General features: G+C 37.0%; 1 pseudogene; it reads left to right on the plus strand.

Annotated features, from left to right (window-relative positions):
• Positions 1-38,275: 38,275 nt before the first annotated feature.
• LOC147497553 (putative choline kinase 2) lies at positions 38,276-39,769 on the plus strand (annotated as a pseudogene).
• Positions 39,770-72,089: the final 32,320 nt, after the last annotated feature.

Below are 72,089 nucleotides of genomic sequence, written 5' to 3' on the forward strand. Positions count from 1 at the left end.
TAAATAGGTTAGAGAAATACTATTGAAATGCGTGAAATTCTAGACCATCTGCAAAACAAGGTTTAAACATACTAATATAGAAAATAAAACTGATGCAACTCTATAAGAGTTCCACCCGTAATGGGGTTAATGAGAAATAAAGTGCTTGGGACATAAGCAGACACTAACTGAAATAAATACTAACCTTAACTCCCATTTAGTCATCATCCTCATTTCCCTCTCCAAAGAGAGGAGGTTCCTTCGCATCCTGCCATGCCATGATAACTTGCCAAGCCCGCTGCCGTGTGTCGTCAACTTGTGCTAACCTGTCTAGTGTTACTATGTTTGATAGGGTGTAAGGAGCAACCAAATGAGGTTGCACCTGCCATCCCGGCCAAGTCATTACTCGAAATGAGCGAACCACCCAATTGGTGGGTATCATGACTTCAACCTTTTTCCAATCCGTGAACTGGGTACAAAATTCAGGTAGGCAACTGAACATGATGCGGCAAACAAAAACAGGCATAAGAAGATACTTATGTCGCATGCTTTGGGCTCTCTTAAGACTAGGGACTACATAGTGGTGCATACATTTAGGGACAGGCTACCAAGGGTTATGTTATAACACCCTTGGTCCATTATACGAAATACCCCTCCCCCATAATACTTATGGAAATATGTATAGTCATAGAGGTATGCATTATCGGTCATATATCCCCACGTGTGAATAGGATCAGGTATTGGTATTCCCGAAACTAATGCTACCACATACTTATTGAATTCTAGTGGTGTGTCATCAACCATGATGGAGAATTCTTGTTCTCTATCCTGGTTACAATAGAACTTACCATTATTGTAAAAAAGTTCAGTAAGCTTACGTGAATACGAGTCATCTTCACTTACCAGAAAATGCCTCCATCCGAACTGCATGATCCTTTCACGGAACCAATGTCCATAAGTCTCGCTCCCCAACAATTGTTCGAAAGACTGCTCCGATATTGCTATAGGAGAAGTCATCACAAAACTGCTCTCTAGAACAGTTGCAACGATCCTAGAACAACCCATAAAAAATTGGAATTTTTCTTGGCCACGGGGTTCTGGGCGCGGGGTGCGCTCAACCTATGCCTGGGTAGGGCGCGGGGTGCACCTTGGTGATTTTCGAGGTCTAGGCACTTGGGCGCGGGTAGCGATCACTTTTTGCCTGTGATGGGCACGGGTCGCGCTCAGGAAAACTGGAATTCCAGTGTTGTGGGCGCAGTCGCTCGACTCACAAACTGGCTTGGTAGGGCTTGGTAGCCGATCGTAAAGCTGGCACGCCCGAAATGAAATTTCTTGAGTTGCTAAAATGGTGAAGAAAAATGGGAAACGTGGGAGTGAAAGGTGAGAGATGGAAGTGAGGTGTAGTGTGTGTTGTGAGTGTTGAATGAATAAAGTTTTTATAGGTTTTAAGTTGCTAAAACAAATTGGAAAGTTGCCAAAAAGCTTTAAGGCAATTGCCGAAAACAAAAAAATTTCCAAAACCGAAAATGGAAACAACTCATATTCTTGATTCTAAAACAACCCTAATATCTTTTAGGTTGAATTTAGGATAGAAACTGCCTAACTTATTGAGATTTCATCCTATCACAATATCTATTCATAGCCATGCCCATATCGGCAATATTCTCAACCCTCACTCCAACACAAATTCTAAACTGGAGGATCATATAAAAAATCATGCTAGAGTAAATAATACCACCCCCAAACAATTCGAGAAGGTGGGATTAATGATAAAAACAATGCACAATTTGAAAAGAACCATATTATATTAAAACTGAAATTCAAACAACATTTAACAACCAATTTCAAATTTAACTACGGAATTCATAAATTATCATCCGAACTAAATAAAAAGCAAATACAAAACAACATTAACTCATAATATTCCTAAACCACTCGCTACTGGTAGTGGAAGGGACATGGGAAGGTGATGGCTCCTGAGCTCCTGATGGGCCAGAGCCATCCGTCCTGCCGCAACGACGCTCGTGTCTTACAGACTGCTCCTCAGAAGAAGCACCCCCCTGGGGTGGAAAGCGTGCAAGCATATCATCTCGGAACTTGTGCTGAGCTTCCATCTCAGCCCTCGTCTGTTCCCATTGCTCATCCTCGCACTGGGCACGAGTCTCGAAGTTATGATACATGGTAGCCTACCGAGTTCGGAGGACTTCGCAAATAGTATTCATAGAACGCATGCCACGGTGAATCACAGTCATGCGTTCTGCATCCGACCTATACCTTTCCAAGGCATCGACATCAAAACATGTCGTGTCCTCCTCATCCTCTTCGACTACCCTCTCTTCAGGCAACCTCCAAACTCTTTGGATACACTCCATATAAATATGAGGATTTCGGTGCTTTTTCAGGCAAATCCTACCAAACGTCGGAGTCGCTCTCAAGGTCATCATGATCTTCGTTATCAAAACAGGGAGAGGTGGAATACTCTTCCCAACTCCCTTAATCATGTTACTCAAAAACTCTAAAATACAGAACTCATACTTCTGCTCCTGGAGTATCCATAGAACATGATGGCAGTTCAGACCGATGTTTATGACTTTCTCTTTCCCTATGACATTCCTACCAATCCACTGAGCTACAGCCAGTTGGTTTGTTCTGAGAGACGACTGGCAGACACAATGCGAGCTCGCATTGTAGTTCCCTTCCGAAAGAGTCGCGTTCATCAAAGGCTCGACCCCAGTAAATTGGGAATCCTGTAATGTGGCATCGAGATGCCGTCTAGGCGGAATGCCTAAAATCTCAGCCAACAACCCAGTAGATACTTCTCTCCTCCTCCCAGCCACCTTAACAAAAATTCTATTCCCATCCAACTCCCTCGTCCTATAAAACTGTCGGACCAAATCTTCACGGTAAAACTCATCTGTCGAGTACCACAAGCCACTCCAATCTCTCCTAACCATCTCGTCACCGTAAAACGGCGCGAAGTGGTCGGTAGTAAACGCGTGCTCTGGCAAAATCCTATGTCTTTGAGCCATTTTTAAGTGTTGAAAGGATTTGAGGGTTTGTAGAAGGTGTAGGAACAAGTTGAAACAACCTTACAACAAAAAACGATGATGGTGGCGTGTGGGTGGCGCGGCAGTTCAATTTATTTATTTTTTTTTTTTTATTTTTGGTGGTTTTCGGTGGTGGAAATTGTTAGGGGAATGAGTTGGAGAAGAATATATGTTTTGGGAATGAATTTGGGCGTGGGTTAAGTTAGGTTTTTGTTTTTGTTTTTGTTTTTGTTTGTTTTTTTTTTTTTTTTTTTGGTTTTAGGGATGAAAACATGTTAATGGCGGTGGTGAAGGTGAAGTGCTACAGAGTCGTCTTCAAAAATTTCCTCATCCAGGTAGTTTGTGGAGTTAATATAATGGTTAATAGGAGGGTCATGGGAAGGTAATGGTTCATGAAATTTAGGGTAGGTCTTAACTAGGTCTAATGGTTTGGTTATGGGAATAGGTTATTCTACTGATGTGTCGATCTCTAGCAAGGTTGAAAGTTCTGTGTTAGGTGAGGGGATCATGGAAATCATTTGGGCTAGATTCTGAATCATAGTTTGTGTTTTGGCATTTTGTTCTCTAAACGTTTTTCCATTGTTGGCTATTTGTTGGGAAATTTGGTCTGGGAAAGGTGGCAAGCTAGATGGGTGGGTGATTTCTGGCATGGTGGAAGGTTCTGGCATAGGTGAGGTTAACATCAATCTTGTCCTGTCTAGGTTATGAAGTATTATTTTTTTTTGGGCCATTATTTTGTCAAATGTCGTTAGCGGAGGGGAAGCTTGGTGGTGTGGTTCTGGTTGGTATGGTGTTTGATAGTCATAGTTATTGGCGTTTGAGTGACTCTGGTTGATCTCGTACCGTGATGGGTTAGGTTGACTAGAAAACTCTTGATTATATTGGTTACTATGAAAATTTGAAAATTGAGGCTCATAATTATTATTATATCCTATAGTAGGTCCAAACTCTTGGTATGATGGGCACTGAGAAGCCCAATGGTAAGGACTACCACAGCATGAACATGGTGAAGGATTTGCATAATAATCACATGATTGTTCGTCTATATATTGATATGCCATATTGGTTTTAAGAATATATTCTAGGACAATTAATATGCAAACAAAACTACACCTATAAATTTCTAGATAGGCGTGTGGTATTGCGTTTACAAAAAGAAAACAAGCCTGATTATACTAGAATTAAAACTCCTCTGACAGAAGAGGCGAGGAGTGGACGGAGTACATGAATGCCTCCTTGCTACGCTTATAAATAGCGTCTTATATACGCGAGCTCAGTGTATTTAACAAGTTAGAAACACTGAATAACTTGAAGAAATGGAAGTTTGTACTAACCTGTGAAAATCGGGGTGTTCAAAAGAGGGCGCAGGGTGCACTCAGAAATTGCCTAGGAAGGGCGCGGGGTGCGCTCTTGTCTAACTCGAGTTCCAGGTATTTCAGCATAAGTCACGCTTAGAATTTGCCTGTGAAGGGCGCAGGTCACGCTCGTGCCTGAGGCGATGTCCAGTGAGTTGAGCGCAGGGGGCGCTCATAATATGCCTGACACGGGCGCAGGTCGCGCTCTTGCCTTTGGCAATGTCCAGTAAGTTTAACGTGCTCTAAAAAATTAGAAATTTTTACAGTAGTTTGCTAAGATGTCTATCAAGTAGCCTGTAAAATTTCAAATCAGTCGGAGCCATGAAAGTCCTTCTACTACCCTTCAAAGTTTGTGAAATAGTTTTCGGACACAATACAAACAACCAAATGGTAACCAAATCCAAACAAAGCCAAAAATCGCCAAAATTTTTCTGGAGACTCCTGACAGATCCTATGTATTCCTGTAAATATTTTAGAGCAATTGGATTTCTACAAACTCTCCTTATTGGCTGGTGTTCTAGAAATTAAATGTTTGCAAAACTGCAGAAACACATTGAAAATAATCCACCAGTTAGGTGGCCAAAACAAATAAAAAACTCGTCACATTTTTACTACAAACGCTTGACTTATGATAGATACTCCTGTAAAATTTTTAAATATTTTGGAACTGCCTAAGTAACCCTACTCGCCTATTTGTCAAGAACTTATGATTTGAAAACTGAAATGTAGCACTATAAAGATCGTATTAGTTCACTAGGTAAAACAACTAGGAAAATTTTGAAAATATTATAGTAAATCAATAGCACCTTAATAATTATGCTTGTAAAGTTTCAGAATATTTTGAAATTTAAAAATACCTTTACTACAGTGTTTTCCTCTGTGAATCTATAGCCCCTATGCCTAAAACAGTGAACAGTACCGAAAATACAAGAAATAAGAATGAAAAATTAAAAGGGTGGGTGGGTTGAGAATGGGGGATTTCCCCTTGGATTCAAGCAATTGAATTCTTGACCTGAAAGAATTTAAGATGGCAGCGGTGCCATTTAATAAACGTAAAATAAATAGTTTTACCTACGAATAAATGATGAAACTTAAACGCAAGTAAAACTAAAAATGGACTTAACGTGTTATTTATCAAAGAATTATTCTACTCTCGATTCTATCGAAATAGAGTTGGAGTAAAAGATTTGTTGCACTCCTAGTTCGTTAGTATTCAATGTTTTCTATCATTATCGGTCTATCCAAAGTTTGAAGAGAGTAATGGTGGGAATTTATTCTACGATGCAAATTATACTAACAAGATATGAATTTATACGACTATGGAATACTAAATTGATACTAGATAAAAAATTAGGGGGGATTGATTCCACCTTAACTTGACTTAATTTACTAACGAAGAATCGTTATAATCCGAATTGAAATGCTTTTACATAACAATTGGTTCTTCCTAATCCCTAGTTGTTCAAGGTAATCTCTACCAACTAACATCTAGCATGTGAACAATCAAACCCATTCTCATGGTGAACTAATCATTTTCTAGAATGGAATGGAAATTACGACTACTCGACGCTAATGCAATCAAGATTTTATCAAGGCTTCCTCAACCCCCTCTAATGGAGGTTTAGCCTAGAATCATTATGCTATCATTTTCAATCGAATTCAAACAAGACATAATATAAAGATTATAACTTTACTAATATAAAGATTCTAATTACTAATTCAAAACTAAACTAATAACTATGAAATGATTAACAACTAAGATCGAAATTAATTCTAATAAATTTAATAATTAAACTAGATTATGATTAACTAATTATGATTTAAAGACAACTAATTTATGAATTTAACAATACTAAAACTAAATAAGACTTTAATCAATAACTAAATCGGAATTAAAAACTAATACTTTTATTATAAAACTAAATATGATTCTCAATTAATTATTTACTTGTTCTAACTAATCTATTGCAAAGTAAAAACTAGCTCTAAAAATAATAATTGAAAACTAATTTATGAAAAATAAAACTAGATCTAGAATTCTATGCTCCAATGGTTACTTGCTACCTAAAACTAAGTATATCATAAGAGGTAAAATGGAGGAGACCAGATCCATATTTTCGTGCATGGGCTGAGGAGCCATGTTTTGGGCCGAAAAATCAAGCCCAAAACCCAATTTGTTGAATCCAAGACTTTCAATTCTGGTCGTATTACTGTAGCGCAAGGTTTCATCCACTTATACTACTCTGATCGAGTCAAGGTCTGGACCATTAGAAAGAGTTTTCTGAGCCAGTCATTTTGATATAAAATGGGCCCAAATCCGAGGTCTGAGCCCAAAGATATGGCCTTTTGAAGTTCTGTTGACTTTTCTTCAACTTTCTAATCCGGTTTAACTTTCACTTAACAGCTTGACTTGAGCTTTTTAAGGGATTTTTCTCTATGAAACTTGGGCTTTCTTCATAGCGCTTTCATAGCAATCACTTTAGCTATTTTTAGCGCTTAATTAGTAACAAATTTACATTTATTCAATTCCGAAGCCTGAAATACTCAAAAGCACGTAATTAGTGATAAACCTATATTATTAATCACATAATTAGTCTAACGTCTATATTGTTAGGGGTTAAAACTACAGTTTTGGGCTATTATCAAACCACCCCCAAATAGCATTTTGCTTGTCCTCAAGCAAATATGAGAAATTAGCATAAGTGACCAAAAATGGAGTTCTAACTAGTCTCGTTTCATCGAGTGTGATTGCATTGACCATATGCAAAAAGGCCTTAAACCACTATGAATTCCCTAGTGGACGAGTTATAGCCTCATGAGAGTTTTCCAGTGAAGGTACTCACAAACTTCATCTATACTACAACAACTAAGAAATAAAACTATTGTTTTCTTATTTATGTCTTAATTATCTATACATCTCACTAGCAATGAATACAAAATAATCAAGTCGAAACCTAAGCTAATATATGCATAATAATCAATCATCTACGAATAAACATATATACGATGAGTAATACTTTGAAATGCATTAACATGTCCATTTCTGAAACTTTGGAATAACGTCCTTAAGTAGGTCCTCACATAAATGTTAAGACAAAAACACTCTGATTTTTCCGCTCAAGTTTCGCTACTCCAATCTACAGTAGGCACACTTTACCTTACAATCTCAATAACACACAAGGAAGACGAAGTCGATCAAACACATCTGCCACTTACTATCACACTAACCTATTCCTAATTGAGCTAGAGGTCTTATTTAGGTGTTGCAGGGATTAGGAAATGGTTTAAGAAGGAAGGAAATGGATATTCAAAAGGACAAGTCTGAGTTAATAGGGTCTTCATATTACGTAACTAGAGAAACCTTTGTTCTTTTGGTTCTACTCTTTGTTTCCATCCTTAGCCTTTTTTGTTTTGGGTTTTTGACTATTTTATTCTATTTTTGGAATTTTTATTTTGTTTCTATTTTTCTTTTTCTTTTCTTTTCTTTTGATGGAAGCTTCTTTTCTTTTTCTTTCATGAAGAAACTAACTATTTTTTGTTTTCACAGGTTTTTCTCTTCTCTTTTCTTCACTCATCCTATTCTCAGACTTATTCTAAAATGGTTAGGTTTTTTTTTTTTTTTGTTTTTGTTTTTGTACAGGGGTAAATGAATTGTGGTTTATGAAAGGCTCAGAGGGGCGACTAGTGGAAAATAATTCATAGGTTTGAATTTTTGGCTATATTGATCCAAAGAGGACCTAAATTCTCGCTTAGAATATGGTATAGTATTAGTCTACGTGAAACTTGTAGACTAATATCATCATATATAAAGAAACAATACCAATATTCCTAAGTGCATAGTATAAATACTTATTATTTATATATATTTTTTATTTTCTAATTTTTATAAGACAAATAATATGTAATATACAACCTAATATGTGCATAAACATTTACAACGTGTTTCTATACCACCCCCAAACAATTTGGGAGAAGAGGGTTCATGAAACAATTCAATAGCATAATTAAATTATGTAACTAACTAATTCTTATGATTTTTAACATTTTATAAATAAAAGTGCGTAATTTACATCCTAAAAGTGCCTAATTTTTGCAAATGTTTCTATCCCACCCAAAACAATCGAACGCTTTGTCCTCAAAGTGTAAAAAGATAAGAAAAGAATTTACCATAGAAACGTGGTAAAAATTGGCAATACCTGTAACAGAAATATTATAAAGATAATATGATAACAAGAAGCACAATAAAACTGTTATATACTAACTAACACAAATTCTACTGGAGTAAACATGACAGGCAAATGGTGGCAAAAAGATTTAAAATGAAATACCAAAATACGCCACCCCCAAACAAAATTTGAAAACTATTTTTAAGTTTGAAAATTTTTGTGGCCTATACTCCATTAAGGTGGTATTTTACAAAAAATTATATGGGTCTTTTAAAGTCAGATTCCCTTAGACTTAATGTGGGGTCGTTTTAAGTCAGATTCCCCTAGACTGTGCACACCCCCAAACAAGCAAGAAACTGGGGTGACACAAATTGGATGATACGTGGTCAACTATAAACTAATTGTTGAAAGAGTCGGGGGTCTAGCCATAAAAATATAATACTAAATGCACCCCCAAACAGAATAAAGTTGTATAATTGGAAGCAATCATGTAGAAGAATAAAAAAAAACTTATACAACCCAACAAAGAACATATGCAAACCATCATGTTGTAGCTGTGTTAAAGCATTAGAATGACCCGAAAGATGAATCAGCGATACTTTAGGTGAGAAAGGAATGAAGTATGGATCCTGATGTCTTTTATGAGGCTCAAATGTAGAAAAATAAGACAAACTAGGTTTCTCACTACACTCGGTCAAAGCTTGGCTCTCAACTATAGGAATGGTGTACTCATAAGATTGTATGCTAGGCAAACACTCTTCATCGTGAGGGTTAAAAAACTTATAGAGGGTCTCTGAGGCAATTGGCTCAAGAGCAAAATCGAGGTTCCTTTGAAATGGTGGGTGAATGGACAGCTTAGTTGTGGTAAATGGTTGGATTATAGAAGGTGGGAACTCAGGTGGATGGTGGTTGGTTGGTGGTTCATCAGTTGGTGGATCCTCACACGCTCTTAAGAAATCATAGAAATCTTCATCTGGCTTAGCTGAATCTATAAAGTTGAGGTTCGTGGGTTTATCTTTAAGAAATTCATCTATTTTTTCCATTGTTATTTCCTCAGCTGCAAAACTAAATTTTGTTTCACATTGCGCTAAAGAAGTTACTTCCTCTTTTTCTTGCACATTAACTTGTTAATGCCTTAGATTAGAATTGTTAATCTTTATGTCTTCACCCTCTTCCTCTCAAACAGTATAAGTATCCTCATTGGCATCATTCGTATTTGTTGAGGAATCATCCAGCCGACTGTGGTTAGCAAACACAAAGGCCTGTACATGCTCAACAGGAGGGTCCATATTAAGAGAATGTCAATAGTTATCAAATTCTTCCTTTGTCACACCTTTATAAATATCTTATAAAGTGTCATCATTATATTCATTGTCAGATAGATCAGTGGGAGGTTCCTCGGAGGCATCGCTCAAATTTGAGTGGTCATCCAAAACTAGTCCTAAAGAGTCGTCCGCAAGAATTTCCTCATCTAAGTGGGGTGTGGAGTCAACATAATAGTTAATGGGAGGGTCATGGGTAGGTAATGGTTCATGAAATTTAGGGTAGGTCTTAACTAGGTCGAATGGTGTAGTTATGGGGATAGGTTGTTCTACTTGTGGGTCGATCTCTGGCAAGGTTGAAAGTTCTTTGTTAGGTGAGGGGATCATGGAAATCATCTGGGCTATGTTCTGAAGCATAGTTTGAGAAATTTGGTCTGGGAAGGGTGGTGAACTAGATGGGTGGGTAATTTCTGGTATGGTGGAAATGTCTTGTTGGTATGGTGTTTGATAGTCATAGTTATTGCCGTTTGAGTGACTCTGGTTGATCTCGTATTTTTATGGGATAGGTTGAGGTTGAATAAATATGGGACTTGAATGGGCGGTGTGGTCTAGATCTGAACAAATTGTGCATGGAAAAGTGTTTGGTTCGTTGTACACACTCATCACAGAACTAGAAGTAGACGACACTGGTTGACTCCTTGTATAGTTTGGATGACTAGAAAACTCTTGATTGTATGGGTCACTATAAAAATTTGAAAATTGAGGTTCATAATTATTATTATATCCTATAGTAGACTCAAACTTTTGATATGATGGGCAATGAGAAGCCCAATGGTCAGGGCTACCACAGCATGAACATGGTGAAGGGTTTGCATAATAATCATATGATTGTTGGTCTACATATTGATATGCCATATTGGTTCTACAAATATATTATAGGACAATTAATATGCAAACAAAACTCTAACTATAAATTTCTAGATAGGCATGTACGTTGACGTTTACGATAAACAAGCCTGATTATACTAGAATAGTTTAATGGCTCTAAGATGAAGAATTTTGCCTGAGCAAGCTTTTACTCCCACCCGCTTTACGTCGTTTTTTCGTGACGAGATGATTAGGAAAGATTGGAGTAAGTTGTGGTATTCAACGAACGATTTTTACCACGACGATTTTGTCCGACAATTTTATAGGACGAGTGAGTTGAATGAGAATAGAATTTTTGTTAAGATGGCCAGGACGAGGAGAGAAGTATCTACAGGGTTTTTGGCTGAGACTTTAGGCATTCCACCTAGATGCCATCTCGATGCCACATTATAGGAATCCCAATTTACAGGGATCAAGCCTTTGATGAACGCGACGGTTTTGGAAGGGAACTACAATGTGAGCTCTCATTGTGTTCGCCAGTCGTCTCTGTGAACCAACCAGCTGGCTGTAGCTCAGTGGATTGGTAGGAATGTCATCGGGAAGGAGAAGGTTAGTGACATCAGTCTAAACTGCCTTCATGTTCTATAGATACTCCAGGAGCAGAAGTATAAATTCTGTATTCTCGAGTTTTTGATTACTATGATTAGAGGATTCGGGAAGAGTATTGCATCTCTCCCGGTTTTGATAACGAAGATCATGATGACCTTGAGAGCGACTTTGAAGTCTGATAGGATTTGGCTGAAAGAGCACAAAAATCCTACTATTTATACGGAGTGTATCCAAAAGATGTGGAGGTTGCCTTAAGATAGGGTAGTTGAAGAGGATGAGGAGGACACGGCATGTCTTGATGCCGATACCTTGGAGAGGTGTACGTCTAATGCAGAACGCATGTCGGTGATTCATCGTGGCATGTGTTCTCTTAATACAATTTGTGAAGACCTCCAGACTCGCCAGACTATCATACATCGTAACTATGAGAGTCATGCCCAACGTGAGGATGAGCGTTGGGAAGAGATGAAGGCCGAGATGGAAGCACATCGCAAGTTCTGAGAAGATATGCTTGAACGCTTCCCACCCCACGAGGGTTCTTCTGAGGAGGAGGCGTCTGTGAGGCACGAGCGTCGTCGCCGAAGGACGGATGGCTCAGGCCCATTGGGAGCTCTGGGCCCATCTCCATCCTCTACCAGCAGCGCGTGGTTTAGTGATATTATGAGTTGATGTTGTTTGTTTTTATTGTTTTTATTAGTTCGGATATTAAGTTTTTTGAATTCAGTAGTTAAATTTGAATTCGATAGTTAATTGTATTTGAATTTCAATTTTTAATATAATGTGGTTCTTTTCAAATTGTGCGTTGTTTTTATTGTTAATCCCACCTTCCCGAATTGTTTGGGGGTGGTATTATTTATTCTGGCATAATTTTTATATGAACCTCAATTTTAGAAGTTGTTTTGGAATGATTGTTGGGAATATTGTCGATATTTGCATTCCTATGATTAGATGTGGTGGTAGGATGAAATCTAAATGAGTTTAGAAGTTACTATTCTAAATTCAGTCTAAAAGATATTAGGGTTGTTTTAGAATAAAGAATATGGGTTGTTTCTGTTTCTGGTTTCGGAAATATTTTGTTTTCAGCAATTGCCTTAAAACTTTTTGGTAACTTGCCGATTCGTTTTGGAAGCTCACAACCTATATAAACTTCCTTCATTCTACACTCAAAACCCACACTACATCCCACTTCCATCTCTCACCTTTCACTCCCAAATTTTCCTTTATTTCTTTCTCACTTCAACACTCAGCAGCCCGTAGCGCGCTTGCGCCTCAGTTGAGCACCACCTGTGCTTGAACCACCTGGAACTCGAAAATCAGCTGAGCGCAACCCGCGCCCATCCCAGGCAAAAAGTGAGTGGGTCCTGCGCCTAAGTGCCTAGAACTCGAAATTCACCAAGGTGCATCCCGCGCCCTACCTAGGCATAGCATGAGCGCACCCCGCACCTTGACATCCGTAGGCACGAAAAATTCCAATTTTTTGTGGGTTGTTCCAGGATCTTTCCAGCTGTTCTAGAGAGTAGTTTTGTGACATCACCTATAGTCATACCAGAGCAGTCTTTCAAACACTTGTTGGGAAGCGAAACTTATGGACATTAGTTCCGCAAAAGAATCTTGCAATTAGGATGGAGGCATCTACTGGTAAGTGAAGACGACTCGTATTCACCTAAACTTACTGAATATTTTTACAATAATGTTAGTTTCTATTGTAACCAGGATGGAGAACAAGAATTCTCCGTCATGGTTGATGACACTCCACTAGAATTCAATAAGTATGTGGTAGCATTAGTTTCGGGAATACCAATACCTGATCTTATTTACACGTGGGGATATATGACTGATAATGCATACCTCTATGACTATACATATTTCCATGAGTATTATGGGGGAGGGGTGTTTCGTATAATGGACCAAGGGTGCTATAACATAGCCCTTGGTAGCCTGTCCCTCAATGTAGGCACCACCATGTTATCCATCCTGATGAATATTTTAGGGGATTGGCAGTTTACTTCTGCAAATAGTACCGCTGGTGACGTTTTCCTTGCTTTAGTTAAGGGACGTCGCCGATATGACATTCCCCGAGTATTAGTGGCTAGTCTTAAGAGAGCCCAAAGCATAAGGCATCAGTATCTTCTTATGCCTGTTTTGGTATGTCGCATCATGCTCAGTTGTCTACTTGAATTCTGTACCCAATTCAAGGATTGGAAAAGGGTTGAAGTCATGAGACCCACCAATTGGGTGGTTCGCTCATTTCGAGTAATGACTTGGCCTGGATGGCAGGTGCAACCTCATTTGGTTGCTCCTTACACCCCATCAGACATAGTAACACTCGACAGGTTAGCACAAGTTGATGACACAAGACGGCGTGTTTGGCAAGTTATCATGGCATGGCAAGATGCGAAGGAACCTCATCTCTTTGGAGAGGAAGATGAGGAGGACAATGTTTAAACGCGGGAGTTAAGGTAAGTTTTTATTTCAGTTAGTGTCTGCTTATGTCCCAAGCAATATAATTCTTATTAACCCCATAATGGGTGGAACTCCTATAGAGTTATGTCAGTTTTTATTTCTATATTAGTATGTTTAACTTTGTTTTGCAGATGTTCCAGAATTTCACGCGTTTCAATGATATTTCTCTATCCTTTTTATTTAAATACTTTAAGGACAAAACAGGTTTCTTGTTTGGGGGGCATAGAAACATGTGCAATTAAGGTATCTATTAGGATATAGATATGTACAGTATGCACTTGTTTTCTAGTAAAAATTCAAAAATTTTAAAAATATAAATAAAAAGTTATGCTATATACTTAGGAATATTGGTATTGTTTTCTTTCTCTATGCTCTGAATAATCTAGAAGTCTCACGTAGCTTTTGCATTAGAATAATTTTTAGAAACTTAGGTTAATATGTAGGTAATAATCTTTGCATCTATCTATAAGTATATTACATGAGTATCTATAATTGTTTGATAGTAAGTTTATGAAAATCTAGACTAGAGTACTTATTCTACAAATCCTGTGAGAATATAGCCTAAAGCTTTATATAAGTGAAACATTTAAGAAATGACACAAGGGAGAAGTAAAATCCGGATAGAGAAATCACATGTCCACTTGCTTGATCACTATACCATATCCTAAGCGAGAATTTAGGCCCTCTTCGGATCGATATAGCCAGAAATTCAAACCTATGAATTATTTTCCGCTAGTTGCCCCTCTGAGCCTTTCTTTAGCCTTTTATAAACCGCAAATCCTTTACCCTGTTACAAAAACAAAACAAAATAAAAATAAAAATAAATCAACCTACCCAATGTAGAATTAGTCTGAGAATAGAGATGAAGAATAGAAAATAGAAAGACCTTTGAAATCAAGAATTGGTTAGTCGTTTCAGATAAGAAAAGAAAGTTTCCATCCAAATAAAAAAATTATATAAATAAAAGAAAATAAAGAGTTAGAACTCCAAAAAAAATAGAATCAAATGAGTCAAAAGCCAAAGATAAAAAAGGAAAAAAAAATATGGCTAAGGATGGAAACAAAGTGTAAAAGCAAAAGTAAAGAACAAGATTTTCTCTAGTTACATAATATGAATACTCTATTATCTCAGACTTGTCATTTTTGAATATCCATTTCCTTCCTTCTTAAACCATCTCCTAATCCCCGCAACATCTAATAAAGACTTTTAGCTCAATTAGGAATAGGTTAGTGTGATAGTAAGTGGCAGATGTTTTTGACCGACTCTGGCTTCTTTGTGTGTCATTGAGATTGTGAGGTAAAGTGTGCCCAATGCACACTGGAGTAGCGAAACTTGAGCGGAAAAGTTAGAGTGGTTTTTGTCTTGACATTTATGTGAGGACCTACTTAAGGACGTTATTCCGAGTTTTTAGAAATAGACCTGCTAGTGTATTTCATAGTATTACTCATTGTATATATGTTTATTCATAGATGATTGATTATTATACATATATTAGCTTAGATTTCGACTTGATTATTCTGTATTCATTGCTAGTGAGATGTATAGATAATTGAGACATAGATAAGAAAATAATAGTGTTATTTCTTAGTCGTTGTAGTATAGATGAAGTTTGTGAGTACCTTCACTGGAAAACTCTCACGAGGCTATAACTCGTCCACTAGGGAATTCCTGATGGTTTAAGGCCTTGTTGCATATGGTCAATGCGCACTCGGCGAAACAAGATTAGTTAGAACTCCATTTTTGGTCACTTATTTTAATTTCTCATATTTGCTTTAGGACAAGCAAAATGTTGTTTGGGGGTTGATAAACATAAAAATGATAGAGTTTACCTAAGAAATGAATGATAATTCTCAAAACGTAAGTAAACTAAAACTATATATATGTCTATATTTATCAAAGTTTTTACTCTCAATTCTATCGAAATAGAGTGGAGTAACAAATTCGTTCCACTCCTAGTTCTCTAGCATAGAATGATTTCATATCTAATTGATCAGTCTTAAGTCTAATGGGAGTTTTACGAGGGGGGAATTATACTATGATGCAACTACCCACAAGATACAAACTATAATTGATTCAACTATGGAAATAATACGTTGATTCTATAATAAGGAATTAGGGGGGGATTGATTCCACCTTAACTCAACTTAACTCACTAACGACGAATCGTCGTAATCCGAATTGAACTGCTACGCAGAACAATTGGTTCTTCCTAATCCCTAATTACACATGACATTTCTACCAATTCATAACTAGCATGTGAACGATTAAACCCATTCTCATGGCGAATTAATCATTTCTAGAGTGGAATAGAAATTACGACAACTCTACGATAATCGGAATCAAGCTTTCATCAAGGCTTCTCAACCCCCTCTAAAGGAGGTTTAGTCGAGAATCATTCCGCCATCATTTCCATATGAATCTAAACTAAACATAATATCAAGATTCGAAATTTACTAATCTAAATTAAACAATAATTAAAATCTAATTAACAACTAAGAAATGATAATCAACAAGAATTAAAATTAGATCTAATAGATTGAAATAACAAAAACCGAAATGACAAGAATAATCACTATTTTATTTATCTAATGAATGATATTCAATGATTCAAGAAATTAATCTAAAATAAGAAAATGAAATTCTAAAACTAAGTTCTAAAACTCATTAATGGAGGCTAACTAATCTAATTCTAATCTAGGTCTAACTATCTGCCATTAACAAAGAGCTAATCTTTTATTTTTATACTTTCAGATCCAAAAATCGTGCATGGGCTTGGAGCCATATTTTGGGCCAGAGAATCAGGCCCAAAACCCAATTTCTTTAGTCCAAAATGGGCTCTTGAGTTGTAGTTAGCTTCGATAGATGTTTCGTCCACATTTGCTCCTCTGATTTGGTCAAGGCTTGGACCATTGGAAATCTCTTTCCGAGCCGGTCGTTTTGACATAAGGTAGGCCCAATTTGGAGGTCTGAGTCCAAAGATATGGTTTTCGGAAGTTCTGCTGACTTTGTGTGTTGTTTCTGCCCGCGTTGACTTTGACTTTTCAGATTTGACCGGGCTTTAGAAAGGCTTTGTCTTCTTGAATCTTGGCCTTTAATCACAGAACTCCTTAGCAACCAACCATTGCTCCTTTATCTAGCTAAAGTGGCACATTTCTGCACATAATGGACTTTGAAGCCTGAAATGCATAAAAACACATAATCAGTATTAACTTTTACTTATTATTCACATAATTGGTCTAAAAGTATGATTATTAAGGGGTTAAAACTACAGTTTTGGGCTCTTATCAAACCACCCCCAAACAGCATTCTGCTTGTCCTCAAGCAAAGATGAGAAATTAGAATAAGTGACCAAAAATGGAGTTCTATCTACTCTCGTTTCTACGAGTGCGATTGCATTGACCATATGCAACAAGGCCTTAAACCACTAGGAATTCCCTGGTGGACGAGTTATAGTCTCGTGAGAGTTTTCCAGTGAAGGTACTCACAAACTTCATCTATACTACAACGACTAAGAAATAAAACTATTGTTTCCTTATTTATGTCTCAATTATCTATACATCTCACTAGCAATGAATACAGAATAATCATGTCGAAACTTAAGCTAATATATGCATAATAATCAATCATCTACAAATAAACATATATACAATGAGTAATGCTATGAAATGTAGTAACAGGTCTGTTTCTGAAACTTTGGAATAGCGTCCTTAAGTAGGTTCTCACATAAAAGTCAAGACAAAAATCACTCTGATTTTTCCACTTAAGTTTTGCTACTCCAGTGTGCAGTGGGCATACTTTACCTTATAATCTCAATGACACACAAGGAAGCCGAAGTTGATCAAACACATCTGCCACTTACTATCCCACTAACCTATTCCTAATTAAGATAGAGGTCTTTATTAGGTGTTGCGGGGATTAAGAGATGGTTTAAGAAGGAAGGAAATGGATATTCAAAAGGGACAAGTCTGAGATAATAGAGTCTTCATATTATGTAACTAGAGAAAACCTTGTTATTTACTTTTGCTTCTACACTTTGTTTCCATCCTTAGCCATATTTTTTTTCCTTTTTCTTTAGCTTTTGACTCCTTTTATTCTATTTTTTTAGAGTTTTTATTTTATTTCTATTTTTATTTTTCTTTTCTTTGGATGGAAACTTCTTTTCTTTATTTTTATTTTTATTTTTTTGAAACAATTAACTAACTTTTGTTTACAAAGGTTTTTCTCTTCTTCTTTCTTCCTTATTCTATTCTCAGACTTACCTAAATTAGGTAGGTTGAATTTTTTTTATTTTGTTTTATTTTGTAACAGGGTAAAGGATTTGTGGTTTATGAAAGGGCTAATGAAAGGCTCACCGGGCTTACTAAGGAAAAAATATACTTAGGTCAGAATTTTCTAGCTATATCGATTCAAAAAAGGGCCTAAATTCTCTCTTAGGACATGGTATAGTGTTCAAGCAAGTGGACGTGTGATTTCTCTATTCGAATATACTTCTCCCTTGTGTCATTTCTCAAATGTTTCACTCATATAAGGCTTTTAAGCTATATTCTCACAGATTTGTAGAATAAGTACTCTAGCCTAGATTTGAAAACTTCTTGCCAAACAATCTTAGATACTCATGTAATATATTTATAGATAGATGCAAAGATTATTACCTACATATTAACCTAAGTTTCTAAAAACTATTCTAATGCAAAACTACGGAGACTTCTAGATTATTAAGAGCATAGAGAAAGAAACAATACCAATATTCCTAAGTGTATAGCATAAACTTTTTATTTTTATTTTTATTTTTTTTTTAAGACAAATAATACGTAATATACAACCTAATATGTGTTTAACATTTACATCGTGTTTCTATACCACCCCCAAACAATTTGGGAGAAGGGGGTTCATGAAACAATTCAATAGCACAATTAAATTATGTAACTAACTAATTTTTATAATTTTTAACATTTTATAAATAAAAGTGCATAATTTACATCCTAAAAGTGTCTAATTTTTGCAAATGTTTCTATCCCACCCCCAAACAATCGAACGCTTTGTCCTCAAAGTGTAAAGAGATAAGGAAAGAATTTACCATAGAAACGCGTGGCAAAATTTGTAGTACACATGTGAATGAAATATTGTAAAGATGATATGATAATATGAAGCACAATTAAACCGGGTGCACGCATTCCTAACACAAACTCTACCGGAGTAAACATGACAAAGGCTTAGGGTGACAACATGATTTGAAATGAATACCAAAATCACGATTCTCTCTGACCCCCAAACAAAATTGGAAAACTCTTTTTAAGTTTGAAAATTTTGTTTGGCCTATACTCCAAAAAGTTGGTATTGTACGAAAACTTGGGTCTTTTAAAGTCAGATTCCCTAGACTTATCTAAACATATATATGAATATGAAGTTTATCATATATCAACAACCGAAATAGTTGTGGATCGTTCCATAAATAAATATCATAGAAAACATATCCAAACACAATCAAGCACCAAGATTTCCTACGACGCATTATGGACCTAGTGGAATGAAAGCGAAGTCGGATAGACCTATAACATAACCGAGCATGCACCTTATGTTTCATCTTTGAAACGAGAGGGTGTCCTAGTGAATAAGTGTGGAAAAGTGAATGGTTGTGGAAAATATGGTGGATTGGGATAAGTTTTAGAGGGAAAGCATGGAAAAAATAAGGATGTGGGTTTAGCACAAAACTCATTCATGGTGTAGTTAGGGGACCGCTCAAGTCTGAAAATGAAGGTGTCAAGTGGTTTATCCTTGGGAAGTATTTGTTTACTAGGTGGATTTAAAAAATCATGAAGCCGCGGGAGAAACTAAAGGATCGAGTGCAAACTCGAGGTTCCTTTGAAAAGGTGGAGGGTGGGGAATATTGGTGATGGAAGGTGAATGATTCTCAGCTAGAGCTCTCAAGTCCATATCATCAAAAATCTTGATATATGCAAGACATTACTCAATAGGTGGGTCAAAAGGATCACTGGGATAGAGATTGAAAAATTCATCTTCCGTCATAGCATCAAGGGATGAATGGTTGTTGGCAAAGGGGGACTTGCAAAGTGGTAAAGAAGCGGTGCAAAAGAGTTGCAGGAATTCTTCTTCGATTTTGTCTACTACCAGGGAGTCATTGTTAAAGTTGGAATTTCCGAAGGAAATGAATTTGTTAATCTGTTTCTCCGGAAACATGTTTTTGAAGTAATCTTGAGCTAAGCTCTCGATCATGCTAACCACTCCATTTGTAGATGAATCGGGATATTGTGTCCTCATTTTGAAAACATTTACCTCAACAGAAAGATGGCCAAAGGACAAGGACATCGAACCATCGCGGCAGTTTATGAGCGCGTTGGCAGTAGCCAAGAAGGGACGCCCTAAAATGATAGGTACAGAGTCGTTAGTGACTTCCGCTTATCGAGGATAACGGTCGGCCGGGTAGTAAAAATTTGGACTTTAACCAAAGACGTTTTCAACCACACCCTTAGGATACTTAATAGATCGACTAAATTGCAATGTCATTTTAGTAGGTTGCATCTCCTCTAGACCTATTTGTTTATACAAATAAAATGGGAGTAAGTTAACACTAGCCCCCGTGTCTAGTAAGCCGGTCGTCGTGTGAGAATCTCCTAAGGTGCATTATACTGATCTACTCGACCGGGGTCCTTGTACTTAACAATTCCATTATTTTCGGATAAAGTTGGGAACCTGCTCGGTTAGAAAGGCGCCTTTAGGTATGTTGGTCTTACGCCTAGCGATTACAACTCCTTAAGAAACTTAGCGTGGTTAGGTAGCTTTTTGATAGCTTCGAGAAAAGGAAGGTTTATCGTTAGATTTTTGAAAACGTTCCTAATCTCCTCAAAGTTAGTATCCCTGGTTAGCATGGCTAATTTCTGAGGGAACGGTGGTTTCGCTCTATATTTAGCGTATGGCTCGACTTGATGTGTAACCTTGGCTTTCTGTTTCTTAGGTTGTGGTTTAACTGGTACCTCTACAGTGGTAGGTTCTTCAGTTTCTATTTCGGTATCTAGTTCGATATCCGGTGTAGGGAGTACTGATGGGGTAACTATAGGCATAGTTACTTTGTTATCAAACCACTCTTCCAGAACGGAGAGTGGTGATGGCATTTAGCTCACCTACGGTTGTAGTTTCCGTACTAGTATTACCGTTTACCTCAAAGACTGTGTTTGCTGTTCTAGGGTTGGGTATCGCTTGACCTGGAAACACGCCTTTTGGTTGGGCTTTCTCTTGGGCTAACTATTAGTTTAAATTATTAACGGATTGTAGAATGTGTTGGTTAGATTGAGCCATGGTTTGGAAAAGTTGTTGGCTCACTTGTATGAAGGTGTCAAGACGATCCGGTTGTGTGGGTGCAGTAGTCACGGGTGTTATGACTGGAACTATCTCGCGTTGATTATTTATGGGCGGATTGTGATAGTTATTATTTACCGGAACGATACCTCTATTAGCATTATAATTATTATAACTACATTGACCTTGTGCTTGACCTTGTCGAGGTTGTGCTTGGTTGTTATAATTATTATAATTACCCTGATCCTGTCCTTGTTGTGGTGGAGCTTGGTTATAACTGTGCGTTGGCCTAACATATTGATTATTATACCCCCCGGGTGTGACTTGTTGGTTATTTCTCCAACCGAAGTTGGGATTTTGTCTCCAAGGGTCGTTAGGTTCACTATTAATGGAACAAGAATGTTCATAGGCTATAGGGCGATGGGAGTCGGGATGCTTTCGGGACTCCAAATGAAACTACATGGATTTGAATTTACATTCATGACGGGGATAGGCTTTTGTTGTATAGAAATGGCCTCTACCTTTTTGTGAGGGATTCAATTAGAGTTTTAAGCTCGGGGATCTGATTTAACCTCAAACATACCGGTAGCCTTAATCTGTTGAAGAAGAACTAGCGGAGCGGGAGTAATCGTCACTACCCCCCAATTATTATTATACGCTTTAGTCGATCTTCCAAAAATTTATATGCCTCGGGGCTCCTTTACTTAGGAAACTACCCCCATTCATTATGTCTAGGACTTCTTTATGGTGGTGTAGAAGTCCTTTGAAAAGGCACGAACTAACGTGTCTTTTTGCAAGGTGATGGTGTGGACACTATATAAGGAGATCGGTGAAACGATTCCAAGCCTCGAAAAATGATTCATGAGGATTAAATCGAAAGAAGTGAATCTTGGAAAGCATTTCATCCGTCTTTAGGGGGGGTAAAAATGTTCCATAAACAAATGAACAAGTTTGAACAAGTTTGGCCCACGAGTCCACGAGAATTAAGCGGGCAGGCTTAACCAAGACCGCCTTTATCAGCCTAAGGTGAAGGGAAATACCCTCAGTTTAATTTGTTCCGTACCAACCGTAGGATGGTGGAATGTTGCAAGGACTTGTTCAATCCTACACATGTGCTGATAAGGTTTTTCATGGTCTAAACCATGAAAAATGGGTAACAAATTAAATATATTTGGGGGGATACGGAAATCCCCCACTGGGTCTGCTAGAACGATGCAAGATTTAGGGCTATCGCTCAAGGCTTTATAAAAGTCAGAGATAGGAGTCTCTCTTTCTTCATCCATAATATCGGTGGTGTGTGTGTGTGAAATAGTAGCTAGAGGTGTAGTGGGTGGGAAACTAGATAGACTTGTTTGTTGACGCTGCCGTGTAATTACGTTAGTTGTTTTCTTCGACCGGACCTTAATCTCATGCAAGACTAAGTCGAACTTAACTAAACATGCAACACTCCAAACAATTCCGATATACTAGTAGAAACCTCTAACCGAGATCGCGAGGTGTGGAAGAAAGGAATACCTGATTGCGGCCCTGCTTTTCGCTTTATGAATAAGCGTCTTGTTTACGCTGTTCGGTGTATATAACAAGTTAAAACACTGAAAAACTTGAAAAATCGAAATTGAAACAAACCCCGCGGAAAATCCGCAAATTTCAGCTTAGAGCGCGGTCTTCGCTTTGAAGCGCCAATGTCGGCGTTCCGTGTTCCAAATAACTTAGCACGGGGTTGCGCGGTATGGGGTGGGTCGCTCTATGTTCCAAGAACTTAGTGCAGGTCGCCCTCGGTATGGGGCTGGTCGCTCAAAGGTTCTAAGGCGTTTGAAGCGCAGTGCGCCGCTTTGAAGCGTGATCGCGCCGTGTAATTTTTCACGGAACTTTTCAATCTTTGAAACGAACAACCACGGTATGAATCAAACAAACAAGGGTGGGTGGGTGAAATGGGACTTAAAATGACTAATTATACTATGAAAACAATGCTAAAGTGAAACTAAGATGGCAGCCATTTGATTTGATAAACATAAAAATGATAGAGTTTACCTACTAAAATGAACGATAATTCTCAAAACGTAAGTAAACTAAAACTATTTACGTGTCTATATTTATCAAAGTTTCTACTCTCAATTCTATCAAAATAGAGTGGAGTAACAAATTCGTTCCACTCCTAGTTGTCTAGCATGGAATGATTTCATATCTAATTGATCAGTCTTAAGTCTAATGGGAGTTTTACGAGGGAGGAATTATATTACGATGCAACTACCCACAAGATACAAATTATAATTGATTCAACTACGGAAATACTACGTTGATTCTATAATAAGGAATTAGGAGGGGATTGATTCCACCTTAACTCAACTTAACTCACTAACGACGAATCATCGTAATCCGAATTGAACTGCTACGCAGAACAATTGGTTCTTCCTAATCCCTAATTACACATGACATTTCTACCAATTCATAACTAGCATGTGAACGATTAAACCCATTCTCATGGCGAATTAATCGTTTCTAGAGTGGAATAGAAATTACGACGACTCTACGATAATCGGAATCAAGCTTTCATCAAGGCTTCTCAACCCCCTCTAATGGAGGTTTAGCCGAGAATCATTCCGCCATCATTTCCATATGAATCTAAACTAAACATAATATCAAGATTCGAAATTTACTAATCTAAATTAAACAATAATTAAAATCTAATTAACAACTATGAAATGATAATCAACAAGAATTAAAACTAGATCTAATAGATTGAAATAACAAAAACCGAAATGACAAGAATAATCACTATTTTATTTATCTAATGAATGATATTCAATGATTCAAGAAATTATTCTAAAACAAGAAAATGAAATTCTAAAACTAAGTTCTAAAACTCATTAATGGAGGCTAACTAATCTAATTCTAATCTAGGTCTAACTATCTACCATTAACAAAGAGCTAATCTTTTGTTTTTATACTTTCAGATCCAAAAATCGTGCATGGGCTTGGAGCCATATTTTGGGCCAGAGAATCAGGCCCAAAACCCAATTTCTTTAGTCCAAAATGGGCTCTTGAGTTGCAGTTAGCTTCGACAGATGTTTCGTCCACTTCTGCTCCTCTGATTTGGTCAAGGTTTAGACCATTGGAAAGCTCTTTCCGAGCCGGTCGTTTTGACATAAGGTAGGCCCAATTCGGAGTTCTGAGTCCAAAGATATGGTTTTTGGAAGTTCTGCTGACTTTGTGTGTTGTTTCTGCCCGCGTTGACTTTGACTTTTCAGCTTTGACCGGGCTTTAGAAAGGCTTTGTCTTCTTGAATCTTGGCCTTTAATCACAGAACTCCTTAGCAACCCACCATTGCTCCTTTATCTAGCTAAAGTGGCACATTTCTGCACATAATGGACTTTGAAGCCTGAAATGCATAAAAACACGTAATCAATATTAACTCTTACTTATTATTCACATAATTACAGTTTTGGGCTCTTATCAGGGGTGGTTTGATAAGAGCCCAAAACTTTAGTTTTAACCCCTTAACAATAATACTTTTAGGCCAATTATGTGAGTAATAAATAAGAGTTAATGTTGATTACATATTTTTATGTATTTCAGGCTTTGGAGTCAATTATGTGTAGAAATGTGTCATTTTGGCGAGTTAAAGGAGCAAGGGTTGGTTGCTAAGGAGTTCTGTGATTAAATGCCAAAATTTAAGGAGAAAAAGCCTTTAAAAAGCATAAGTCAACACTGTTAAGTGAAAGTTAACGCGGGCAGAAACAACACACAAAAGTCAGCTAAACTTCCGAAGACCATATCTTTGGGATCAGACCTCGGAATTAGGCCTACCTTATGTCAAAACGACCGACTTCGAAAGAGCTTTCCAATGGTCTAAACTTTGACCCAATAAGAAAAGTAGAAGTAGACGAAAAGCCTACTAAAGTCAAATCCGGCTTAAAAGGCCTCTATGGACTGAAGAAATTGGGTTTTGGGCTCGATTTTCCGTCCCGAAACATGGTTCCTCAGCCCATGCACGAAAATGTAGATATGGTCTCCTCCATTTCAAAGGAGAAGACTTAACTTTTAAGATATACTGAGTTTTAGGTAGCAAGTGGCCATTGGGGCATAGAATTCTAGATCTAGTTTTATTTTTCATAAATTAGTTTTCAATTATTGTTTTTAGAGCTAGTTTTTACTTTGCAATAGATTAGTTAGAACAAGTAAATGATTAATTGAGAATCATATTTAGTTTTATAATAAAAGTATTAGTTTTTAATTCCGATTTAGTTATTAATTAAAGTCTTATTTAGTTTTAGTATTGTTAAATTCATAAATTAGTTGTCTTTATTTCATAATTAGTTAATCATAATCTAGTTTAATTATTAAATTCATTAGAATTAATTTCGATCTTAGTTGTTAATCATTTCATAGTTATTAGTTTAGTTTTGAATTAGTAATTAGAATCTTTATATTAGTAAAGTTAGAATCTTTATATTATGTCTTGTTTGAATTCGATTGGAAATAATAGCATAATAATTCTAGGCTAAACCTCCATTAGAGGGGGTTGAGGAAGCCTTGATGAAAGCTTGATTGTTTTAGCGTAGAATAGTCTTAATTTCCATTCCATTCTAGAAAACGATTAGTTCACCATGAGAAAGGGTTTGATTGTTCACATGCTAGATGTTAGTTGGTAGAGATTACCATGAAAAATTAGGGATTAGAAAGAACCAATTGTTATGCGAAGGCATTTCAATTCATATTACGACGATTCTTCATTAGTAATTTAAGTCGAGTTAAGGTGGAATCAATCACCCCTAATTTTTTATCTAGTATTAATTTAGTATTCCGTATTCGTATAAATTCATATCTTGTTAGTATAATTTGCATCGTAGTATAAATTCCCACCATTACTCTCATTAAACTTTGGATATACCGATAATGATAGAAAACATTGAATACTAACGAACTAGGAGTGGAACAAATCTTTTACTCCAACTCTATTTTGATAGAATCGAGAGTAGAATAAATCTTTCATAAATAACACGTTAAGTCCAATTTTAGTTTTACTTGCGTTTAAGTTTCATCATTTATTGTCCTCAATATAACCCGTAAAAACTCAATTAGATTACTTTAACCTTATTCTTAAGGTATCAATTATTTATTTCCTACTCTCACATATAGATTTATGCAATATATAGAGTACGGAATCGTTCCACTTCTAAACTACCAAGACATAAAGAAATCAATTAATCAACACAAGGGAACAATGGTGAGAGCAATATTTATAGAGATGAATTTACACTATGAAACTAATTATATGAATTTAGTTATAATAATTTAACTAAGCAATTGAATATGAATTGAATAAAATATAGAGAAGAATATGGAGAAGAGATTAAGGGGTTTTTTATTTTACTTAAATAAATTCCTAATATGCTAGTGTAGATTATTGCAATCATAACCAATTAAGATTAATTATGATCCCTATTTATTCATGACAATCTCTGCCAACTAATAATTAGCATGTGAGAAAATTCAACCCATTCTCATAGCGAATCAACTAACCTACTAGATTGAACTCTTAAATGCAATAATTCTAACTAACACATCAAGTCTTCATCTAAGCTTCATCAAACCCCTCTAATGGAGGTTTAGCTATAATTCATTAGACTATCATTAATATATGAATAATAAGAAAACATAATGATGAACAATAACTTCACTTTATTAATCTAATGAAGAATTATCAATGATTCAATAACTAAATTAAAAACAAGGTAATAAAACTAATTAATGGAGTCTAAGCTAATTTATTTTCTAATCTAGGTCTAGCTAAAATAAAAAAAAACATTCATTCTTGTTCTAACAACTAATAAAATTGGCAACTAACTAGATTAATCTATATAAACTAATTTAATGAATTAAAACTAATTCAATATTACAAAACTAAATTTTTATGAACTTGAACTAGGTTTAGATCTAGATAGCTTAAGAGCTAAGCTTTTGTCTCTTGATATAGAAGAGTTAGATCCCCAAATTTGTGCATGGGCTTAGGAGCCATATTTTGGGCCGAAAAATCGAGCCCAAAACTCAATTCGTTGAATCTAAGACTTCCCATTCTGGTCGTGTTACTGATAGGGTTATAGACTAAAAGCATTACTTTTGTAATAACTCTAATTCTTTATATTTTGAATGAGAATCATATGGGCAAATGTTATGCATATTATATATGTTATTAGTTATATACATGTGTCTAATACTTTATGTTGTAGATGATATGGTATGAACACACAGAAGATTATATCATCAGTACCTTATAAAGTATAAGTAATCTTTCACAACCTAGATGAATTTGAACAAACCATTGGTACGGTTGTAGTATAATCTGATATTAGTCTATCTTGACTATAGGATTATACTAGTACATTTTGTGTGTATTGAACAGGACCAAGTGAGGTTGTTTATCTTTATATTGACTATATAAGAGAACAAATGCCTCTGTTATTATAGATGCTTGTCCTCCTAATCCGGATATAATAATGGGCACTTACGTGCATTGTACATTGCTTTAAATCATCAATGAGTGAGATTCATTTGTGAATCAACAAACTCGATGGATTGGGTAATGACATTGTATGTAAGGTGTGCTGTTGATAATAGAAGGAATACGTGTCCCGCAAGAAGTCGGGTTGATGATGTCCCTTTGAGGAGCTCAAAAAGATTGTCATGTAAACTCTGCAGGTGGATTTATTCCGACATGACAATGAGGTTGAGTGGTACTACTCAAGGATATAAGAAGTTGATTAATGTAGTTGTCAGTAACTTGACTTAATCAACGAACATTCAATATCTTAAACACGGGGAGATCAATGAGCATATAATATGGGGCCCATAAATACTGACACGTAATTTGGGATTAGGGCGGTAGTGCAACACTGGCCTTTAGTGGAATAAACCATTTGTTGACAGACTTGGGCCGTGTGTTCTAGGCAAACATGGGAAGCCCAAGCTCATCAGGAGGCCTAAGCATAATTTCTCCTCATGGTCCCTGTTGTAGCCTATAAATATAATCTTCTTTCTCTTGGCCGAAATCACTATTCATCTGGATTAGAAAAAGAGGCAAGGAAAGATAGATCCAAAATTGGAACTAGCTTTGTAAGAAAAAAGGGGATTGGTAGATCTTTGCCCACATAACGTCCAATCTATTCTAAAGGAATACAACAGAAGATCAAGGGGTTGATTTTGGATTTCATAAAGTTTTGATTCTCAGAGATTACGTTTTAGCCGATTCTAAAAGGTATGTTTTCTATCCAAAACCGTGAACCCTATTAATTCCGCTGCGCGTAGGTTTTCACTGTTTGTAGAAATTTTGCATTCTGAAATAATGGTTCCTATAATTGGTATCGGAGCATGTAGAATTGTTGGTAGATGTAGAACTGTTCTAACTTGGTTTTGCAGGCATCTAGACCAACAGTTATGGTCAGAATGATTTCTGAAAAGAAATGGATTGATTTTTGTTTTTATGAAAAATTGATTGGTTTTACAATTTTTGATTATCAATGGATGTAATTTAAATCACGGTATGTATCGTGTTATTGTTTTTTTTATCATTGATGTAATCTATTGTAAGATCAAAAGATCAAAAAGATCAAGATTTGGAATGGTCGAGATCTGAAAACTGAGTTTTTTCTCGTGGAGCGCTGAAGCGCCTGGAAGTGAGCGCGCCACGTGCCTTATGCAGGCCCAACTGGAGCACGGGTCACACCCTTAATGCTAGAAAGAGAGAAATTGGAAGTGAGCGCTCCACGAGCCTCGTACAGGTTGATTTGGAGCTCGGGTCGCGCTGATGCGCTTGGAAGTCTTTGAAGGCATGAGTGCAGCACGCGCCCTGTCCAAACATAAGTGGAGTGCGGGTCGCGCCATTCACGGCAGAAAGAGAATTTTTTTTTTCTCTAATGAGATGATTTTTGTTTGCTGTTCGGGGGACGTGATTTCGTGAGGTTTCCAGTGAAGGAAACAGGTCACGAACCCGGCCGAATTTTGCGAAGGCAACTAAAAGAGTTCGGCGAACAGGATGGAACAATGAATATGGGCCATAACAGTTGGGAATTCATTTTCCATTTTATTGTTCATATTTGTTTATTCTATATGCATGTTTTTATTTGTGGATGTTTGTTAAAAACTAAGCCCACATGAATAATAGATAACATGAACACAGACCTGACCATTAAATAGAAAGATCCTCAGTTCCAAATAACTAAGTGGGAGCGGGAATTTAGTTTCGTATAAATCCCACGGTCTCCATTACTGGTTTGTTGGTAATGTAATTATACTTGCGCGTCGGTTTTAGTGCCTTCCTCCGTATCGGATGAATCTAATTATGGATTACCAGAACAAACTTCTAAAGAACAACTATATGAAGTTATTAATGTATGGATTCATTTATCCATCTGAAAGGATTCATTACAAATAATGGACTAAGAAGTTGAGTAATGGTATACACTTAGATGCAAGTAATGGTATCCTCCCAATCGGAGTCACTGCTATTATTTGTAGGACCAAAGCAGGTTAGCATTTTAGTTTTACTTGTCTAGATGGCATGTGTCCACTCTAATGAGTGGTGTGCTGTTAAGTTGAAGAGAAGTAGAACTAATAGGAAAAACCTCTCTACACGAATGTAGATAGGGTAAACGTCCACACTATCGTGGCTTACTACATCTCGGTGTGTAGGGTGCTGACGGGTTAATTAATTGATTTTTAAGTTAACTCCATAAGTATTTCCACGAATGTAGAATGGTAAACGTCCACACTATCGTGGCTTACTACTTCTCGGTGTGGAAGGTGCAAGTGATGGGTTGATTAATTAATTAATTTTTGTTATTAACTCAAGAAGTTTTTGCCCTACATAATAGTTATTTTATGTGATTCTTAGGTTTTCAAAATGGTTACTTTCAACCCACTATCAACTATTCTTAAGGAAAACAAACTTCTTGGCCTTAAATACATAGACTGGAAACGCAACTTGGATATCGTGTTGACTGCTGAAGAGTACAAATATGTACTTAATGAGGAATGCCCACCTAAGCCTGACGATATTGTTGGAGAAGAGGAGAAAGAAACATATAAGAAGTGGAACAAGGCAGATGAGATGTCGCGTGTTTACATTCGCATCTATGTCGGTGTCTTTGCAACATCGATCGATCGCCATGACCACGGCTTATGATATGATGCTCAATCTCAAGGAACTCTTCAGACACCAGAATAGGGCTGCTAGGCAAACTGCCATGAAAAACTTGATGCCCATAACTATGAATGAAGGGACTCTTGTAAGTGATCATATACTCATGATGATGGCTTATCTGAATGAGTTGGAGATCCTTGGAGCTGATATCGATGCGGAAACGCAGGTCGATATCATTCTCATGACACTACCTGAGAGGTTTGAACCGTTTCGCCTTAACTACAACATGAACAAAAGGTTGTATTCTTTGGCGGAACTGATGACAAAACTTCAGTTAGCTGAGAGTCTCTTTAAGCAAAGTTATGTTTAGGTTTATGCTACTGAGAAGGTTTCTACTTCTACGCCTAATGGCGGTAAGAAGAAGAATAATGTTCAGAAGCATAAGAATATGGCAAAGAAGGACATGGGACCTCAAGAAGCTGTGAAAAATCCTAAGGGCAAATGCTACAAGTGCAAGTAGTCAGGATACTGGAAGCCAGATTGTCCTCTTCTCAACAAAGAGAATAATGGAGATATGTCTCATGCACTAGTCGTTTAAGATGTTTAGCGGTGTTATCTACCAGTACCTGGTGTGTAGATATGGAAGCCACTAACCATGTCTGCATTTCATTGCAGAGGTTCCAGGAAACCAGAAAACTTAGTGCTGGAGAGATTGCCTTATCTTTGGGGATGCTACCAAAGTAGTACTTGATTTCAGTTTCTATGTTAATTAAGGATGGATATTCTGTTTCTTTTAAATGACAAGATCGTCATTAAGAAAAATAAACCTTTTATCTATTCTGGTGTATTATAAGGCAATTTATACATCATTAATCTTATTCCATCCACAATGCATTAAATTTTACCCCAAGTAGTATTATTCTAGAAGTATTGAGAGGAGAGACATTAAACTACTTCAGTACCAATTGTACAAGAATAGGAACCACGATGTGTCACCAATGACGTACAAGAACAAGAGGTGCTTTGTCGTAGTGGGAGGGTTGTTAGACAACTTGACAGGTGGATTGGTTTGGGAATGTCTACAGGCATAACCACTGATAACCAAGATCCTGATCCCTGGACCCACAATGAAGCACTCCAAAATAGAGATGTAATATCTTGGCAAAAGACAATAAATACTGAGATGGAATCTAAGGATTCTAATAAGATCTAGGAGCTTGTAGAGCCACCTAATCCCATTGGATGCAAGTGGGTCTATAAAATGGATGTCAAGACAGCTTTCCTTAATGGAAGTCTTGAGGAAACCATCTATATGGAGCAACCAGAAGGATTCATTGAAAATGGCCAAGAGCATCTTGTTTTGTACAAGAAATTGATGGAAACGTAGTGGTAATTCTTGTGCTTTATGTGGATGACATCTTACTCATTGGACATAATGTGAAAGTATTGTCAGACATAAGGGTATGATTATCAAAGCAATTTGATATGAAGGACTTGGGAGAAGCGGGTCACATCCTTGGGATCAAAATTATAAGAGATCGCAAGAAAATGATGTTGTGCTTATCTCAGGCTACCTATATTGATACTGTGTTGGCTTGTTCTAACATGCAAAACTCCAAGAAAGGTTTCTTGCCTTCCAGGCATGGAGTTCCTTTATCAAAGGATATGTGTCCCAAGACACCAAAAGAGATAGAGGACATGAAAGCGGTTCCTTATGCTTCGGCTGTAGGAATCTTAATGTATGCCATGTTATGCACGAGGCCAGTTGACATCTGCTTTGCCATTGGCAAGGTTAGCGATATATCGAAGAACCCCGACAAGAACCTTTGGATCAAGGTAAAACATATACTGAAGTACCTGAAAAGGACTAAGGATTATATGTTAGTATACCATGCAGATAGTTTGGTTCCCTTAGGGTATATAGTCCACACTATTGTGAACTCTAAAAGTATTTCCACGAATGTAGAATGGTAAACGTCCATACTATTGTGGCTTACTACTTCTCGGTGTAGAGGGTGTTGAAGGGTCAGATAGGGACAAGACTAAGTCTATCTTAGGTTGTGTGTTTACCTTATAAGGTGGAGCCATAGTATGGAGGAGTGTCAAGCAGAAATGCTTGTCTGACTCCACCATGGAAGCTGAATATGTGACAGCCACTGAGGCAGCCAAAGAATTAGTTTTGGCTTCGGAACTTCTTGTAAGCAAGTAAACACATTGAGCGTAAGTACCACCTAGAAAAGAGGAGATATTTATGTTACCAAGATAGCATTAGAAGATAACCTAGCTGACCCCTTGACAGTCATGTTGAGGGGATGGGAATCAGATGCTTGGCAGCATAGCTTTAAGTATAAGTGGGAGATTTGTTAGTAGTATACTAAAAAGCAATGCTTTGAGTATAAGTGGGAGATTGATAGGGTTATATACTAAAAACATTACTTTTGTAATAACTCTAATTCTTTATATTTTGAATTAGAATCATATGGGCAAATGTTATGCATATTATATATGTTATTAGTTGTATGCATGTGTCTAATACTTTATGTTGTAGATGATATGGTGTGAACACACAGAAGATCATATCATCAGTACCTTATAAAGTATAAGTAATTGTTCACAACCTAGATGGATTTGGACAAACCATTGGTACGGTTGTAGTATAATTTGGTATTAGTCTATCTTGACTATAGGATTACACTTGTACATTTTGTGTGCATTGAACAGGACCAAGTGAGGTTGTTTCTCTTTATACTGACTATATAAGAGAACAAACGCATCTGTTATTATGGATGCTTTTCCTCCTAATCCGGATATAATAACGGGCACTTATGTGCATTGTACATTGCTTTAAATCATCAATGAGTGAGATTTATTTGTGAATCAACAAATTCGATGGATTAGGTAATGACATTGTATGTAAGGTGTGCTGTTGATTATAGAAGGAATCCGTGTCTCGCAAGAAGTCGGGTTGATGATGTCCCCTTGAGGAGTCTCAAAAAGATTGTCATGTAAACCCTGCAGATGGATTTATTCCGACATGACAATGAGGTTGAGTGGTACTACTCAAGGACATAAGAAGTTGATTAATGTAGTTGTCAGTAACTTGACTTAATTAACGGACATTCGATATCTTAAATACGGGGAGATCAACGAGCATATAATATGGAGCCTATAAACGCTGACACATAATTTGGGATTAGGGCGGTAGTGCAACAATGGCCTTTAGTAGAATAAACCATTTGTTGACAGACTTGGGTCGTGTGTTCTGGGCGAACATGGGAAGCCCAAGCTCGTTAGGAGGCCCAACCTTAATTTCTCCTCATGGTCCCTGTTATAGCCTATAAATAGAATTTTCTTTCTCTTGGCCAAAATCACTATTCATCTGGATTAGAAAAAGAGGCAAGGAAAGATAGATCCAAAATTGGATCTAGCTTTGTGAGAAAGAAGGGGATTGGTAGATCGTTGCCCACACAATGTCCAATCTATTCTAAAGGAATGCAACAGAAGATTAAGGGGTTGATTTCGGATTTCATAAAGTTTTGATTCTCAGAGATTACATTTTAGCCGATTCTAAAAGGTATGCTTTCTATCCAAAACCGTGAACCCCATTAATTCCGCTGCGCGTGGGTTTTTGCGGGTTGTAGAAATTTTGCATTCTGAAATAACGGTTCCTATAGTTACTGTAGCGTGAGTTTTTACCAACTTATACTACTCTGATTGAGTCAAGGTCTAGACTATTAGAAAGAGCTTTCTGAGCCGGTCATTTTGATATAAAATGGGCCCAAATTCGAGGTTTGAGTCTAAAGATATGGTCTTTTGAAATTTTGTTGACTTTTTTTCAACTTTCTAATCCGGTTTGACTTTCACTTAACAACTTTGACTTGTGCTTTTTAAGTGATTTTTCTCCATGAAACTTGGCTTTCTTCATAGAACTTTCATAGCAATCACTTTAGCTCTTTTTAACGCCTAATTAGTAACGAATTTACATTTATTCAACTCTGAACCCTGAAAATACTCAAAAGCACATAATTAGTGATAAACCTATATTATTAATTACATAATTGGTCTAATAGCTATATTGTTAAGGGGTTAAAACTACAGTTTTGGGCTCTTATCAGTGGGTCATTTTAAGTTAGATCCCCAAGACTTGTAAGTTTTTTAAAACTTGAGTCAATCTCAACCAGATGGCTGGATTATTCTCCTAGACCGAGTGTAATGCACTGGAGGATAACACGTGTAGACTTTATAAACAAATTTATTATGAGGTTAAAGACTGGGGCAAGTTGGTGTTTGACAGTTCAAGCACCAGTCTTCTCTCATAGCTCGTCTATTACATGCGTATGAACTCTTACCTAAACCAGGAATGATTTTCGGTATATGTATCCATATCTTAAGATGCAGTTCTCTAGGAAGTACTTGCACACGATCATTGAAACTGATCCATCTAGTCTTGCTAGGTGGAGGGTTTTTCTCTGTTACAGAAGACATTTTTGAGAGATTGAGAAAGGAAAATATTTTTAAGAAAATTTTGAAAATTTTGTGCAAGTTTGAGTCTTTTAACGTCAGATTCTCGAGACCAAATAGAGAGGTGGAGGCAAAAGATAGAATTAAACAAAGAATAGTATCATTTTGGGTTATTCTATTTGTTTAATTCTCCTTTGAAGACACTTCATTTTTTTTTAATTGGTTTTCTCAATCGAAAATTTATCTCTAACCATATAGAGGTTTTGACAGGAAGATAAAATTATACGTTAATCCGGTATCATTTTGGTTACTCCAGGGCGTATAACTTTCATTTTTATATCCTCTGGTTTTGAAAACTATAGAGAGATATTTTAATAAACTCGTAATCAAAAGATGTGATTATAGATGCTACTACTTGAAAACAAACCATAACAGATAATCTTAGGCAACGTTCATGTCGGCTTTGTGGCGAACCCAATCTAGACAGATAGAGCTTCAGCTACGTGAGTTAGGGGATTTATTGTGCAGGACATGGAATGTCCTGACTTGGGCGAATAGCTCGGTGATATAGGCGATCCTTAGTAAGCAAAGCTAATCTCAAACCGCCCTTAGATTGCATTGTTCTAGGGGTTAGTCTGTGTAAAATCCATTGCCTATTTTGAAAAATCACTTTACTATTGATATATCGAGAATCTATCATTAACATAACAAAGAAAACAAACATTTTTGTAAAAGAAATATAAAATAAAGAGAATAAAAATTGTATCCTCGCTCCACAGGTTCACACTTACTTCACCGAAGAGTAAAAAACGTTTTACAAAGAATATGCGAGATATACTGTGGACTAAGGCTCCGGCACTTACAACCACACCCTCCAAGTGGAGAGGTATAGTTATCTTATTGATGTATCCCCTTAAAGAAAAAGATGGAATGGAATGGGAAAGGAATACATCGGAAAGGAGGATTCAATCCTCGTAGATGGGATCTTGGAGAAAGATTTATTCGACATCTGTAGACCGTAACTAATGAAAATGTTTGAGGCACTGACCATTGACTTTAAGGGTATTGTTGTCCTTATGGTTCTTTAAAGTAATAGTCTCATAAGGGGTGAATTTAGTTATATTAAAAGGATTAGTTCATCGAGTATTCAGTTTTCCTGGAAAAAGATGCAATCTAGAGTTATAAAGCAAAAAATTTTGACCAACTTCAAAATGTTTTCGTAAGATATGCTTGTCATGAATCTTTTTCATGTTGGTTTTGTAATCTTTTGAAAGGTCATAAGCATTATTTTGAATCTCTTCGAGCTCGTTTATTTGTAGTTTACGCTTTTCACCTGCCGCATTGAGATTATAATTAAGGGTTTTTATTGCCCACGGGGCACGATGCTCTAGATCAACTGGTAGATGACAAGGTTTTTCAAAGACCAGCCTATTGGGGGACATCCTTATAGGTGTTTTAAAAGCGGTTTTGATGCCCATAATGCATCGTTTAGATGAAAGACCTGTCTTTCCTATTTGGATTAACTATTTTCTCCAAGATATGCTTAATCTCTCGATTAGAGACTTCTACTTGACCACTTGTTTGATGATGGTATGGAGTTGCAACCTTGTGGGTTACTCCATATTTTTCATGATATGTTCAAAAACGAACACCAAATCTTGAAAAAATGTTTTCTTTTATGAACCCGATGACTGTTTTGTTATCATTGTTACGACATGGTATGGCCTTAATACATTTAGATACATAGTCTATGGCTACTAGGATGTAGATGAACCCATTATAAGTTGGGAAAGGTCCCATGAAATCGATGACCCAGACGTCGAAAATCTCCACTATGAGAATGGGATTTAAGGGCATCATGTTACGTGCAGAAATACGATCGAGATGTTGGCAATGAGCACATGCTTTGTAAGGAAAAAATGCATCACGAAAGAGTGTTGACCAGTAGAATCCACATTGTAAGACCTTAGAAGTAGTTTTATTTGCACTAAAATGCCCTCCACAAGCCTGCTCATGGCAAAAGGAAAGAACCTCAGATTGTTCTCATTCTAGAATGCAACGTCGGATGATTTGATCTGGGCAGTATTTGAAAAGATATGGGTCATCCCAATGATAATACTTTACTTGAGCAAGGAACTTCTTCTGATTTGGATTCAACAATGGCGGAGTCTCTTCAGTCACCAGATAATTCACAATATCAGCATACTAGGGTGTAAAAAGGATCGCGTAAAGGTGCTCATCAGAAAAAAAAAATCTAAAATAGGCTCGAAATCAGTATCACTATCATCAGTTAACCTAAACAGGTGATCAACCACTACATTTTCAACTCCTTTTTATTTTATCTTTTATCTCCAAAGTGAATTCTTGCATGAGGAGAATCTATCGGATCAACCTCTGCTTAGCATCCTTATTCATGAGAAGGTACCTAAGTGCTGCATGATTAGTGTAGATTAAAGTTTTTGAACCTATCAAATACGGACGAAATTTGTCTAAAGCATAGACAATGGCTAAGAATTCCTTTTTAGTGGTCATATAATTCCGATGAGCCTCATTTAGTGTTTTACTTGCATAGTAAACAACTGTATGTCTTATCATGTTTTTGACCTAGAACAACACTAATAGCATAGTTGCTGGCGCCACACATGACCTCAAACAATTTTTACCAATCAGGAGGTTGAATTATAGGTGTAGTTATTAAGGCCGCTTTCAACTTTTCAAAAGCCTGCATGCAGTCTGAGTTAAACTCAAAGGGTGCATCTTTTATAAGAAGATTAGTTAATGGCTTAACAATTTTTGAGAAATCTTGGATGAATTTTTGATAAAATCCAGCATGGCCTAGGAAGGCTCGTATGTCATGGATGTTCTGTGGAATAGGTAGAGTAGAAATTTTGTCTATTTTAGCTTTATCTACTTCTATACCATTTTTAGATATAATGTGACCTAACACTATTCCTTTTTTTACCATGAAGTGACACTTTTCTCAATTAAGGACCAGATTCTTTTCCTGACAATGCGCCAATACTTTGGACAAGTTAGATAAGCAATCGTCAAAGGAATCTCCATAGAGGGAAAAAACATCCATAAAAACTTCCATGAATCTCTCCACCATATCACTGAAAATGTGTAACATGTAGCGTTGAAATGTGGCAGGAGCATTACAGAGACCGAAGGGCATACGTGCATAAGCATATGTTCCAAAAGGGCAAGTAAAGGTACTACTAAAAGAAGGGCTTTTTGTGTCACTTATTTTTTTTGTCTCGTGTCACTTACTATAAAAAAGTGACACAGAGTTTTGATGTTTCACTTTTTTATGGAATGAGGGCTGATGTGTTGCTTCTAGGAAAAGTGACACAAGTAATTTTATTTTTTGTGTCTCATTATTTGAACGTGACACTAGTGGTTTGACTTGTTGTGTTACTTCTGAGTGTAAAAAAATTGATAAAAAATTTAACAAATTATCGAAATAAATAAGCGGCACTAGTAATTGCTTATGCCAGGAAATTGAAAGTCGTGATTTGGGCCAAAAAGAATTAAGTTACTAAACCTAAAAGGAAAAGAAAATAACACTTAGGATTAAAAAAAAAAAAAAAAAAAAAAACTCCGTCTCGCAAAAATGCTGGAGAGACATCACCGTTATTCTGCCCAAGAGATTATGACATTTGAAAGCATGTCAAAGCATAGGCAGGGGCCTCGTCTTTTGTGACGATTCCTAGCTGACCATGTTGAGGAATTCATACATGCTTGGGTAATATGCTATTTTGATTTCTAATTTTGAGTCGTTTTCGGGAGGAAATTGTAGAATGTTTATAGCCATTCTTAAATTGACATCATTATGGTTGTGTGTTCTATTGGAATTTCAGAAATTATCAGCCACTGACTTGCATGACGTAGAAATATCTGCTTTGATTGCAACCAAACTTAGGGAGTTCCATGATCTTCACAGTCCAAAAAGTGTAATGCTTTGGAACAAATTGAGGTACACATTTGTTCCCCGCTTAAGCTCCTGTCAGAATTAAATTTTTGAAGTTGAATGATCCGTTTCTTGTTTCCTCTAGAAATTGGTTGAGCGCATCTAAGTGGTTATGTTCCCTCGACGAAGTGAAAGCATTTACGTTGGATGCCATAGAGATGGAAATTTCTAGATTGGAAAAGGATTTATCAGGGGAAAACCAAAGCATAGGATTTTGTCATAACGACTTGCAATATGGGAATATCATGATGGACGAAGAGACCAGAGTAGTAACTATCATTGTAAGTTCTTATACTCAAATTGTTAATTGTGCACACATACATGTTATCTCACAGTCAACATTGTTCAATCCATGGTTTTTCTTATGATGGTTTTGTGAGAGTAAGAATTTTTTATATTTCTTATATAGTTTTGTATTAAAAAGGAGCTGTAAGAGAATAATCAAGGTCGCTTTACCATGAGCATGTCTGTTGGACATGAGAAAGTTCAAATGTTCCTATTGGACTCTGTAGAGTGTCTTATCTCTAGAACTCTATAAATATATAAACTGCTAGATATTCCACATGCCATAAACCTAGATATATTGTAGAAAGCTTCCACAACATATCTATAAAGAAACTCTTGGTAGAAAACATCTAAGGAACAATCTAGTTCTTGGGTCAAATTATGGGCCTATATCTAGGGAATTTATGATTAAACCATTGGGTTGTAACATATCCCCTCCCCCCTCCCTTCGGTTTTCTATTTGCAGTTATAAAGGGAAGATAAATCAATTTAAATTTCAATATGTTACTGATTCTTTATTCTTTACAGGACTACGAGTATTCGTGTTACAATCCCATAGCGTTTGATCTTGTAAATCACTTCTGTGAAATGGCGGCAGATTATCATTAGGAAACACCTCATGTTCTTGATTATTATAAATACCTAGGTCAGTTGAGAAAAATCAGTTATTTAGATGCTTCCTTTCTAAAATGCTAAAGCTATATTATGTATGCATGCACCATAAAACGTTTCACTCCAGCCATAACTAATTACTTCCAGTCGTTATGGGCTGCTTATGCAATAGGTTTAGAGGAGCGTGAAATATTTGTGCGTGCATATCTGAATTTTTCAGGTTAGTCGATTATGTTCTGCTATTGCATGTCGCTACCAGATATACAAGTAGGCCCTGAACCGTGTCGGACTTGATTCAAAACTTGGCGTTAATGAACTAAACACGAACAATAGGAAGGGCACATTACAATTTTATTTAAAACATGGTTATTCACTTGTGGGAATTCTTGCCTAAGGATATGTTGGAAGTATTGTTGCAGTTATTAGCTGATAATCCCAAGCCTGAGATCAAACTATCCCGAAATCAAGTCAAAGGCCTTATTTTTCTCTACATTATTTTTCAAACTTTCACCATTTATATTTGAAAACTGATTATTATATGGAGAAATGCTAAGGAGCCACCCCCCTTTAAAAAGTTATGTCTAATGCTCGGCCGTAGATGGCGTTGTTTTCTTTGCTTGGGAATCCAGTCAACCACATAACCTTTTCTTTTGAATGTTTACCAAAGTTCCTCATAGAAAAGTGCACTCTCATGTCAAGTACTATCTCGCATTCTCTCGATCTCAAAAGAGGTAGCACTTGGAAGTTAGAAGTCTATCTCCAACTTTTCAGTAACTTATTTTCCTCCCCTTGGTTGGGTGCATGTTTCTATTTACATCAGCTGCTCCTAAAGGACTCTTATTAATACATTGTATTCGTCATTAGGACCTATTAGCCGGTGGGACTGATACCACAGCAATCACAATAGAATGGGAAATGTCAGAAGTATTGAAACAATCACAAATTTATAAATAAGTTACTACAGAGCTGGATGGGGTGATTGGTAGAAATAGATGGGTGGTGGAGAAAGACATCCCAAACCTTCCGTATTTAAAATGTATAGTAAAAGAGACGATGAGAATGCACCCACTGGCACCAATCTTGGAGAGAATCTTGGTTTATTTATGGACTTGCAAACATTTGGGAACAGAGTTTTGAGGAAATTGTGTTTCTCTCATGTTGTTCATAGTATTCGGCATATGAATATGAAACATAAAAATGATGCTAAGAATCGTGCACTTCAGAATATAATATTTTCCATGCTACAGGTTTGTATTGTAATGCCTTTTTGTGAATTTATACGGAGTTTAATACTTACTTCTTTGGACTAAATTTTGATAATTGTGTTTCAATAATCAGAATGAGGATAAAGGGAAAGCTAAAAGAGCACTTGTTGTACTTTGTGATCTTCACCATAGAAGGGTTTGGTTTGATGAGAGAACAGCAAATGCGATATCCACAGCGTGTTTTCACTCGTCTTCCAGGTTTAGTTTTCTTAATGTCTTTTAGAGGTATAGCTGTATAATGAATAATTTGGACATAAGTTTGATTTCTGAATTGCTCAAGATTATGATTTCTGGTGTGTCTTTCCTGTTCGGATTTGAACGGATTGAAGAAGGAGATAGTAGTGATGACTCAGGTGATGAAGACGATATGACTCCTCAAAACCCTCAAGTTATTATTAGTAGGGAGGTTGGGTATAAGGTATTCTCTTAGTCTTCAATGCTCTAGATTCTTTTTTGTGTTTTTCTTTACTTCACTATGCTATTCTATTTGTGAGAGAGCTTCGACATTTCAGATTTTGGAACCCCCCTCTCTCTTTCAAATTTCATTTGTGGTTGTATATACGACATTTTCATCCTTGAATCAATTACTTTTGGGCTCATTTCACCATTTCAGTAGATTAATTATTACTTGCTATGTGGCATATTTTAGTTCCTTATTTCACCTTTTGCTTTCCTCCGGGGCCTTAGTGAAAAATTATGTTATTTTGACCATTGTCAATCGAGTGAATAAATTGAAGATTTACTGTCAAATGCTACTATAAGGTAAACGGTAACGTTCCAAAAATATCCTAGTACAATTGCACAACTCTTTGTACCTATTTGCATTTTTAAACTTTATAAATATAGTTAATAACACATAAGCATAAGTTGGCAACCATGATTCTAAACTTTTATGCATTACTCCAAAATTTTACTTAAAATATTTAGTTTGTCGATTTCTTAACTTAAAACTGGCCACTGGGTATTAGGGATTGTAGTTACCATGATAGTTCTTGCAGTTGTTTTTTTGTTGGAATTTGAAATCGGTATGATTGGCTAAAACCATGTAGAATCCTGCATTCCTTTTTATATACTCTATATGCTCTTTACCCTTATTTCATATCTGTTTACATCCTATATTACTTTTCCATATATCATTCCTTCCAAGTTTAATATTTAGTAAGAGAAGCAAAAGGTTGGTTTAAAAGTAAGTCGCAAGTTGTATGTTGTGTCTTGTTTTTGTTTAACCGGACCTATCAATGCTTTTGCCTGACTACTATCAATGCTTTCATCTATCTATGTCCATGAGAGACTGTTATCCTTCGAAAAATAAGCATTAATTTGCATTTGGATAGATTGTGATTGTTTGCAGCCCGATCTTTCTGATTTTCATGTGGGTCCTGGTTGGAAGGGGTCCAAAAAAAAGTTACTGATGTCATCTTGGCATGCTAACAAAGAAGACTTTTTATAAGATTCATATCGCGTTAGTTACTTATGGCTACAAAATTAATCAAATTATCTGTGTTGTGTTATCAAGTGAAGCAATTTATGGCATTTTCTCTTCAAGTCTTTAAACCCCCATCAGTTCCTTAACCTTTGTTCTTGTCTTAGATTTTAGGCACATCACAAGGACATGAGTGTCATCAAGAAGAAAAAGCAAGCTAAATTACAGCGTGCAGTTCGCACCATGAAAAGGCGTCGTGTAGTTTTTTATTGTTAATTTTTTATAATTTATTTTGATTATTTTGGTATTGGAATGACTTATTTTGTTAGGAGTCAAACTGGATAATAGATACTAGCTTTGATCAATGAAATCAATAGAAGTTAATTGTTTTGAATGTTGTTTCTTTTTTCTCGAGTAGATGTTGTTTCCATATCATAAAGCAGGTTAAATTGATTTTGGTTGTGATGTTTTGATAAATGCATGTGGATGTTGCTTATGTCTTAAAGCAGGTTAATGGGATTTTGGTTATGACGTATATGATGCAGGTTGAGAAATGAATACGATCGAATACAAAAATGGGAAAATGTTTTAAAAAAATAATTATTTTCATTTGTCTCACTTTTGGAAAAAGTGACACAACTGACCACTCTTATGTGTCGCTTTTGACGTACTTGTGTCTCGCTCTGGTCCAAAAGTGACACAACTGACCACTCTTATGTGTCGCTTTTGACGTAATTATGTCTCGCTCTGGTCCAAAAGTGACAACTAGTATACTTAATGTGTCACTTTTGACGTACTTATGTCTCGCTCTAGTCCAAAAGTGACACAACTAGTATACTTAATGTGTCACTTTTGATGTACTTATGTCTCGCTTTGGTCCAAAAGTGACACAACTAGTATACATAATGTGTCACTTTTGACGTACTTATGTGTCACTCTGGTCCAAAAGTGACACAACTAGTATACTTAATGTGTCACTTTTGACTTACTTATGTCTCGCTCTGGGCCAAAAGTGACACAACTAGTGTACTTAATGTGTCACTTTTAACGTACTTATGTCTCGCTCTGGTCCAAAAGTGACACAACTAGTGTACTTAATGTGTCACTTTTGACGTACTTATGTCTCGCTCTGGTCCAAGAGTTACACAACTAGTGTACTTAATGTGTCACTTTTGACGTACTTATGTCTCGCTCTGGTCCAAAACTGACACAACTAGTGTACTTAATGTGTCACTTTTGACGTACTTATGTCTCACTCTGGTTCAAAAGTGACACAAATAGTATACTTAATGTGTCACATTTGACGAAATTATGTCCCACTCTGGTCCAAAACTGATACAACTAGTGTCACTTTTGACAAGCACTGTGACACTCTTTCTTAAAAGTGACACAAGAGGCTATTCTTAAGTGTCACTTTTATTAACAAAAAGTGACACATTTAGTAAGGCATTTGTGTCACTTTTGGTAGAACTTTATGTGTCGGGGGCTTATAGGTTACTTCAAAATTAGTTTCAAAAGTGACTTCTTGTGTCACTTAAAAAGTGACACAAAAAGCCCTTCTTTTAGCTTCATAAATTAAAATCTGAAAGTATCCTGAATACCCATCCAAGAAACAGTAATAAGCGTGTCCTGCTAAACGTTCGAGCATCTGATCTACAAACGGCAGGGGGAAATGATCTTTTCTTGTGACGACATTCAACTTCCGATAATAAATACAACTCCTTCACATGAAGGGAACACGTGCTAGAATTAACTCTCCTTCCTTATTATGGACCATTGTAATCCCAAATTTCTTTAGCACCACATGAATAGGGATGACCCATTCGCTATCAGATATGGGGTAAATGATTCCAGCATCCAGTAATCTTAAGATCTTCTCCCTTACTACCTATTTCATAGCTAGGTTGAACGGGCGCTGTGGCTCTCTAGAGGTCCTGGCATTTTCTTCTTGGTGAATCTGGTGGGTGCAAATCTTTGGATCAATTCCTTTTATATTATCAAGAGACCACTTAATAGCAGAACAATGTTCTTGAATAACTCTAATTAAGTGTTTTCTTCATCTTTTGATAACTGGGATGAAATGATGATGGGATGCGTACCATCGGTATCAAGATAGATATATTTTAGGTCAGGAAGGAGAGGCTTCAGGGTAGGAATAGGTGTCGTGGGTAACAACGTCTCTACAGGATTCTGTTCTTCCATTGAAAACACTTGGGCTGGTAATTTTTCTTCATGTTCAAGTAACTCATCATCTGAAGTGTATAAAGGAACTTATTCCAAAGTTACCGAGGTATCTTCTTTATACTGATCCATATCAAACTCTAAATCTCTGAAGGATAAGAACTGATGCACCTCATTTTCTAGGAAAGTCCAGTCACAGTATTCTTGCACTATACTTTCTATCATACTAACTTCTTCATCCAACTCTTCTTCCATTTACTGCTGCATCATCTTGAAAAGATTGACTTCTACTGAGAGATTTCCAAAAGACATGGTCATAGATCCATTACGGCAATTTATGAGGGCGTTGGTAGTTGCCAAGAATGGGCACCCTAAAATGATGGGTATGGCATCATGAGCTATTTCGGTGTCGAGAATGACGAAATAAATAAGGTTGTAAAAATCCTTAACCTTGACAAGCACATTTTCGACCACTCCCTTGGGGTATTTGATGGATTAGTCGGTTAATTGTAATGTCATGGTGGTAGGCGTAAGCTTGTGGAAACCGAGTTGTTTAAATATGTAGTATGGAAGGAGATTAACACTTGCCCCAAGATCCAGCAAGGCGGTGGAAGTGTATTTGTCTCCTATAGTGCAAGGTATGGTAGGATGACCAGGATCTCTATATTTGATGATTCCGTTGGTCTCTGTGAGGGATGGAAATTGTTCTATAAGGAGGCAACTTTTGAAATGTTAGTTTCCTTTTGTTGGTGCACATATCCTTAAGAAACTTGGCATGATTGGGTAAATGTTTGATGGCATCGAGAAATGGAGGTTTTATAGTTAGATTCTTGAATGTTTCTCTGATTTTATCAAAATTTTCATCCTTCTTGGGTGTCATTAGGCGAGCTGGAAAAGGTGCCTTTGGTTTGTATTGTCTAACTAGGTTAGGTGGATGAATTGATAATTTAGGGACTGGAATATTGATAGGGATGTGTGGAGGTATTTGGTTTTAAATTTCCGGTTATAGTACTAGAATAGTTACTTCTACAGGTGTAAGGTCTTCTGGTAAAACTACTTTGTTGTCGACAGTTTTGCCAGATCGCAAGGTTGTGACTGCCTTAATCTCTTGGGTTTTAAGGTTTTGAACTTTTTTGGCTTGGCAATGAACTTTTTTGGGTTTTATCTTAGGCTAACAAGTTCATAGATTGTTGCATGGATGCTAGGATTTGGGGTTTTTGTTGCATGACAGATAACATTATTTCAGTGGGCTTATCTGTTTGGACACTAATTGATTGTGTAATGGGAACTAGGTCTCTTTAGTTGTTGACAGGTGGGTTTTGGTAGTTCTGTTTAAACTAGGATGGAACCAATGGTCTATTTTGATTGTTATAGGTACCTTGTCCTTGTCATTATCTGAATTTATTTGTTGGTTTGTTGAAACCTAGAGGTGGTTGGTTTTGTTGAATGCTGGTCCGTACGAAGTTTGGATGTTGTTTCCATATTGCATTTGGTACACTGAAAGCACATACTTTTTATGGCTGAAGTGATGATAGGCTTGTGATCAAGGGACAGGTGGCATCTATATGATTTAAGATTAGATAGAAATTGCATGGTGAGCTATTTATGTTCATAATAGGATGAGTGGTTTGGTCATTTTGTTTGGTTGTAAGAGAATCTATCTTTCATGTGAGGGTTTTGATTTCTGGATCTGATTTCACCTCAAAAATACCACTAGCCTTAGATGTATTCGGTTGGGCTGTTCTAGAATTGTTTATGTCGCCCCAATGAGTACTTTTTTCAGCTTGGTTTTCAAGAAAGGTTAAGGTTTCAGTTTCACCTTTATCCAAAAAATTGCCATTACTCATGACGTCGAAGGGTTACTTTGTGTTCTTTGAGAAGGCCTTTGAAGAAACATTGGACAAGAGCGGATTTTCTAGTTTATGGTAAGGACATGAATGGAGTAGGTCAGAGAATATATCCTATGCTTCGAAAAATGTCTCACTCGGACTCGGTCTAAAGAACTGTATCTTGCTTACTATCTCTTCTGTTTTCTTCGTCGAAAAGTACTTCTTCAGGAACGAGAACACAACCTTTTCCCATGTATCGAAAGAGTCGGCCTTCTGTGAAAGAAGCCAAGCATGACTCTTACCAGCTAGAGTGAAAGGAAACACTCGTAGCTTAACCTGATCGTCGGTGATGCCCGGATGGTGGAAAGTATTACATACTTCATGTATCCGGAGTAGATGTTCGTACGGTAACTTGTGTTCTAACCCATGGTAGATGGGTAGAAGATTGAACACATTCAGTGGAATGTGAAAATCGCTCGTGAGCGGTGTGAGTTGTATACGCGATGGAGGTCCATCTTGCAACGGTGTGTAAAAGTTGGAGAGAGGCTCTTCAACTTACACAACTTCGTCAGCCATCTTAGTAGATGGAGGACAAGAAACAGAAGATTGTCTAGGGCGACGTGTTCTCCTACGTGAGTAAGTTTTATTCTTGCTAATACTAGAAGTGCCTGAATACAGTATCATGTACTTTTAGCAAGACCCCAAAACTATCCTAACATGCACAATTGGTGCAATGTATGCTCAAGAAATCAAAATTTGTTTTTGCAAGTATGGAGTTTTGATAACTTTGCATTTGGTCTATATTTTATTATGCTCTATTCAGAGGAACAATTGGGCGCGAGACTAGGATGGCTCTACTACACGTCTCAGAAGAGTAGGCAGTCACTTCACTAAGTGGTGTGCTACCAAGAATCTCACTCACGATGAATTTGGGGGAGGGGAGTGAGAAAGGCAGTTGGTCCACTAGAATCTAGTAACTGATTACTCTAAATCCTCGTGGCTATATTTTTGTCCTTTTCTAGAGGAGCATGACTACTTTGGGCTCTAGTTGATTGATTTTAATTAATTTTTTTGGTCTAGGGCTTTAAGAATCAAGCAACGTCCAATTTACCTACATTGGGGAATGACTTCCCAATGGTTATTATATGACTCAGGTTCAGCTTTTTGTGCGAATGTAAATTATAGTGCAAAAATTAAATTTCAAACGATCACGTAAGCATGCTTGAACACACAAGGTATCCTCTTACTTGGGTTTCCAAGAGGTTTATAATTTACTTCTCAAGCCGTGCTTACATGCTGCTTGAGGAGAAGGCGACGTCGGTTGGCGCATGGTCTGAGAATCAATCCCAACCTTTCGAGCTTTACCCTATTTTAAATTACAATAAAGGCCCACTTAAAAAGCCCACAAGTTGGTTTTTGATAATTTATAGAACTTTGCCTTCAAGGGCCCAAAACTTAAAACTAAACTAATACTATACTAATCTATTAGATTAACTAGTTTTAGATTGATAATCTAGATTAACTAGAGTCAAATGGACTTAGAGTGTTGCTTACCAAGTTGATTCAAAGTGTGTGAGCTATGATTCACAACTTACCTCACACACTTGAACTTCCCAAGGCAATGAAAACTCTAATCCCTTGGTAAGTATTCAACTTCAACCAAGTTTAACTCATGTTTATCCACAAAAAATCAACCAAAAACCAATTTTTTTCTTATTTTTTTGTTTTTCCTTTTATCTCTAACTATTACAAACAAGTTCCATTAATTTATCATACTCTATTACAAAATCTGGGTTCGGTGTTCAAGTATACATAAAAAAATAACTGAACTGGCAAAAAATCAGATGCTGGTATGCTGACGTGGGCTTGCGGTCGCCCGTCCGGTTCTGGAGAACTTCTGTTGGCTTTTGTCCATTGCTTCAGCTCCTCTCCAGCTTGTTGATCTCAAACCCTAATTTGCAAGAAAGTAAATCAGTACTGAAAAACAACAAAATAAAACAATGAAAAATTAAAAAAAAATAGAAATGGAAAGATGAGAATGGTGTTTCCTCAGATTTTCAACCAAGCACTCTTGCTCCTTCAATCCATGACGGAGTCGCCATTTGAAGTTGTGTAAGTGGTGTGTAACTTCAAATGAGTATTGTAAGAAGTGAGGTTCATTCTAAATTGTTTAGAGTTTAAGTGTGGGAGTTAAGAAGAAGAAAGGTAGACTCTTGGTAAAGACTTGTTTAATTTAAGCTAATGAAAACATGAAAACTCAAGTTGTTTGGTATGTAAATGACATGAAAACATTGAAATAAGTATTGATTGAAGATTGAAGATTGAAACAAGAACAACAAGATAAGATTGATTGATTGAAACAAAAAAAGCAAAATAACAAGATTTAAATAAAAGGAAATGAAGAACAATAAAGTAAAAAACTTGAATTGAAAAACAAGACTAATTCCTACAAACCAAATGGTTTGGACTCTAAAACAATGGATGCCTTCTCTCTCCTTAACTTTTAGATTATATACCCCTGCTTTTTCCTTTTACTGATTTGCCTTCCTCCATCACTTTTGAGACACCTCACACTTCACTTTAGCTTTTGCTTTTTGATTTCTTCTTGACCATGGTAGGTTTTTGAGAATGCCATATTTTTTTTATAAGGGCCTCCATCTCCGGTCTTCAGAGTTGAGGGCTTTGACCTTTGACTTTTACTTTTTTAGTACTTTTTTCATAGCAGCTTCTGGTCTTCATAATAAGCGTGATTAAGGGTCCTTTAGGTGCTAAGACGCATCTTTTATGATAAATGTCCTGAAATTCTCTGTAACCTGAAAAATGCAATCAAAGCTATGAGTTGTCTTTTCATTAAACATAAGACGGGATGTAATGTAGTAATATAAGGGTAATAAACGCTCATTTGGGAGCTGATAATGGACCAACTACCTTCCTCACTCCCCTCCCCCAAATTCATCGTGAGTGAGATTCTTGGTAGCACACCACTTGGTGAAATGACTGCCTAATCTTCTGAGACGTGTAGTAGAGCCATCCTAGTTTCACGCCCAATTGTTCCCTTAAGCAGAGCATAGTAAATTATAGACCAAACAAAGTTTTCAAAACTCCATACTTGCAAATACGAATTTCGATTGCTTGAACATGCTTTGCATCATTTGCGCATGTTATGATAGTTTTGCTTTCTTGTTAAAAGTGCATGATACTGCGTTTAGGCACTACAAGTATTAGCAAGAATAAAACTTATTACTCACGAAGGAGAGCACATCGTCCTAGACAATCTCCAATTTCATGTCCACCACCGTTGCTAAGATGGCTAAGAAAGTAGTGCAAGCTGAAGAGCCTCTCTCCAACTTCTACACACCGTTGCAAGATGTGATAGGGTTATATACTAAAAGCATTACTTTTATATTAACTCTAATTCTTTTTATTTTGAATGAGAATCATATGGGAAAATGTTGTGCATATTATATATGTTATTAGTTATATACATACGTCTAATACTTTATGTTGTAGATGATATGGTGTGTGGTGACACACAGAAGATCATATCATCAGTACCTTATAAAGTATAAGTAAACGTTCACAACCTAGATGGATTTGGACAAACCATTGGTATGGTTGTAGTATAGTCTGGTATTAGTCTATCTTGACTACAGGATTACACTAGTATCATTTGTGTGTATTGAACAGGACCAAGTAAGGCTGTTTATCTTTATACTGACTATATAAGAGAACACACACCTCTGTTATTATGGATGCTTGTCCTCTTAATCCGGATATAATAACAGGCACTTACGTCCATTGTACATTGCTTTAAATCATCAATGAGTGAGATTCATTTGTGAATCAACAAACTTGGTGGATTGGGTAATGACATTGCATGTAAGGTGTGTTGTTGATTATAGAAGGAATCCGAGACCCGCAAGAAGTCGGGTTGATGATGTCCCCTTGAGGAGCTCATAAGGATTGTCATGTAAACCCTACAGGTGGATTTAATCTGACATGACAATGAGGTTGAGTGGTACTACTCAAGGACATAAGAAGTTGATTAATGTAGTTGCCGAGATTAATTTAATCAATTTCTGTGATTGAAAAAGAGAGGGAAAGAGATAGAGAAAGGGTTGGTAGATCGTTTCCCACACAACGTCCATTATAAGGATAGAAATACAACAGAAGATCAACAGGTTGCTGATCCGGATTCTCAGAGAAATCACAGCTGATCTAAAAGGTATGATTCTAACCAAAATCGTGAACACCCTTTATTCCGCTGCGCATGGGTTTTCACGGTTTGTAAATCATTCGATGCAACCATAACGGTTCCTACAAGATGGGCCTCCATCTTGTATATGATTGACACCACTAACGAGCGACTTTCGCATTCCACCGAACATGCTCCATCTTCTACTGGTTTGAACACGAGTTACCATACAAGCATCTACACCGGATACATGAAGTATGCAATAGATTCCACCATCCGGGCATCATCGACGATCAAGTGAAACTATGAGTGTTTCCTTTCACTCTAGCTGGTAAGAGTCACGTTTAGCTTCTTTCTTAGAAGCCCAATTCTTTCGATATATGGGAAAATATTGTGTTCTCCTTTATGAAGAAGTATTTTCCGCCGAAGAAAATAGAAGAGATAAAAGGTAAGATACAATTCTTCAGATAGAGTCCAAGTGAGACATTTTTTGAAGCATGAGATAGATTCTCTGACCTACTCCATTCATATCCTCACCACAAACTAGAAAAATCCACTCTTGTCCAATGTTTCTTCAAAGGTCTTCTCTAAGAACACAAAGTTGATATGTTATATACTAAAAGCATTACTTTTGTATTAACTCTAATTCTTTATTATATGTTATGAGAATCATATGGGCAAATGTTATGCATGTTATATATGTTATTAGTTATATGCATGTGTCTAGTACTTTATGTTGTAGATGATATGGTGTGTGGTGAGACACAAAAGATCTTATCATCAGTACCTTATAAAGTATAAGTAAACGTTCACAACCTAGATGGTATGATTATAGTATAATCTGGTATTAGTCTATCTTGACTACAGGATTACACTAGTACACTTTGTGTGTATTGAACAAGACCAAGTGAGGTTTTTTCTCTTTATACTGACTATATAAGAGAACAAACACCTCTGTTATTATGGATGCTTGTCTTCTTAATCCAGATATAATAACGGGCAGTTACGTGCATTGTACATTGCTTTAAATCATCAATGAGTGAGATTCATTTGGGAATCAACAAACTCAATGGGTTGGGTAATGACATATATAAGGTGTGTTGTTGATTATAGAAGGAATCCGTGACCCACAAGAAGTCGGGTTGATGATGTCCCTTTGAGAAGCTCATAAAGATTGTCATATAAACCCTGCAGGTGGATTTAATCCGACATGACAATGAGGTTGAATGGTACTACTCAAGGACATAAGAAGTTGATTAATGTAGTTGTCAGTAACTTAACTTAATCAACGGGCATTCGATATCTTAACACGGGGAGATCAACAAGCATATAATATGGAGCCCATAAACGTAATAAACATAATTTGGGATTAGGGCGGTAGTGCAACAATGGCCTTTAGTGGAAGAAGCCATTTGTTGACGGACGTGGGCCGTGTGTTCTGGGAGAACATGGGAAGCCCAATCCCGTCAGGAGACCTAACCCTTATTTCTCCTCATGGTCCCTGTTGTAGCCTATAAAAAGAAACCCTTCTTTCTTGGCCGAAATACTGATTGACTGCTCAAGAAAAGTGAGTTCCAAAATTCGGTTCCAACTTTAATTTGTGACTGAGAGAGGCCAAGTTAGAAAGAAGGGGGTTGGTAAATCGTTGCCCACACAACGTGCAGTATAAGGATAGGAATACAATAAAAGACCAAGAGGTTGCTGATTCATATTCTCAGAGATATCACAGTTGATCTAAAGGTATGATTCTAAACAAAATCGTGAACACCCCTTATTCCGCTACGCATGGGTTTTCACGGTTTTTAGTGGATGACATAAAACCATAACGGTTCCTACAAAAGTATCCCTCAACATCCTGAGTAATGGTTATTTTTTGGATAGAGGTGCAACCGAAACCTTAACCTTTTTTGAAACCAAGATGAAAAGAGTACCCATTGGGGTGATATAAACAATTCTGAAACAACCTAACCCAATACATCTAAGCCTAGTGGTATTTTTGAGGTGAAATTTGATCTAGAAATCAAAACTTTAATCGAAACCCTCACAAGAAAGATAGATGCCCTCACAACCAAACAAAAAGACCAAACCCCTCATCCTGTCATGAACATAAATACCTCACCATGCAATTTCTGTCTAAACATAAATCATATAGATGCCACTTGTCCCTTGATCACAAACCTATCATCACTTCAGCCAGAAGAAGTATGTACTTTTAATGTACCAAATGCACCATGGAGACAACAACCAAACTTCGTATGGATGAACATTCCACAAATCAACCACCTCCAAGTTTCAACAAACCACCAAATACATTCATACATGGATAAGGACAAGGACAAGGTACTTATAACAATCAAAATAGAGCATTGGTTCCATCCCATTTTAACCAGAACTACCAAAACCCACCTACAACAACCAAAGAGACCTAGTTCCCATTCCACCATCAACTAGCATCTAAATAGATAAGCCCACTGAAATAATGATATCTGTCATGCAACAACAAACCCAAATCCTAGCATCCATGCAACAATCTCTGAATTTGTTAGCCCAAGAGAAAACCCATAAAGGTATGTTCCTAGGACAAACTATTCCAAACCCTAAACTAACAAACACAACCTTTGAAGCAACAAGTGACGTGAACGAAGTTGGAGAGCAAAAAATTCTTTCACGATCATCCCATATTCGAGGATTAAATCCTCTTTTCTGATGTATTCCTTCCCCATTCCATTTCATCTTTTGCTTTAAGGGAATACATCAATAAGTTAACCGGACCGTCCATTTGGAATGTGTGGTTGTAAGTGCTAGAGCCTTAGTCCACGTATATCTAGTTTATTTTTTGTAAAACACTTTTTACTCATCGTTTGAGTAAGTGTGAACCTGTGGGCGACTATACAATTTTCCTTTTCTTTATTTTACATTTCTTTTTCAAAACAATTGTTTTCTTTATTTTGTTAATGTTAGATTCTTGATACATCAATAGTTATGTAATTTTTTTTCAAAAACAAATCAGGCAATAGATTTTACACAGACCAACCCCTAGAACAATGCAATCTAGGGGCGGTTTGAGATTAGTTTTGCTTACTAAGGGTTGCCTGTATCACCAAGCTATTCGCCCGAGGTCAGGACATTCCATGTCTTGTGTAGTAAATCCCCCAACTCGCGTAGCTGAAACTTTGTCTGTCTAGATTGGATTCGCCACAGAGTCGACACGAAAGTTACCTGAGATTATCTATTATGGTTTGTTTTCTAGAAAAAGTATTAGCATCTAGGATCACAGGTTTTGAGTACGAGTTTCTTAAAATATCTTTCCATAGTTTTCAAAACTAGAGGATATAAAAATGAAAATTATACGCCTTGGAGTAACCAAAATGATACCGGATTCACGTATAATCTTATCTTCTTGTCAAAAACCTCTATATGGTTAGAGATATTTGATTCTTATCTTCTTGTCAAAGATTGAACTAAAAAAAAAAGACGAGGCATCTCCAAATGAAAATTAAACAAATAGAGTAACCAAAAGTGATACTATTCTCTATTTAATTCAATCTTTTGCCTCCACCTCTCTATTCTCTATTTGTCTCGAGAATCTGACGCTAAAAGACTCAAACTTGTACAAATACCGAAAATCATTCCTGGTTTAGGTAAGAGTTCTTGCACGTTGGAGATGAGCTATGAGAGAAGGCTGGTGCTTGAACTGTCAAACACCAACTTGTCCCGGTCTTCAACCTTATAATAATTATGTTTATAAAATCTACTCGTGTTTTCCTCCAGTGCATTACACTCAGTCTAAGAGAGTAATCCAACCATCTGGTTGGGATTGACTCAAGTTTTCAAAACCTTTTAAGTCTTGGGAATCTAACTTTTTAATTAAAATTTCAGTCAAACTTATTCAAAACCCAAAAAAGTTAATTAAATTTTTCCTTCTTTCGTTTGTACATATGTCCCTACAGTTCTCATTTGTTTGTTTCCCTCATATGTTTTTCATCCACCGTTGGATGTCAGTGTACCCTATACCGTTGTGTTGCATTTTCGATGCTGATCATTTTAGTACCTCACGGGTCGAGATTGGAGAGTAACGAAGTGCGGATCGGCTCTTGAAGTTGGCAAGGCACTAAAGTTGGCCATCAAACCTATTTAACTCACGCAACCGCCCAACCTACCATCTTTTTCCTCACAATTCACAAACCCTAGCCACCCAAAGCCAGTTCGCGACTGCCCGCTCACCCCAAACACTACCACTCCAAAATTTTGCAGCCTCCCCCATTTTCAACCCCCATTCTAACTAAAAACCCATATTTTATCAATTCATACTCCAAATGGATTGAGTTCTTAAAATCGTGCTGGAGCAATATTTCGAACCCATCTTTAATTCCGATCTATTTGAAGTGCACTTCAAGGCTGAGGTTAGAAGAAGAAGATGGGAAGCTTCATTTTTGTTGGAAGGTGCAGCTTATTCTCTCTCTCTTACACTTTCGTTTTATAATCATATGCTTAGAGGGGAGGATGACCGCATCACGGTTGTCAAGGATGGTCGCGCGCTTGAGCTCACCAAGGAGGTGTTGAGTGAGGTTCTGGGGATTTTTCTAAAGGCTTATATTCAGAAGAAACAATCCCCAGAAAACAAGACCATCGATGTGATGATGGCAAAGACACTTCTAGAGGGGGTGAAAAACACCAAATATCACTGCGCATTTCAGAGTTCATTGCTAAGGAATCATTTAGCAGTATCTCAGTGGATAGCCTAAAACCTGTTAGACTCAGCCAAGCCTTTTGATATCGGTAAGAAAATGGTCCATATTGTATGGATTCTCAAGAGCAGAAGAATAGCTTCTGCATCATCACCTTCATTTGGGAGCAACTTTGTAAACCCAGGAGGTCCACCGCTCCTCTACTAGTGTTGGTCACCAGGATCATGCAACACTGGGGGTTCAAGGTCTCAGACGCCCTAGTGGAGGTCTAGGATGCTACCATAGGTCCTATCTATGCCCACTGTGACCAGAAATTTTGGCTTCCACCTGCAGCCAGAGCCGTTGAGCAAGCACGCCCTACTTAGAAAGTGTATTACTTCGCTAAAGATGCTACTCAACAGTTCACTCAGCCTATAGAGAGAATTCACTTCTTCCATGGAGGCTAGAGGATTTTGCATCAGCACATCCACCAGCTCAGGCAAACACAGGGAGTCATCATGGTGGAACAGCAGACCCTCAGAGAGGAGTAACGATCTTTTCAGCAGGAGCAGCGAAGATTTCAACACAGTGTGACTAGAACACTGCAGAGTATTAGAGACGTGCTCCAGCATAGTGATAGACACGCTAAGACCCAACGTCATCAAGGAAAAGGATCTTCTATACGTTAAGATGAGTCATGCACGGATTCTGACTAGGCAGCTCCCTAGTGTTCATATAGATAGTTTATAATCAATGTCTTATCTTTATTTTGTTGTTTTATTTTTCTTTATTATAACGTTTAGTATAAGTTTAAATATATGTTTAATATTATCTACTTATTTTATTTGTTTTCTTGCGGAAATTGGTTTATGAGTAGAATGTAATACAAATAGATCATGCCAAAATTTTCCATTTTTCCTTTATGCATTTCATATATGCTTTCAAAAATACAAAAACTCAAAAAGATATTTCATAGTAGAATAATTATCCTTAGTATAACAAACCACGTATTTCTCGTTTTATATCAAACAACCCACGCCCCAAACTTATTTGGGGGTGACATATTTTCATCATGAAGAACAAAATACAGGTGTATCGCCGTTTTTGCAATCTCTTTTCTTATCTCTTCATACTTTGAGGACAAAGCATATTTCTATTTGGGGGTGGTATAGTAACATTTTGCAAAAACTAGGCATTTTCATATAGTAGATATAATAGTATATTTCTTAATTTCTAAATTTTTTTTCGAAAAAGACCAAAAATATTTTTTAGTTTAGTGTTAAAAAGTCTTGTTTCCCTTTCTATGATGAATAAAAAACTTAGACTAATATATGTACAATAGTTTCTTCATCTTTTCATGAATGGCATGCATCAGCATTTGATCGTATATAGCAGTGAGTTTCCGAGACCAAGGTTAGAACAATTAAGTTCCATATCCTGTGAGAATCTAGCCAAAAGTCTCATCTGAATGATTATTAACTGATGACACAAAGGATGTCCAGATAGAAAGACCACACGTCCACTTGCTTGATCATCACGCCATATCTTATGAGAGAATTTAGACCATTTTTGGAATGATGTAACCAAATAAACGTTAAAAACCTAAAAAGATAGTTTTTCCTCTAGTTACCCCTCTTGAGCCTTCACCATTTTCTAAAAGCCTTTTTATTCTTCGCCATAAATTCCTGACCCGTTACAACACACAATAAAAACCTTACCCAGCTGACGAGTTGAGAATTGGATGGATATCAGAAAAAGAGAAGAAAATTGTACAAAAACAGATCAGTTAGTTGCTTAGAAAAGAAAAGAAAGAGAAGAAAAAAAAGACCCATCAAAAACCAAAACTGCAAAAAAAAAAAAAAAAGGAGTCAAAGATCGAATCTCCCAAATATTCAAAATAATATGGAGTCACAAAGCCAAAGGGTTAAAGAATGAATCATAACTCGGAAGCAAAGAACAAAAAGAGGTTCTTCTCTAGTTACAATTATCTTGAAGACCCAATTTCTCAACTTATCATATTTTGTTTTTTCCTTCCTTTTTCTTTCTAAACCATCACCCTAGCCCCGTAACTACTAGTATAAGACTTTTAACTCAATTAGGAATAGGATGGTGTTATAGTAAGTGGCAAGTGTGATCAATCGACCGTAGATTCTTTGGATGTCATTTGAGTATGTGAGGAATATAAGTGTACGTTGTACTTGAGAGAATAAAACTTGAGTAAATATATCAGAGAGTTGTGATTGCAACACACCCCTGTGAGAACCCACCTTAAGAACGGTCTCCAAAAGTCTCTGGAACGACTCTTCTTTTGAATTTTATTACTCATGTTTTGCACATTTATCTTTAGGTGATTAAATTATTGTACATATGTTATTCTAAGTTCAAAGGAGCTTGTCCTTATTTCTCGCTAATGAGATGTATAGACTTCTGAGAGTAAATAAGGAAACAAGACTTTTGCACTAAATAGAAGAAGTTTGTGAGTAACTTCACTTGAAAACTATCACGAGGCTTAAAACTCGTCCACTAGGGAATTCCTAGTCGTTTAAGGCCTTGTTGCATATGGTCAATGCAATCGCACTCCGAGAAACGAGATTAATATAACTTATAATAAATCACTCATTTGTGATCTTATTTTTCTCTCATCCTTGCTTGGGAATAAGCAAGATGCTATTTGGGGGTGGTGATCAGCTCCCAAATGTGCAATTATTACCTTTACATTACTGCATTATATCCCTTCTTACACTTAATGAAAAGACAACTCATACTTTTTATTACCTTTTTCAGGTTACAGAGAAATTCAGACCACTTACCATGAAAGCTACATCTTATGACCAAAATGAGCCTTAGTCATGTTTATTATGAAGACTAGAAGCTGCTATAAAAAAGTGCTGAAAAAGTCAAAGTCAAAGTCAAAGGTCAAAGTTAAAGTCAAAGTCCTCAACTAAGAAGACCAGAGATGGATGTCCTTAACACCAAATATAGCTTTCTCTAAAACCTATCTTGATAAAAAAGAAATCAAAAAGCAAAAGCATAAAGTAAATGGTGAGGTGTCTCAAATGTAATAGAGAAAGGCAAATAAGTCATTAGCATAAAGTAGGGGTATAAGAACTAAAAGTTAGGGATAGAGGATGCACCTATACTTCATCTAGTGTCATGTAGGATTTATTTTCTAGTCTATTTTACATTCAAGTCATTTACTTTATTGTTCTTCATTTCAATCTTGTTATTTGCTTTTATATTTCAATCAATCAATCATATTTCTTTGTTGTTCTTTCTTTAATCAATCATATCCTTTCATTGTTTTTAAGTTTATGTTTTTAATCATTAAAACCATTTAAACCTTTCTTTCAATGTTCTTCATAAACTAGTAAACAACACTTGTCCTAAACTAAAGAAACCACCATCTTTTCTTCATAAAGCTCCAAAATATTCAAGCTCTAAACAATTTATGGTAAACCTCACTTCCACTCTTTTAAAGATGATAAGAGCCCAAAACTGTAGTTTTAACCCTATAACAGTCATACTTTTAGACCAATTATGTGAGTAATAATTAAGAGTTAACACTGATTACGTGTTTTTATGCATTTCAGGTTTCAAAGTCCATTATGTGCAGAAATGTGCCACTTTAGCGAGATAAAGGAGCTAAGGTCAGTTACTAAGGAGTTCCATGATTAAAGGCCAAGATTCAAGAAGACAAAGCCTTTCTAAAGCCCGGTCAAAAGCTGAAAAGTCGACGTGGGCTGAAATAGCACACAAGTCAGCAGAACTTTTGAAAGCCGTATCTTTGGACTCAGACCTCAAAATTGGGCCTACCTTATGTCAAAACGACCGACTCGGAAAGAGCTTTCCAATGGTCTAAGCCTTGACCCAATCAGAGAAGCAGAAGTAGACGAAAAGTCTATTGAAGCCAACTGCAGCTGAAGAGGCCTTTTTGGACTGAAAGAATTGGGTTTTCGGCCTGATTCTCTGGCCTAAAACATGGCTCCAAGCCCATGCACGATTTTTGGATCTGGACATATAAAAAGAAAAGCTTAGCTCTTTGTTAATGGTAGCTAGTCAAACCTAAACAATATAGATAATTCTAGATCTAGTTTCCAGTATTTTAATTAAGTTTTAGTTCCATTTTCAATTCTTGTTTTAGATTAAGTCTTTGAATCATTTTTCTTGATTCATTAGATAAATAAAATAGTTATTTTGTTAATTTCGATTTTGTCATCTCAATTTATAGATCTAGTTTTAATTATTGTTGGTTACCATTTCTTAGTTGTTAATTAGAATTTAATTATTGTTTAATTTAGATTAGTAAATTTCGAATCTTTGATAATATATTTAGTTTAGATTCATATGGGAATGATTGCGGAATGATTCAAGGCTAAAACCTTCATTAGAGGGGTTGATGAAGCCTTGATGAAAACTTAGTGGTATAGTGTAGAAGCATTGTAGAATCTATTCTAATATAGAAGGTCGTGATTAAGCCATGAGAATGGGTGGACGACCTCACATGCTAGTTAGTATTCGGTAGAAATGCCATGAACACTAGGGATTAGAACTCGAATTCTTGCCGTAAGAACATAAGAATCGAGATACAAGAATCTATACTAGGTTATTAAGTTGGATTCGAGGTGGATTCAATTCCCCTCTAATCCTTTATCTAGATTCATAAACAATCATATTTCCATAGCATTCGTAGTTAAATTCAACATAATCAATTCCATATAGGTATCGTAGTATAACACCCTTTGTAAAGCTCTCATTAGACTTAAGACCAACTAATTAGATTAGAAAACATTCCATGCTAGAGCACTAGGAGTGGAACGAATTTGTTACTCCACTCTATTTCGATAGATTCGAGAGTAGAAACTTTGATAAAAATAGACACTTAGAAAGTTTTAGTTTACTTACGTTTTGAGTTCATCGTTCATTTCGTAGGTAGATTAATCATTTTATGGTTTATCAAATGGTGCCGCTGCCATCTTAGTGCACTTTAGCATTGTTTTCATAGTAGAATTAGTCATTTTTAAGTCCCATTAAACCCACCCACCCTTGTTTGATTCATACTGTGGTTATCTGTTTCAGCGTCGAAAAATTCCTCGACAAAATTACACTAAGCGTGACCGCGCCTATAAGGAGCGCACCTGCGCCCTATAGTCCGGAACAAGAGCGCGACCCACCCTTAGACCGAGCGACCAGCTAAGTCATCGGAACAAGGGCGACGACGCTATCTCTGCGGCGCACAAGCGCTAAAGCCAAAAATCCCGGATTTCAACAGTTTGTTTCAAACTTTTTTAAGTTTTTTAGTGTTCTAACTTGTTATTTACACTGAACACGCGTACACAAGACGCTATTCATAAGCGAAGCAAGGACGCTATCAAGTATTCCTTTCTTCCATACCTCGCATCTGCAGTTAGAGGTTCATATTAATATATCAAGATTGTTTGCATTGTTGTCGTGTTTAGACTTAGGCTTGCAAGAGATTAAGGTCTGGTCGGAGAAAAACACCGAACGTAATTAACCGTCAACGTCAACAAACAAATCTATTGAGAATACCAATCACTACACCTCTAACTACTATTCCACCAACCACACCTGACACAATGGCTGAAGAAAGAGACACTCATCTCTTCGACTTTTACAAAGCCTTGAGCGATAGCCCTAAATCTTGCATCGTTCTAGCGGACCGGTGGGGATTTTCGAATCCCCAAACATATTTAATTTGTTACCCGTTTTCCATGGTTTAGGCCATGAAAAACCTTACCAACACATGCGTAGGATTGAACAAGTCCTTACAACATTCCATCATCCTACGGTTGGTGCGGAACAAATTAAACTGAGGGTATTTCCCTTCACCTTAGCCGATAAGGCAGCGTCTTGGTTAACTGCCCAAGCGCCTAACTCTGTGGACTCGTGGGCTAAACTTGTTCAGCTATTTATGGAACATTTTTACCCACCCCTAAAGATGGATGAGATGCTTTCCAAGATTCATTTCTTCTGACAGAACCCTCATGAATCATTTTCTGAGGATTGGAATCATTTCACCGATCTGCTTATAGATTGTCCACACCATAATCTAGCAAAAGACACGTTAGTTCGTGCATTTTTCAAAGGACTTCAACATCACCATAAAGAAGTCCTTGACATAATGAATGGGGGTAGTTTCCTAAGTAAAGGAGCCTGGAGGCTTACAAATTTTAGAATAACAAACTAAACGCTAATAACAATTGGGGAGTGATGATATCCCCGGCCTCGCTAGTTCTTCTTCAACAGATTAAGGCCGCGGTATGTTTGAGATGAAACCCGATCCGAACTTAAAAATTTAATCGAATCTCTAACTAAAAAGGTAGAGGCTATTTCTATTCAACAAAAGCCTATCCCCGTCATGAATGTAAACTCCAACCCATGTAATTTCTGTTTGAGTCCTGAGCACCCTGAGTCCTATTGTCCTCTCGTCTATGAACAACAACAATTAGAGCAAGATAATGTTTGCTCTATTAATAACTATCCTATTCCTAATGCCCCATGGAGACAACATCCCAACTTTAGTTGGCGAAACAATCAACAAGTTACACCTCCAGGGTTTAATAACCAAAATGTTAGGCAAGCAAACAACTATAATCAAGCTCCACCTAGGCAAGGATAGGGACAAGGTCAAGGAAATTATAATAATTATAACAACCAAGCGCAACTACGACAATGTGTAGCACAAGGTCAGAATAATTATAATAGTTATAATAATGATAAGAGCTCAAAACTGTAGTTTTAACCCTGTAACAGTCATACTATTAGACCAATTATGTGAGTAATAATTAAGAGTTAACACTGATTACGTGTTTTTATGCATTTCAGGCTTCAAAGTCCATTATGTGCAGAAATGTGCCACTTTAGCGAGATAAAGGAGCAAAGGTCGGTTACTAAGGAGTTCCGTGATTAAAGGCCAAGATTCAAGAAGATAAAGCCTTTCTAAAGCCCGGTCAAAAGCTGAAAAGTCGACGCGGGCAGAAACAGCACACAAGTTAGCAGAATTTCCGAAGCCCGTATCTTTGGACTCAGACCTCGGAATGGGGCCTACCTTATGTCAAAACGACCGGCTCGAAAAGAGCTTTCCAATGGTCCAAGCCTTGACCCAATCCGAGTAGCAAAAGTGGATGAAAAGTCTGTTGAAGCCAACTGCAGCTGAAGAGGCCTTTTTGGACTGAAAGAATTGGGTTTTGGGCCTGATTCTCTGGCCCAAAACATGGCTCCAAGCCCATGCACGATTTTTGGATCTGAATGTATAAAACCAAAGCTTCACTCTTTGTTAAGGGTAGCTAGTTAGACCTAAAAATAATATAGATAATTCTAGATCTGTTTTCATTAATTTAATTAAGCTTTAGTTCCATTTTCAATTCTTGTTTTAAATTAAGTCTTTGAATAATTGTTCTTGATTGATTAGATAAATAAAATAGTTGTTTTCTCAATTTCGAATTGTGTTATTTCAATTTATAGATCTGATTTTAATTCTTGTTGATTATCATTCCGTAGTTTAAATAGATTGAACCATTGTTAGTTAATTTAGTTAAGTTAGAATTTTAATATGATGTGTAGTTATAATGAAATGGGAAATGATGGTTTGATGACTAAAGGCTAAAACCTCCATTAGAGGGGTTAATGAAGCCTTGATGAAAACTTAGTGGTATAGTGTAGAAACATTGTAGAATCTATTCCAATCTAGAAGGTCGTGATTCGCCATGAGAATGGGTGGACGACCTCACATGCTAGTTAGTACTCGGTAGAAATGCCATGAACACTAGGGATTAGAACTCGAATTTCTTGCCGTAAGAACGAAAAAATCGAGATACAAGAATCTATGTTAGGCTATTAAGTTGGATTCGAGGTGGATTCAATTCCCCTCTAATCCTTTATCTAGATTCAAGCATAATCATATTTCCATAGCATTCGTAGTTAAATTCAAGTAATCAAATTCAGTAAGTATCGTAGTATATCACCTTCGTAAAGCTCTCATTGACTTAAGACCGACTAATTAGATTAGAAAACATTCCATGCTAGAGCACTAGGAGTGGAACGAACTTCCTACTCCACTATATCTCATAGACTTGAGAGTAGAGAAAACTTTGATAAATATAAGCATCTTAAGATTAGTTTAGTTTACTTACGTTCTGAGTTCATCATTCATTTCGTAGGTAGACTATTAATTTTACATTTTATCAAATGGCGCCGCTGCCATCTTAGTTGCACTTTAGCATTGTTTTCATAGTAGAATTAGTCATTTTTAAGTCCCATTAAACCCACCCACCCTTGTTTGATTCATACCGCGTGGTTATTTGTTTCAGCCATGAAAAATTCGGAAAAAATTACACGGAGCGATCGCCTTTATAAGGAGTCTTCCTAGCCTATATAGGCGGACTTTGAGCCGACCGCCCTCTTCCCCGAAGCGACCTCCTCTTACCAAAGCGTGACCACTCTCACATCTTTGGACTAGGGAGCGACCGCGCCCTCTCCAAGCGCACCTGCGCCCTAAGCAAAATTTTGCGGATTTCTACAGGTTTGTTTTGAACTTCGATTTTTAAGTTTTTCAAGATTCTAACTTGTTATTTACACTCAACACGCCAGAAACAAGATGCTATTCATAAAGCCCGAAGCAAGGACGCTTTCAGGTATTCCTTTCTTCCATACCTCGCATCTCCGTTAGAGGTTCATACTAATATATCAAGATTGTTTGGGTTGTTTTCGTGTTTAGACTTAGACTTGCATGAGATTAAGGTCCGGTGGGAGAAAAACCGAATGTAAATAACCGTCAACAAACAAACATATCGAGTATACCAATCATAACACCTCTAACTACTATTCCACCAACCATACCCCGACATAATGGGTGAAGAAAGAGAGACTCCTCTCTCCGACTTCTACAAAGCTTTGAAGCGATAGCCCTAAATCTTGCATCGTTCTAGCGGACCGATTGGGGGGGATTTTCAAATCTCCCCAAACATATTTAATTTGTTACCCATTTTCCATGGTTTAGGCCATGAAAAACCTTACCAACACATCGTAGGATTGAACAAGTCCTTACAACATTCCATCATCCTACGGTTGGTGCGGGACAAATTAAACCGAGGGTATTTCCTTCACCTTAGCCCGATAAAGGCGTCTTGGTTAACGCCCAAGCCTAACTCTCTGTGGACTCGTGGGCTAAACTTGTTCAGCTGTTTATGGAACATTTTACCCACCCCTAAAGACGGATGAAATGCTTTCCAAGATTCACTTCTTTCGGCGTAATCCTCATGAATCATTTTCGAGGGCTTGGAATCATTTCACCGATCTCCTTATAGAGTGTCCACACCATCACCTAGCAAAAGACACGTTAGTTCGTGCCTTTTTCAAAGGACTTCTACACCACCATAAAGAAGTCCTAGACATAATGAATGGGGGTAGTTTCCTAAGTAAAGGAGCCCCAGAGGCATACAAATTTTTGGAAGATCAGACTAAGCGTAATAATAATTGGGGGTAGTGACGATTACTCTGCTCCGCTAGTTCTTCTTCAATAGTTAAGGCTACCAGTATGTTTGAGGTTAAATCAGATCCTGAGCTTAAAACTCTAATTGAATCCCTCACAAAAAAGGTAGAGGCCATTTCTGTACAACAAAAGCCTATCCCCGTCATGAATGTAAATTCAAATCCATGTAGTTTCAGTTGGAGTCCTGAGCATCCCGACTCCCATCGTCCCTATAGCCTATGAACATTCTTGTTCCATTAATAGTGAACCTAACACCCCTTGAGACAAAATCCCAACTTCGGTTGGAGAAATAACCAACAAGTCACACCTACAGGTACAATAATCAATATGTTAGGCCAACGATAGTTATAACCAAGCTCCACCACAACAAGGGCGGGGATCGGGGTAATTATAATAATTATAACAACCAAAGCGCTTACCTCGACAAAGTCAAGCACAAGGTCAATGTAGTTATAATAATTATAATGCTAATAGAGGTATCGTTCCGTAAATAATAACTATCACAATCCCCCATAAATAATCAACGCGAGATAGTTCCAGTCACACCACCCGTGACTACTACACCCACACAACCGGATCGTCTTGACACCTTCATACAAGTGAGCCAACAACTTTTCCAAACCATGGCTCAATCTAACCAACACATTCTACAATCCGTTAATAATTTAAACCAACAGTTAGCCCAAGAGAAAGCCCAACCAAAAGGCGTGTTTCCAGGCCAAGCGATACCCAACCCTAGAACAGCAAACACAACCTTTGAGGTAAACGGTAATACTAGTATGGAAACTACAACCGTAGGTGAGCTAAATGCCATCACCACTCTCCGTTCTGGAAGAGTGGTTGATAACAAAGTAACTATGCCTATAGTTACCCCATCAAGATACTCCTACACCGATATCGAACTAGATACCAAAATAGAAACCCAAGAACCTACCACCGTAGAGGTACCGGTTAAACCACAACCTAAGAAACAGAAAGCCAAGGTTACACATTAAGTCGAGCCATACGCTAAATATAGAGCGAAACCACCGTTCCTCAGAAATTAGCCATGCTAGCCGGGATACTAACTTTGAGGAGATTAGGAACGTTTTCAAAAATCTAACGATAAACCTTCCTTTTCTCGGCTATAAAAAGCTACCTAACCACGCTTAAGTTTCTTAAGGAGTTGTGCACTACTAGGCGTAAGACCAACATACCTAAAGACGCCTTTCTAACCTGAACAGTTCCCAACTTTATCCGAAAATAATGGAATTGTTAAGTACAAGGACCCCGGTCGCCCCATCTTGTCTAATGCACCTTAGGAGATTCTCACGACGACGACCACGCTTACTAGACACGGGGGCTAGTGTTAACTTACTCCCCGCTTTATTTGTATAAACAAATAGGTCTAGAGGATATGCAACCTACTAAAATGACATTGCAATTAGTCGATCGGTCTATTAAGTATCCTAAGGGTGTGGTTGAAAATGTCTTTGGTTAAAGTCCAAAATTTTTACTACCCAAAACTTACTTATCCTCGACACAAAAGTCACTAACGACTATGTACCTATCATTTTAGGGCGTCCCTTCTTGGCTACTACCAACGCGCTCATAAACTGCCGCTATGGTTCGATGTCCTTGTCCTTTGGCCATCTTTCTGTTGAGGTAAATGTTTTCAAAATGAGGACACAGTATCCCAATTCATCTACAAATGGCGAGGTTAGCATGATCGAGAGCTTAGCTCAAGATTACTTCAAAAACATGTTTCCGGAGAAACAGATTAACAAATTCCTTTCCTTCGGAAATTCCGACTTTAACAATGACTCCCTAGTAGTAGACGAAATAGAAGAAGAATTCCTGCAACTCTTTTGCATCGCTTCTTTACCACTTCGCGAGTCCCCCCTTGCCAACAACCATTCATCCCTTGATGCTATGACGGAAGATGAATTTTTCAATCTCTATCCCAGTGATCATTTTGACCCACCTATTGAGGAATGTCTTGCATATATCAAGATTTCTGATGATATGGACTTGAGAGCTCTAGCTGAGAATCATTCACCTTCCATCACCAATATTCCCCACCCTACACCTTTTCAAAGGAACCTCGAGTTTGCACTCGATCCTTTAGTTTCTCCTGTGCTTCATGATTTTTTAAATCCACCTAGTAAACAAATACTTCCCAAGGATAAACCACTTGACACCTTCATTTTCAGACTTGAGACAGTCCCTAACTACACCATGAATGAGTTTTGTGCTAAACCCACATCCTCATTTCTTCCATGCTTTTTCTCTAAAACTTATCCCAATCCACCATATCTTCCACAACCATTCACTTTTCCACACTTATTCACTAGGACACCCTCTCGTTCAAAGATGAAACATAAGGTGCATGCTCGGTTATGTTATAGGTCTATCCGACTTCGCTTTCATTCCACTAGGCTGCGTCGTAGGAAATCTTGGTGCTTGATTATGTTTGGATATGTTTTCTGTGATATTTATTTATGGAACGATCCACAATTATTTCTGTTGTTGATATATGATAAACTGCATATTCATACATATGTTTAGATAAGTCTAGGGAATCGACTTTAAAAGACCCAAGTTTTCGTACAATACCAACTTTCAGGGTATAGGCCAAACAAAATTTTCAAACTTAAAAAGAGTTTTCCAATTTTGTTTGGAGGTGCATGATTTTTGGTATTCATTTCAAATCATGTTGCCACCCTAAGCCCTGTCATGTTTACTCCAAGAGAGTTTGTGTTAGTTAGTGCGCACCGGTTTTATTGTGCTTCATATTATCATATCATCTTTACAATATTGTTTCAGTCTTGCCAATTTTTGCCATGTTTCTATGGTAAATTCTTTCCTTATCTCTTTACACTTTGAGGACAAAGCGTTGATTGTTTGGGGGTGGGATAGAAACATTTGCAAAAATTAGACACTTTTAGGATGTAAATTACGACTTTTATTTATAAAATGTTAAAAGTTATAAAAATTAGTTAGTTACATAATTTAATTGTGATATTGAATTGTTTCATGAACCCCTTCTCCCAAATTGTTTGGGGAGTGGTATAGAAAACACGATGTAAATGTTAAGCACATATTAGGTTGTATATTACGATTATTTGTCTTAAAAATAATAAAAATAAAATATAAAGTTTATGTTATACACTTAGGAATATTGGTATTCGTTCTTTCTCTATGCTCTTAATAATCTAGAAGTCTCAATGTAGCTTTTGCATTAGAATAGTTTTTAGAAACTTAGGTTAATATGTAGGTAATAATCTTTGCATCTATCTATAAATATATTACATGAGTATCTAAGATTGTTTTTGCAATAAGTTTAAATCTAGGCTAGAGTACTTATTCTACAAATCCTGTGAGAATATAGCCTAAAGCCTTATATGAGTGAAACATTTGAGAAATGACACAAGGGAGAAGTATATTCCGAATAGAGAAATCACACGTCCACTTGCTTGACCACTATACCATGTCCTAAGAGAGAATTTAGGCCCTTTTTGGATCGATATAGCTAGAAATTCTGACATAAGTATATTTTCCGCTAGTCGCCCCACTGAGCCTTTCATTAGCCCTTTCATAAACCACAAATCCTTTACCCTGTTACAAAATAAAACAAAATAAAAAAAATTCAACCTACCCAATTTAGATAAGTCTGAGAATAGAATAAGGAAGAAAAAAAGAAGAGAAAAACCTATGTAAACAAAAGTTAGTTAATTGCTTAAAAAAAATAAAAATAAAAATAAAGAAAAGAAGTTTCCATCCAAAGAAAAGAAAAATAAAAATAGAAATAAAATAAAAACTTCAAAAAAATAGAATAAAAGGAGTCAAAAGCCAAAGAAAAAGGAAAAAAAATATGGCTAAGGATGAAAACAAAGTGTAGAAGCAAAAGTAAATAACAAGGTTTTCTCTAGTTACATAATATGAAGACTCGATTATCTCATACTTGTCCCTTTTTGAATATCCATTTCCTTCCTTCTTAAACCATCTCCTAATTCCCGAAACACCTAATAAAGACCTCTAGCTCAATTAGGAATAGGTTAGTGTGATAGTAAGTGGCAGATGTGTTTGATCGACTCCGGCTTCCTTGTGTGTCATTGAGATTGTAAGGTAAAGTGTGCCCATTGCACACTAGAGTAGCGAAACTTGAGTGGAAAAATTGGAGTGTTGTATCTTGACTATTATTATGAGAACCTACTTAAGGACGCTATTCCGAGTTTCAGAAACGGACCTGCTATTGCATTTCATCGTATTACTCATTGTATAAATGTTTATTGTAGATGATTGATTATTATGCATATATTAGCTTAGGTTTTTGACTTGGTTATTCTTGTTCATAGCTAGTGAGATGTATAGATAATTTGGAGCATGAATAAGGAAACAATAGTTTTCTTTCTTAGTCGTTCTAGTATAGATGAAGTTTGTGAGTAACTTCACTGGAAAACTCTCACGAGGCTATAACTCGTCCACTAGGGAATTCCTAGTGGTTTAAGGCCTTGTTGTATAGGGTCAATGCAATCGCACTCAAATAAACGAGTAGTTAGAACTCCATTTTGGTCACTTATTCTAATTTCTCATCTTTGCTTGAGGACAAGCAAAATGCTGTTTGGGGTGGTTTGATAAGAGCCCAAACTGTAGTTTTAACCCTATAAATCATACTATTAGACCAATTATGTGAGTAATAATTAAGAGTTAACACTGATTACGTTTTTATGCATTTCAGGCTTCAAAGTCCATTATGTGCAGAAATGTACCACTTTAGCGAGATAAAGGAGCAAAGGTCGGTTACTAAGGTGTTCCGTGATTAAAGGCCAAGATTCAAGAAGATAAAGCCTTTCTAAATCCCGGTCAAAAGCTGAAAAGTCGATGCGGGCAGAAACAACACACAAGTTAGCAGAACTTCCGAAGGCCGTATCTTTGGACTCAAACCTCGGAATGGGGCCTACCTTATGTCAAAACAACCGGCTCGAAAAGAGCTTTCCAATGGTCCAATCCTTGACCCAATCAGAGTAGCAAAAGTTGACAAAAATCTGTTGAAGCCAACTGCAGCTGAAGAGGCCTTTTGATTTGAAAGATTGGGTTTTGGGCACGATTCTCAAAAACATGGCTCCAAGCCCATGCACGATTTTTGGATCTGAATGTATAAAAACCAAAGCTTCACTCTTTGTTAAGGGTAGCTAGTTAGACCTAAAATAATATAGATAATTCTAGATCTGTTTTCATTAATTTAATTAAGCTTTAGTTCCAGTTTCAATTCTTGTTTTAGATTAAGTCTTTGAATCATTGTTCTTGATTGATTAGATAAATAAAATAGTTGTTGATAATAGTAGGTGACCTAAATGCCATCACCACTCTCCGCTCTGGAAGAGTGGTTGATAACAAAGTAACTATGCCTATAGTTACCCCATCAGTACTCCCTACACCGGATATCGAACTAGATACCGAAGTAGAAACTGAAGACCCTACCACTATAGAGGTACCAGTTAAACAACAAACTAAGAAACAGAAAGCCAAGGTAACACATCAAGTCGAGCCATACGCTAAATATAGGGCAAAACCACCGTTCCCTCAGAAGTTAGCCATGCTAACCAGGGATACAAACTTTGAGGAGATTATGAACGTTTTCAAGAATCTAACGAAAAACCTTCCTTTTCTCGAAGCTATTAAAAAGCTCCCTAACCACGCTAAGTTTCTTAAAGAGTTGTGCACTACTAGGCGTAAGACCAACATACCTAAAGACGCCTTTCTAACTGAACAATTCCCAACTTTATCCGAAAATAATGGAATCGTTAAGTACAAGGACCCCCGGTCGCCCCATCAGAAATGCACCTTAGGAGATTCCCACACGACGACCGCTTTATTAGACACGGGGGCGAAAAGTTAACTTACTCCCATATTACTTGTATAAACAAATAGGTCTACAGAAAATGCAACCTACAAAAAAATAACGCGTTGCAATTAGCGGACGGTCAATTAAGTATCCTAAGGGTGTAGTGGAAAACGTACTTGTTAAGGTTCAGGATTTCTACTATCCTGCTGATTTTGTTATCCTCGATACAGAAGTCGCCAACGACTCTGTACCGATCATCTTAGGGCGCCCCTTCTTAGCAACGCACTTATAAATTGCCGCGATGGTAAGATGTCCTTATCTTTTGGCCATCTTATAGTTCAGGTAAATGTGTTTAAAATGATGAAACAATTACCAGATTCGTCTATAGATGGGGAGGTTAGCATGATCGAGAGCTTAGCTCAAGATTATTTTAACAACACGTTTCCAGAAAATAATATGTACAAATTCCTCTCTTTCGGAACTTCAGATTTTGTAAATGACTCCTACTTAGAGGAAGTCAACACCATCCTTGAGTCCACACCAATTGTAGATCCTTCGGTTGTTCCACATATTGAGTATGAAGACTTGCTACCTAAGCAAGTATTCATTATGCAAAATGAGGACCCCGACGAAACATCTATTGATTTTCCTTCCACCCCAGTGCTTAAACCCCTTCCACCAGAGTTAAAATATATTAAACTTGATCCGGATGGTAGTCATCCGGTAATTATATCTTCTCTGTTATCTAAGAATGAAGAGACACGTTTAATCCGGGTGACTAGGGAACATCGGTCGGCGATTGGTTGGTCCCTAGCCGACATTAAGGGAATTGACCCTAATGTTTGCACTCATCGTATCCATTTGGAGGATAACGCGAAGACTTCGCGAACCTCAAATCCGCTTGAACCCCCGCCATGAAAGAGGTGGTTAGGGAAGAAGTCTTACGATTACTCGATCGCGGTATCATATACCCCATCTCGATAAGCGAATGGGTAAGCCCCATTCATGTAGTTCCTAAGAAATCGGGAGTTACCATGGTACGAAATGGGAAGGGTGACTATGTTGTCACACAAGGTCCTATGAAATGGAGGATCTGTATTGATTACAGACGGTTAAATGCTATGACACGAAAGGATCACTTTCCCTTACCTTTTATAGATCAAATGCTCGAACGCCTAGCTGGTCATGCTTTTTATTGTTTTCTGGATGGCTACTCAGCCTATTTTCAGATTATTATTGATATTGATGACCAAGAAAAGACTACCTTCACATGTCCCTTTGGAACGTATGCCTATAAACGAATGCCTTTTGGCCTTTGTAATGCTCCTAGAACCTTTCAGCGGTGTATGCTTCATATATTTAGTGACATGGTAAAGCGCTTTATGGAAGTTTTCATGGATGATTTTTCTATCTATGGAGACTCCTTCACGATTTGTCTAACTCCGCCTAAGGTTTTGACACGGTGTGAAGAAAAGAGCCTCGCTTTTAAACCGGCAAAAGTGTCATTTCATGGTGAAAAGGGCATAGTACTAGGTCACATTATATCTAGTGATGGCATCGAAGTAGATAAGGACAAACTAGATAAGATAGCGACTCTACCTAAACCACGGACTGTCCGTGATATTAGAGCCTTTCTAGGCCATGCAGGTTTTTATAGGCGGTTTA

Source organism: Coptis chinensis, chromosome 5 (genome assembly GCF_015680905.1).
Source record: "Coptis chinensis isolate HL-2020 chromosome 5, ASM1568090v1, whole genome shotgun sequence".
NCBI lineage: Eukaryota > Viridiplantae > Streptophyta > Magnoliopsida > Ranunculales > Ranunculaceae > Coptis > Coptis chinensis.